General features: G+C 48.9%; 1 protein-coding gene across 6 annotated transcripts; it reads right to left on the bottom strand.

The window, feature by feature from the left end:
- Positions 1 to 27,653: 27,653 nt before the first annotated feature.
- Positions 27,654 to 70,306, bottom strand: JDP2 (Jun dimerization protein 2). 6 transcript variants are annotated; one of them, XM_063698013.1, is made up of 6 exons: positions 68,738 to 69,019; positions 66,216 to 66,436; positions 65,782 to 66,000; positions 59,988 to 60,211; positions 36,566 to 36,670; positions 27,654 to 28,816 (listed from the first exon to the last, which is right to left on the bottom strand). In XM_063698013.1, exons 3-6 carry the CDS (start codon positions 65,789 to 65,791, stop codon positions 28,631 to 28,633), a joined length of 525 nt encoding a protein of 174 aa, XP_063554083.1. In that variant the 5' UTR covers positions 65,792 to 66,000; positions 66,216 to 66,436; positions 68,738 to 69,019; the 3' UTR covers positions 27,654 to 28,630. The 6 variants fall into 6 exon arrangements, with proteins under 6 accessions (XP_063554083.1, XP_055216968.2, XP_004055515.1 ...); XM_055360993.2 differs by lacking the exons at positions 66,216 to 66,436; positions 68,738 to 69,019 and adding an exon at positions 69,820 to 69,953; XM_004055467.4 differs by lacking the exons at positions 65,782 to 66,000; positions 66,216 to 66,436; positions 68,738 to 69,019 and adding an exon at positions 70,223 to 70,306.
- Positions 70,307 to 71,109: the final 803 nt, after the last annotated feature.

The raw sequence follows: 71,109 nt of genomic DNA, 5'->3' as shown, positions 1-71,109 counted from the left end.
GTGGTCCCTCTTCTTTCTGTAAGCTTTCCAGCCAGAAGCTGGAGACGTTCCACTCTTCGCTGCTCTGGCCACTGGTCCAGGACCCCCACCATTGTCTTTCTCAGCTCTGCTCGTCTATTCTTTTTTTTTTTTTTTTTTTTTTTTTGAGGTGGAGTCTTGCTCTGTCACCGAGGCTGGAGTGCAGTGGCGCGAACTTGGCTCACTGCAAGCTCCACCTCCCGGGTTCACTCTATTCTCCTGCCTCAGCCTCCTGAGTAGCTGGGACTACAGGCGCCTGCTACCACGCCCGGCTAATTTTTTGTGTTTTTAGTATAGACGGGGTTTCACTGTGTTAACCAGGATGGTCTCGATCTCCCAACCTCGTGGTCCACCCACCTCGGCCTCCCAAAGTACTCTTCTATTCTTGCTGCTTCCTCTGGGTTTTCTCCTACCCCTCTGGCCCGGCCAACTCCTAGTTGTTCCTTAGGCCTGCACTCAGTTGCCATCCCCAGTGGGAAACGTTCTCTGATGCACCAGGTTGGAGGTTCTTGGGAGCCCTTCACTGCCTGTGCATTCCCTTAGCATGGCGTTTTCATCTCATTGCGGCGCTATCCACAGGTCCATCTCACTCACTAGCTGTACATAAGATCATCTTAGTCCCTCTGCTCCTCAGTACCCATTACAATGCCTGCAGGTGAAGTTACCACGGAGGCCTCTTCTCTTCCATTCATGGTGCCAGGAAGACCACTGATTAAAACCCGTTGCAGAAAAGAAGGAGCATCTTCTCCAGACTCCCATTCCTTCCAGAGCATAGGTCAAATTGTGACTGCCAGGCCAAGAGTCTCTTCAAGAAAGAGAAGAAAGTTCCCCTTCAACAACACTCCCCCTACACCCCCTCAGGACTGTGGTTCCTCCAGCACGAAGCCTAACCAAGGACTTCCCCTGGTGGCTCTGTCAGAGCCCAGGCTGAGCGAGCTCCTTCTGCAGAAACTCGATAACATCAGAATTTGGTGAGGTTCCAGGCAGCAGACCGTCCTTCTGCTGTGACTGGAAAAGAGGCCTTCAAAAGAGCCGAAGGCCTCCTCTGGGCAGGGCCCTCCAGAGGCCCAGGGTGGCTGGCTTCTCAGGGTTTCTCATCACTGCAGCTCCCCTGCTTCTGCTCATCTCCCTCCATCTCCCCACAGGCCTTCCCCACGTGTCTGAGGATGGACGCCCCCCAGCTCCTCGAGCCAATATTGCCTCAGTCCAAGCCATCAGAGGAGTCTGAGAAGCCCCTCAAAGTCAAAATTCCAAACTGGGAGAGGGACTCTCATGAGTCTACTTTGAGTCAAGAGTCTACTCCTGGGCCCCTCAGTCACTCATTGGGGGTCTTACAAACATGGCTGCCAGAGCCCATTCTTACAGAGGGCGCTGGACAGCTCCCACAGACAGGGGCTGAGGGGACTGTAGTTGAGAGCACGCTCTCAAAAGTGTCATCTGTAGGAAGTAAAGAAGGAAGCAGAAAAATAGAAGCTGAGTTTCTATTCAGGGCCCGATGCTTTGGCAAATGTCTTAAAAATAAGGAGTTTCACTCCCTGGAGAAGAGGGTTAGGGTTTTGTGTCCACCTCATGCCAGGAACTCTGCAATAGAGCAGAAGGTGGGAGACCTACTTACCTTGAAGGAGCTAACAATCCCTTGGGAATGTCACAAAGGAAACTAAAGTGGCATTAGAAAGCCTGGCGCCTCCTTCGAGCCCACCCACACCCCATGCCTCAAGGCCTAGATCACGTTCCTCCTCCTCCTCCTCTGTGAAGCCTTTTCTCACCACTCCAGCTTTGGTGTTGAGAGGGACATGATGTGGTGTGGCAGAGAAAACCGGGGACTGAGAATCCATCACTAGGGACCTGGTTCTGGCTTTGCCACTAACTAGCTGTGTGACCCTGAAGATGCCATTGGTCCAGCCTCAGTGGCCTCATCTGTAGGCTGAGGATGCTTGATCTACTCTAGGGAAGCCTTTATGGAGGCTTAAAACTTTAAGAGTCTATGAAAAATGTTATCTCCAACTCCTTAGAACTTCTTCAGAACGAAAAGTCGGGGCAACATGATTCCTTTCCTAATTTCCAATGGTCTTATCGTGGTTCAAAGTGAAAATGCAACACAGCAGATTGGTTAGGAGCATGGGCTCTCAAAGGTGACTTATCCATGCTCTGCAGTATCTCCTCATTGGCAGAATGTTCTAGAGTGGACTGTCTGGCTGCTTCCTGTGGTATTATAAGCTTTGCAAAAGCAGAAGACTTCCCACCTCCCGTGGTTTTGCACACTTGGAAGCTTGCCAGCTCTGGACAACCCAGATGACATCTATGCTTTCCTACCTACATTTGGGATCTTGACTGGCATTCTGGAACAAACTCTACCACTCTGGAAAATTTAAGCCTGCAGCTTCTATTGCTGTTACCCATATGGTTGCCAAACTTGAAATTATGGTGTTGACTAAATTCCCATCAATAATATCAGGTGACCCCTAGGGTTGTTGTGGGACTGGAAGTCGGCCAATTTCTATTACCTTAATGTATGAAGAGAAATGAGCAGAGGTCCTAAGTGTTTTCAAATAGCTTGATAATTTATAGAAGAAGAAAAGAGAAAGAAGAAGAGGTAGAGGAAGAGGAGGAAGAGGGAGGGGAAAAAAGAAAAAGGAGAAGGGGAAAAGGGTGAGGGGAGGAGGTAATGAGGAAGAAAATGGCACTGAAATTTGACACGAAGAAAATAAACTAATTTTGAAACTCTCGGAACTACAACCTCATGCAGTTGGGTCTTTGTATAAGGATGATGTTGCTACTTTCTGTAGACAAAATCTCAAGGTGTCAAATGTCAAATGACAGCAGTTGGAAGGACCTTGAAACTCAGAAACTCTATGAAAGGATATCCTTTCACATTGAGATTTTAGCTATCTCTTATGTTCATCTACGCATAGACTTCATTTAAAATTCTGTTAAATGAAATCAACAGTTTTATGATACTTCCCTCCTCCAAAAAGGATGGGGGAAGCTAGAATCAGACGACTGAGTTGAATCACAGCTCCACCCCTTGCAAACCATGTGCCTTTAGGCAAATTATTTAATCTTTCCGCATCTTAATTTTCTCACCTGAAAAATGAAGATATTGCCAGTATACGTATCATGGAGCTGTTTGGAGGATTCCATGAATTTACAGCTTGGGTGCACTTGGTTAATGGCAGCCTCTGCCATCATTAATATGGCCATATCCTGTGATTCAGAATGCGACTCAGAGGCAAAGAGGTCTCACATCATGTGACAAGTCTTTGGGGCAAATGTCCAGTGACATCGCCAATTTCCTTCCCAAAGCCAAGAATCACTTAGCTCCATGACCGCCTTGTTCACAGACTTCATTTCACTGGCCAGAGAATGGAAGCTCAGCAAAACCACACATGCCCCGGTGGCCCATGCTCCAGCTCAGCCTTTTAGCTATGCAGAGATGCACCACTTAATATTCCCCAACACCACCCCTTCTCTGCAGCATGATAGAGGAAGGGTCCAGCACTTTGATTCACCTGTGCGAACATCTAAAGGTCGCTTCTCCCGTGACACACAATGAGAGGACAACTGAGCTGAGATTCCCAGGGACCCTTTGGGCATCATGGGTATGGGAAGATGGGGTGTTGGAATCTCCCCATCTTTCAAGAAAGGTGATATCAGCATGGCCTGCTACCATGCACTCAGGCCAGAAAAGGCCTCAGCTGACCATCCTGGCTAACACGGTGAAACCCCGTCTCTACTAAAAATACAAAAAATTAGCCAGGCATGGTGGCGGGCACCTGTAGTCCCAGCTACTTGGGAGGCTGAAGCAGGAGAATGGCGTGAACTCGGGAGACGGAGCTTGCGGTGAGCCGAGATCACGCTACTGCACTCCAGCCTGGGGGACAGAGTGAGACTCTGTCTCAAAAAAAAAATGAAAGAAAGAAAAGAAAAGGTCTCAGCTATAATGAGACCACCTTGCCCCATCCCCACCCCCAAAATGACCACGTGGACAGGGGCTGGCTCCCCTAGTTGTGGAATAATAGGGCACATGTACATCTGCTGATGCAAACCTTTAATGGATAATCATATAAGATATTTCACTATAACCAGGCTTCTTTTAAAGTTAGTACAATAGTTCCAACTTTCTTTATCACAATAATGTAAAGAGTTGAAAAATTCTAATCATTCATTGAGCACCTATTATGTGCCAGGCCCCATGCCAAGTGCTTTACAATCAGAATCTCATTTGAGGCTCACTCCACTGTGTGAGGTGGGTATTATGAGGGTCTCATCTTACAGATCAGGAAACTGAAACTCGCCCAGTATCACGCCACGTTAGGAAAGAAAAAAAAAAGTTAATACCATAAGTGTAGTTGATTTATGATTCAACTATGAAAACTGGGATGGAAGGAAGCCCAGAAAAATGAAAACAGTTCATCTGATGGGGTGATAAGATTATCAGGGATGTTTTTCCCCTTGGTAAATATTTCTGTTGTTTTTGTACATTGATGCATTATACTACAGGGTAGAGAAGTTGGTTTCAAGCAGGGCTTTGCATCCTCAGAGTGACATAGCGGAAAGTCTATGAGAAGCAGGGGGTCACGGACTGTCAACCTGGTGATAAATGTCCTAGGAGAAGACAAGCACCCTCCCCAGACCCCTCCCCACTCTCCATCCCCACCTCCTCCCAGCCCACCTCCCAGCAAACTCCCAGGCTCTTAGTGAATTGCTGGGTGTGCAGGGAGAGTTTGGGGGAAACCCCTTCTCCAGCTCAGGTTGACTTTGTAAAACTCACACAAATTTGCTCCTTTGGAACCTAGAGTGTTTTGTTTTTCTTCTTCTTCTTCTTCTTCTCTTTTATGAATCAGCCCAGAATTGGCCTGTGTGGGGGCCAGAGAAGTTTCTAGAATATAAATCTCGCTGAGGCCTGGTGCACCTCAGCCTACAGATACCTCCGTCCTCCCTCAGATTCCCTGCCTCATTAGGGGCACAGGCCAGGCTTACTTCAGCCCAGGCCCCAAGCTGCACCTTACCCTCCCTTTCTCCAGGGGCGCGAGCCCAGAGACAAGACTCCCACTCTCCCATTCCAAAGTCCATCTGTAAGGTCCCTGTAATCAACATGCATAAAGAGGGGAGAGGTCCCTGGGAGAAACTGGCTCCCCTCCCCTAAACTCAGCTACCCCCAGAACATGATGAGATGACACATGCCCTAGACTCCTCTCCACAAAGAGCCCCAAGTCAGGTGCCCCCACAGGTGCCATCCCTCTTTCCTCCCTCTCCCCGCAGGCTTAGCGACCCTCCCCACCGCCAAGCTGCTAATGAGAGCAGCAGACTGATTCACTTGTCCTCCTTCAAGTCCACCTGATGTAATATGTTGCCCCTCTGAGGGCATTTTCAGATCATCTGGGTCCCATGATCTTATTTCATAGATGAGTCAATGGAGGCTCAGAGCCATGAAGTGACTTGCCAAGATCGCCAGCCAGGAGGTGCCAGGCTGGGATTTCTTGCCTTACCACCATGCTGTACCATCCCCTTGTCTTGTTAAATGAGGTTTCTCATACACAGTATGTAAGGACTATGGTTTTGTTCATGAACACTACCTTCATCTTTCTTTCTTTTTTTTTTTTTTTTTGAGACAGAGTCTCACTCTGTCACCCAAGCTGAAGTGCAGTGGTGTAATTACAGCTCACTGCAGCCTCAAGTTCCCGGGCTCAAGTGATCCTCCTGCCTCCATCTCCAGAGTAGCTGGGACCACAAGTTTGCACCACCATGCCTCGCTAATTTTTATTTTTATTTTTTGATAGAGATGGGGAGGGGGCAAGTCTTGCTGTGTTGTCTGGGCAGGTCTCAAACTCAAGGCCTCAAGCAATCCTCCCACCTCAGTGACCCAAAATGCTGGGATTACAGGTGTCAGCCACTGTGCCTGGCCAACCGTCATCTTAATATCAGGCTGTGGAGAGGGAGCTGTAGTCAGGGAAAAGGAGCGATAGATGAGCTTGAGGGGTTGGGTCTGAAGAGGTGCTTGGAACCCCAAAAAGAGAGGCCAAGACTTGACCACAGGCCCCTCCCCAGTCCTGATCTGTTATATGCCAAGACTTGCAAATACCAGCTACCCAGAGGCATTGAGGGGGGAAAGGAGGACAAAAAGAGGTCAGCTATAAAAAACTAAAATTTGTCCCAAAATAAAGACTTAGAAACAAAGAATAAAAATTAAACACCACTTATCTTGTTATTCCTGGAGCCATCAGATTTTCAGTGATCTAATATCACTTTGACTGGTTTTTCTCTTCTATTCAAGCTTCTTTCTCATTGTGTTCACTTTGTAAGCTACTGCAAAAATTTTGGGGAGTGAACAAGACTTAAATCATAAATAAGTAAGTGCAATCTATTGCTTTATCCTTATGGTGGTGGTTTATGTTGCCTAAGTTCAAAGCCGGGCTCTGTAGGGTACATGTGCTGGAATTCACTGATGGAGGGGACGTCTGTGTGGGGTCCTCCTTGGTGCCAGGTGCAGAGGTGCAGACAACCTGTGACCACACGCAACGTCTCAGTTCCACTCTTAAAGAACAGAGGCCCCAACCTCAACCTCAGAGGGCTTTCCAGCCCTGTTCCCGGACAAGATGTCCCATGGTTCTGAAACTGACTGAAAGCGGAGGAGGGGAGCACACCACTCTGCGGGGAGCCCAAGAGCCCAATCGCAACCACTTCCTCTGCCCCCTCAGTCATCATCCCAGACATCATCCATCGAACAACTATTTAACACTGGCTTGTGCCAGGCTCCACGTCACAGCTGGGAATTCATCAGTGACAAAACTGATGAAGCCCCTGCCCTAGATCCCACGGTCTAATGAGGGAGACAGATGCATAAGCAATTATAATTCCAGCCGGGCGTGATGGTGCACACCTGTAATCCCAGCACTTTGGGAGCCCGAGGTGGGAGGATTGCCTGAACTCAGGAGTTCGAGACCAGCCTGGGCAACGTGGTGAAACCACATCTCTACCAAAAAAATACAAAAATTAGCTGGGCATGGTAGTGCATGCCTGTAGTCCCAGCTACTTGGGAGGCTGAGATATGAGGGTCGCTTGAGCCTGGGAGGTTGAGGCTGCAGTGAGCCATGACTGTGCCACTGCACTCCAGCCTCAATGACAGAGTGAGACCCTGTCTTAAAAAAAAAATATATATATATATATATGTGTGTGTGTGTGTGTGTGTGTGTGTGTCTGTGTGTGTATTTCCATGCAATAAATGCCACAAGAGAGGAAGGGAAGAAGTACAGAGGAGGGGTGTCCAATCTAGACCTGAGGGAGTCAGGATCTCTTCCCAGAGGAACTAAAATTTAAATTAAGACAGCAAGGCTCTATAAGACATAGGCCGGCATGGCAGAGACTAGCTCTCATGTTTCCTCTGCCTCCTGGACACAGAACAAGACTACATTTCCTAGCCTCCTTTGCAGTGAGGTGTGACTACGCCACTGAGTTTTAAGTTAATGGAATGTGGACAGTTGAGAAGCACCACTTCCAGGCCTGGCCCATATTCTTTGCTCATTCACTAGCTAAATGCAGAAGACTCCAATGTCCCAGAGGAAAGCAGAACCACAAGACCAAAGAGCCTGGATCCCTGAATCACCACATGGAAGACCTGTCCACCAATGGGGAGTTATTGCATGCATGAGAAATAAAGTTTGTTGTAAAGCCATGGAGATTTGGAGTTTATCTGTTACAGCAATTGGTATTACCCTAACTTATAACCAAGTAGGAGTGGGAGATAAAGTATACCAGAAAAAAAAATTAGTAAAAGCGGTGACATGTGCCTGTATTCCCAGCTACTTGGGAGGCTGAGGTGGGAGGATCACTTGAGCCTAGGAGTGTGTGACCAGCCTAGACAACATAGTGAGACCCTGTCTAGAAAAAAAAGACTAACAACCAACCTAACTTTAGTAGGTAGCATTCAACCAAATGGACAGGAAAGAACAGAGGCTCTGAGGCAAATAACGGGATCAAACCCTGGCTCCATATTTCCTGGCTGTGTGATCTTGGGCAAGTTATTTAATATCTTTGCATTTTAGTTTCCTCATTTGTAAAATGAGGAAAATAATATCTTCCTTGAAAGGTTGCAGAGAGTATTAAATAAATAGAACCTAGGATGGTTCCTAATACAAAAGGCTTATCAGATAATAAATCCCTTACTCCAAACTGTATGCATTCATAGAATGACATTTAACTAATAATATGCTTTGGTAACTGGTAACAGTAACAACAATAATAATAAACATTTACCGAGAACTATTTATGCTCCAGGCACTTTTCTAATTATTCACAATTATTAATTAATTCCATACTCATAGCCCTATGAATTACTTCCCCCCCACATTTTACAGATGAAGAAACTGAGGCACAGAGGTGTCAGTAACGTGTCCAAGATTATCAGCTGGTACATGGTGGAACTGGAGTTTAAATCTAGGAAGGCATGGTTACAATTCCATGCTGCAGATGAAGGAACAGAGAGGTGGTGTAAATTGTTAAAGCCACACAGTCTTAAGGTGTTCTGGGGTTGAGGGCTCCAGCACCAGCCATGACTTCTTGGCATTCTGTAGGGGCACGGAGCAGACGGCCTCCTCTGACTCCGTGAGAAACACCATCCTTTGCATCTTGGCAGGTGTGCTGGTGGCTTTGGCAGTAATGACGCTGACCAAAACCAAAGACTGATCCTCAATCAACAGTGAGAAATCAGCAGGTGAACGCGCCCTGGGTCCCCTCCAGCAATGACACTGCAGCTCTCTCTGGCTGTGAAATGGAGGCTGAGTGGTTTGGGTTTTTAAAAGAATGACTTTTCCATCAGAGCTTTAAAGAGGCTTACACTGGAGCCTCCTCATTTAGAAGTTTTCTTTTAAACTTTTTTTTAGTTAGTTTGTTTGTTTATTTATTTATTTTGAGACGGAGTCTCCCTCTGTCGCCCAGGCTGGAGTGCAGTGGCGCGATCTCGGCTCACTGCAAGCTCCGCCTCCCGGGTTCTCGCCATTCTCCTGCCTCAGCCTGCTGAGTAGCTGGGACTACAGGCGCCTGCCACCAAGCCCGGCTAATTTTTGGTATTTTTAGTAGAGACGGGGTTTCACCATGTTAGCCAGGATGGTCTCCATCTCCCGACCTTGTGTTACGCCCGCCTCGGCCTCCCAAAGTGCTGGGATTACAGGCGTGAGCCACCGCGCCCGGCCCTTTTCTTTTTTTTAAAGTTTAAAAGGATTCTCTATCTCAGAAAAATGAAACAAAACGAAAACAGTTCTAAGAAATTGGGCTTCAGAGGGCAAACCTAAAGAAGAAACTGCTCCACAAGAAAGGGGCTGGACTTGGACTTGCCGAGCTTCCAAATGACCAGCAGAGGGCAGCAAAGACGCTGCCCAGAGAAGGCTGACGCCCCAGGATCTTCCTAGAATCATCCTCGAAGGAAGGGCTTTGTCCGTCACTCGGAGCATCGCCTAGACTTGGAGTCTCAGCTATTTAAAAAAGAATGGGCTTTGGGCTTGTTCTTCAGATCATGTAGCTAATGCACAGGAACTTTGGAAAATTTGGGAGGTCTGGAAATATGTGAATCAAATAATTATAATCCTGCCATCCAGAGAGAACTGCTGTTAATATTTTAATGAATATCCTTCTGGACAGATGTAGAAATGGATGGAAATTTAGATTATACATATACATATACATATACATATATATACATATATATACATATACATATACATATATATACATATATATACATATACATATATATACATATACATATTTTTTTTGATTTCCTGAAACTGACATCAGTCAGTATATACGAATTGGTGGTCTGCCAGCAGGCTGGACGCAGTAGCTCACGCCTGTAATCCCAGCACTTTGGAAGGCCGAGGTGGGCAGATCACGAGGTCAGGAGTTTGAGAGCAGCCTGGCCAACATAGTGAAACTCTGTCTCTACTAAAGATACAAAAAATTAGCCGGGCATGGTGGTGCACGCCTGTAATCCCAGCTACTCAGGAGGCTGAGGCAGGAGAATCGCTTGAACCTGGGAGGTGGAGGATGCAGTGAGCCAAGATCGCGCCATTGCACTCCAGCCCGGGTGACAGAGCAAGACTGTCTCAAAACAACAACAACAACAACAACAACAAAAAGCCAACAGCAAAAAAAAGTATAGCCATATATATCTGCATGCATATATGGCTATATTTTTTGCCCTAGTGTCTCTCACCTGGGCAAGTCCCAAGTGAGACTTGGAGGACCAGCCTCTACTGCACCCAGCACAGGGGTGAGGAGCCGGCACAGCGAAGGGTGGGCGGGCAAGACCAGTGTCCTCTGGTGCCAGTGGTCATTCTGCTGGCTCTCTTCATAGCCTGGGGTAAGCTTTCTGCAGTCTTAGGGAGAGGAAGTCGTGGAGCTTTCTAGCTCAAAAATATTCTGCTGCATGAGCAGGTGCTCTGAGTTCGTTGAATTTCATCAAAATGAGTCATATCAAAGGTATGAAAGAGTGACAGGGTTTAAGGAGTTACCACATCCTGGTTCCACATGGTACATCATCCTTTAACTCCAGACAGAGGCACTACTCATTGGGAATTCAGGCTGCAGCAATGGGCATGGCGTTTTCTCTCCAAATGCAAAGACTTCGAACATTTCTTTGTCTTTGGATGTGGCCACCTATTCCCAGAGAAAAACATCAGCGTTCTTACTCTGCAACCCCTTTGCTCGTTGTTAAATGAGCTTCAAACCTAAAAAAAAAAAAAAAAAACCCACTGAAAGTGCAGCGATGCCTGAATTGAGTTTTAAATGAGACACAGGTGTTGACTAGGTGAAGCGATGGGGACATCCCACTACCCAGAATTATAAGCAACTCTTGTTTCTCCACACAAATAGATGGGCCACCGCTGATTTCCCAAGGGAATTCTTTGTCCTTGCTTTGGAGTGAGATAAATCCGGCTTTGAATATCAACTCCACTACATCCTTATTTTGTCCTTGGGCAAGTCACATAACCCTGGGCATTCCAAGGTAGAACCAAGATTAAAATGTTGGAAGCGTTTAGAAGGAAGTAAGAGCTGTTCAGTCTGGCTGGAGCAGAGAATGAGAGGAGCCAGAGCAAGACGGGGCAGGGACGCCCCACCAGGGAAGCCCACCAGAAGCTGCCACCGGATCTTAAGCAAGGGTTAAATCCTATGATGACAGATGATGTTTTTCCAGTCTCTCAAGAGTTATAGCAAAAACCAACAACATGCATTGCAGGTTGTATGTATTTTACACATATGAAACTACACATATAGTCCATTGGCAGCATTCTGTCCTATTCGGGTGACCATTATTGGCTCCCATAGGCAGTTTGGCAGGCTTCCTACCCACCCCCACTCTGCATCCCAGGTGCGCACATGAGATAATTCCAGTGAGGGTTGTCCCCACCCTCTTAAATGTGTTGTGGTCACATTCACAGCTCAGATGGTCTTTCTTTCTTTCTTTCTCTTTCTTTCCTTCCTTCCTTCCTACCTACCTTCCTTTCTTTTTTCTTTCTTTCTCTCCTTCCTTTCTTTCTTTCTCTTTCTTTCTTCCTTCTTTCCTCTTTCTTTCTTTCTTCCTTTCCTCCTTCTCTCTTTCTTTTTCTTCCTTCATTCCTTCCTTCCTTCTTCTTTCTTTCTTTCTTCCTTTCCTCCTTTCTCTCTCTTTATTTTTCTTCCTTCATTCCTTCCTTTCTTCTTCTTTCTTTCTTCCTTTCCTCCTTTCTCTCTTTCTCTCTCTTTCTCTCTTTCTCTCTCTTTCTCTCTTTCTCTCTCTCTCTTTCTCTCTTTCTCTCTCTCTTTCTTTCTTTCTCTTTCTTTCTTTCTTTCTTTCTCTCTTTCTTTCTTTCTTTCTTTCTTTCTTTTCTTTCCTCTAGATAGAATTTCACTCTTGTTGCCCAGGCTGGAATGCAATGGTGCAATCTCAGCTCACTGCAACCCCTGCCTCCTGGGTTCAGGTGATTCTCCTGCCTCAGCCTCCTAAGTAGCTGAGATAACAGGTGTGTGCCACCACGCCTGGCTAATTTTGTATTTTTTGTAGAGACAGGGTTTCACCATGTTGGCCAGGCTAGTATCGAACTCCTGACCTCAGGTGATCCACCTGCCTCGGCCTCCCAAAGTGCTGGGATTACAGGTGTGAGCCGCCGCACCTGGCCTCAGATGGTGTTTCTTAACCTCTGTCTGTCAATCATGCTTAAGCCTAGCCAAGTTGGGGTGAGTGGTAGGAAAGGAAAGAGGTCTTTTTAGCAGAGGGGGACATCTGGGTGCTCAGCAGAGAGGTAATATTCAGAGGTGAGGTCTCCTCAAGACTTGGCACTCCCAGGCATTCACGCTGACCCATCAGAATTCATCATGAAGTTGCAGCATGATATGGTTTGGCTTTGTGTCCCACCCAAATCTCATCTCGAAATGTGATCCCTACATGTCAAGCGAAAGAGATGATTGGATCATGGGGTTGATTTCCCCCATGCTGTTCTCGTGATAGAGAGTGAGTTCTCACGAGATCTCATGGTTTTATAAGTGTTTGGAAGTTCCTCCTTCATGCTTCTCTTTCCTGCTGCCTTGTGAAGAAGGTGCTTTGCTTCCCCTTCGCCTTCTGCCATGATTGTAAGTTTCCTGAGGCCTCCCAAGCCATGCGGAACTGTGGGTCAGTTAAACCTCTTTCTTAATAACTTACCCAGTCTCGGGTAGTATCTTTACAGCAGTGTGAGAATGAAGTAATATAGAGCTTCCTTCTCAGACCTCTATTGTGGCAGCTTTTGTTTGTTTTATACATATAAAACAACCATGGTTGTTGCAAGGGTTAACTCCAGCAGGCCTGGAATTGACATAGGCTGATTTACCGAAATAAGAGCTATTCCTGCACATCACTGAGCCCTGGTCAAGGCATTAAAGATACTGATTAACAGTGCTGTTTTGTAACCATGAGTCTGAGGGATTTCAACGTGGTTTGTACTGGCTTATCAGCAGTGTTTATTTTTATTTTTACTTTGTTCAGCATTGTGTATTGATAACAGTGAGATTGATGATTTGTTCCTGGTCTTGGTGAGACCCCTGGAGGACTGTGCTTTTGGGGCTGGTGACACAGCAAGAAACATGCCTACATGAGCAGAGGGGTATATGACACCCTGGTGGAAACTCCAGCTTGGGCTTCCCAGTTCTGAGGTGTTCTGTGACACACAGATGACTCTAGAGAGAAGGTATGTCTTGCGTGGCTCTTCCAGAGGTGGAACAATTGGAGCTTGCACCTGCCCTCTCTGGATCCCTTGATGTCTTACTTAACTGCTGTTGCATTAAATGAATGGTTTGCTGCAATAAGCAGTAGCTTTGTAAGCACTGTCAACTTGAACTCTTTGAATCTTCTTTAGCAATCAAACCCTGCCTAATGACCACTGTTAGTGCACATAGGATGTAAGCAGCCCTGGTTTTCTGTTTTTAAAAAATAGAGACAGGGTTTTGCTACGTTGTCCTGGTTTTTAAAAGGTTTAGATCTACACAAATAGCCTGGATAAAGGTTCATAATGCAAGTGAAATGAGTAAGTCGCAAACTAAGATGTAAAACATGATTTCATCTTTATTTCTTTTAAATGTGTGATGCCGTGTGTGTGTGTTTGTGTGTGTGTGTGTGTGTGTGTCTATCTAAATATATTTGTAGAAAATTAGGGGAAAAAACAAAGAAGTGTAAAGAAGTGTGCACACTAAATCATAAATGAGGGTTACCTTGTTGGGAGGTATGTGAAATGAGGGAATAGAATGGGCTGGAATGTCTACTTCTCCGATTTGAATGTTTTTGTCCTCTCCGAAATTCATGTTGAAATTTAATCCCAATGCAACAATATTAAGAACTGTGGCCTTTAGGAGATGGTTGAGGCATGAGAGCTCTGCCCTCATGAATGGGATTAAATGCTCTCATAAAAGGGTGTGATAGAGGGTGTTTGCCCCCCTTCCACCAGCTCTGTCCCTTCCACCATGTGAGGACACAGCGTTTCTCTCCTCTGGTGGACAGAGCAACAAAGCACCATCTTGGAAGCAGAGACAGGGCCCTCAGCAGACACTGAACCTGCCGCCATCTTGGAAGCAGAGACAGGGCCTCACTAGACACTGAACCTGCCAGCACCTTGATCTTAGACTTTCCATCCTCCAGAAATGTGAGAAATAAATTTCTGTTCTTTATAAATTATGAAGTCTGTAGTATTCTGTGGCAGAGGTACAAACAGACTAAGAAATTGGTACCAGAGAAGTAGGCCTGCTGCTATAACCAGTATCTTGAAATATGGAAGTGGCTTTGGAACTGGGTAAGGGGTAGAGGCTGGAATAGTTTTGAAGCATATGCTGGAAAAAGCCTGTATTGTCATGACCAGAATGTTAAAGGAGATTCCAATGAGGGCTGTGAAGAGGAAAGTTGTAGAGACAGCCTCAGTGTTAGGGATTATCTAAATGGTTGTGAACAGAAGGCTGGTATTCTAGAAAAAGCCAATCTGATGAAGTCTTAGATGAAAACGAGGAATGTCTTATCAGAAGTTGGAGGAAAGGCTATCCTTGTTATAAAGCAGCAAAAACTTGTCTGAATTGTATCTGTATCCTACTGCTTTGTGGAAAGCAGAATTTAAGATCAATGAACTGGCATATTTAGCAGAAGAAATACCAAAGCAAAGTGTTCAGGGTGTGGATGGCTTCTCTTAACTGTTCATGGTAACATGTGAGAAGAGAAATAATTTAAAGATGGATTTTTTTTTGATGGAATTTCCATCTGTTGTCCAGGCTGGAGTGTAGTGGCATGATCTTGGCTCACTGCAACCTCTGCCTCCCGGGTTCAAGTGATTATTTTGCCTCAGCCTCCTGAGTAGCTGGGACTACAGGCACGCACCACCATGCCCAGCTAATTTTTGTATTTTCAGTAGAGACGGGGTTTCACCATATTGGCCAGGCTGGTCTAGAACTCCTGACCTTGTGATCTGCCCGCCTTGGCCTCCCAAAGTGCTGGGATTACAGGCATGTGCCACCGCGCCCGGCTTAGAGACGGAATTTTTAATTAAAAGGGAAGCAGAATGATTTGGAAAATTCTCAGCCTGGCCATGTAAAGAATAAAAAAGCATGTTAGGAGAGAAAGCCAAGGGTGTGGCCAAGTGACCACAGATTAGTAAATCTGTTAATCTGTTGATAAACAGGTTAGTATAGATTGAAGGAAGCTGGATGCTGTTCACCAAGATGATGGAAGAATAACCCTGAAAGCATTTCTGAGATCTCAGAGACTGCCCTACCCATCATAGTCAGGGCATTGATTGCAAAATAATTTCAAGGTAGGGGCCCAGGGCCCCTGTGGAACTTGGGGTCCCGGGGATCCCAGTCCAGGGCCTCCTCAAGTCTCTGCTAACTGTATTCTGGCATGGTGCTCCTTGGTAGCCCCAGCTGTTGCTCAGGTGGGCCCAGGTGCAGCTGAAGCCACCACTCCAGAGGACACAAGTGGTGAACCTTGGTGGCTTACATGTGGTGCTAACTCCACAGGCATGCAGTGATGAGCTGCAGAGGCAGGGCTACCTCCACCTGGATTTCAAGGGATGCCTCAGAGAGCCTCAGGGCCCAGGCAAAGAAATGGCACAGGGAAGGGGCTGCTGTGGAGAGTCCCCACCAGGGCAGTGCCTAGTGGAGTCCTGGCAGCGGGGCCACTCTTGAGACCCCAGGACAGTAGAGCCTTGGGAGTGCAACCCCAGCCCTGGAGCGCCAGTGGCAGGCTACTCACCCCCAAGAGGCGTCTCCACCTTGTTTTATGTGATTAAAAAGAAGAAATGGGGTCATAGGCCTTTAAAAAAATTAGTAGACTTTATTTATTTATTTATTGAGGCAGAGTCTCACTCTGTCACCCAGGCTAAAGTGCGGTGGCACGATCTCGGCTCACTGCAACCTCCATCTCCCAGATTCAAGTGATTCTCGTGCTTCAGATACCCAGATAGCTGGGACCACAGGCTCCCACCACCATGCCTAATTTTTGTATTTTTGATAGAGATGGGGTATTGTCATGTTGGCCAGGCTGCTCTCAAACTCCTGACCTCAAGTGATCCACTGTCCTTGGCCTCCCAGGGTGCTGGGATACAGGCGTGAGCCGCTGTGCCTGGCCAATAGATTTTAATTTTTAGTTTCACAGAAAAGTTGAGTATAGGTACAGTTTCTATATATTCCCTCTTCTCCACACTGCCTCACCCTGTATACCGCCTCCCTGACAGTTTCCCCTATTGTTAATAACTTGCATTAGTGTAGTATACTTATTACAATTGATAAACCAAAATGATACACTGTTATTTAAAAAAGTCTACAGTTTAAGGTTCATTCTTTGGTTGTATAGTTCTATGGGTTTTGACAGATGCATAATATCGTGTATCTATCACTAACAGTATCATAGGGAAACGTTTCACCACCCTCATAATTCCTTGTGCTGCACCGTTTCTCCCTCTCTCCTCCCTGCAGCCCTAGCAACTGTAGATCTTTTGATGATCTCCCTCCTTTACCTTCTCCAGAATGTTACATAGTTGGAATCATGCAGTATGTCGCTTTTACAGACTGGCTTCCTTCACTTAGCAAAATACATTTAAGGTTCCTCCCTGTCTTTTCATGGATTGACAGCTCATTTCTTTTTATTGCTAAATAATATTCCACCTTTTGAATATATCATAGTTTATCCATTCACCTATTGAAAGACATCTTTGTTTCTTCCAATTTGGGGTGATTATGAAAAAAGCTGCTATCAACTTTCGTGTGGACATAAGTTTTCAGTTCATCTGGGTAAATACCAAGACATGTGCTTGCTGGATTACATGGTAAGAGTAAGTTTGGCTTCATGAGAAATTGCCAAACCGTCTTCCAAAGTGGTTGCACCAATTTTGCGTTTGCACCAGCAGTGAATGAGAGTTCCTTTTGCTCCACATCCTCGCCAGCATTTGGTGTTCTCTGTGTTTTGGATTTCAGCCACTCTAATAGGTGTGTGCAGGTAGCTCATTGTTTTATTTTATAATTCCCTAATGGCATATGACGTTGAGCATCTTTTCATGTGCTTATTTGCCATTTGCGTATCTTCGAGGTGTCAGTTCGGATCTTCTGCCCATGTTTTAATTGGTTTGTTTGCTTTCTTATTGTTGAGTTGTAAGAGTTCTTTGTATATTTTAGTTATAAGACCTTTATCAGATATGTGTTTTATAAATATTTTCTTCCAGTCTGTGGCTTTTCTTTCCAAAGGTCATTTTTAAAAACACTTCTGTGCTTTTCAAGTAAACGTTTAGATTTTAAAAATGAAGGTAAATACGAATGACTTCTCTTAGTTTAGCCACCCCTGCCTGGCTAGACGTCTAGTATAAATTTCCTAGTAAGGAGGAATTGGCTGCAAAATGAAATCCACACCTCTGTGTTATACTTGTGAACAGCTTTTCTATTTATGTAACTAATTTAGTAAATCTCATTGTTTATCTATCAGTTTATGAGGAAAAAAAATCCCCCTTTTGGCAAATCCGAATGAAAGAACTGCAAGTCCCGTGTGTGGGAGGGGTAGAAACTCTAAGGCCCCACTGGATCGTCTGCTCCTTGTGCAGGAGCCCAGTCAGGGATGGGGGTCAGCTGCAGGGGCCACCGACCCCTCCACTCACCTGAAGCAGAGCAGGGTCTGGCCCACTTGACCAGGCACCGACCCAAAAAGCCCTTCCCTAAGAAGCTGAATGTTTCACTCCTGCTTGTTTCATGAGCACCAGGAACTGTGACCTTGGACTCCTCTCACAGTTCCCTTCCTTTCTAATGAGGGAAGGGGTGTCTCTGGAGCCCGGGCTAGAGGCTGCTTTAGAAATGCAAAGGTTTCAGCTGCTTGAAGGGAATGCATTTGAGGGAAGTCTCTTCTGGTTTCTTCTGTGCCTTCAAAGAGGAACAGAGCTTTTTCAGAAACTCTGTATGAAGTCAGGGAGTTCAGACGCTCAAGTCCCTGGGCCCCGAGGAGATTTCTTCTCAGGTGGTGTTATGCAAATAGAAGGGTGGACTAAGTCTTTATTTCAAGAAAAGAAAGGCAGAGAAGGAGAATAATTATACGTTTCACAGTGGGCTATAAATACTGCCGTGAATAGGGCTAGAAGGGAAGGATTTGGGGGCTGGCAGGGAGCTGAATCTGCAAAGCCTGTGACTAGCTTTTCAGGATTTCTTCTTTCAGGAAGGGCAGTCAAGCTGGGATTGAGTGTAATGGCACCAATTAGAAAAGCCTCCCTGTGGCCGGGCACGGTGGCTCACACCTGCAATCCCAGCACTCTGGGAGGCCAAGGCGGGCAGATCACCTGAGGTCAGGAGTTCAAGACCAGCCTGGCCAACATGGAAAAAACTCCGTCTCTACTAAAAATACAAAAATTTAGCCAGGCGCAGCAGTGAGCGCCTGTAGTCCCAGCTACTGGGGAGGTTGAGGCAGGAGAATCGCTTGAACCCAGGAGGTGGAGGTTGCAGTGAGCCGAGATGGCACCACCGCACTCCAGCCTGGGCAACGGAGTGAGACCCTGTCTCAAAAAAAAAAAAAAAAAAGAGGCTCCCTTTGGATGAAGCCACCACTACAGGGATGGCCTCTTGGTCACCTGAAAGAGGCAACTATGAAATGGCCAAGAAGAAAGTGGTTCACGCACTGTTGAGCTGACCACTGGGATTGGGGTGGGGGAGGCGAGGACTGCCATCAAAAGACAAAAATGTTGACATGCATGAGAGTGACCCTTGGGGGAACAGAATAAGATGGTCACCAAACCCCGAGGTACACCCAGCTGGAGTGGGGCTTTATTTCACCTCAGAAGGAAATTTACCCGAGCTTAGGTAGAAGTCTCTTCCTTGTTGCCCCAGACCTGCCCCAGTCCAGCACTGACCACAGGGACCGGTCTTCCTCCCCGAGAGACTGTGCCCTCCCTGAAGGCAGGGATTTTGTCGGGTCTATATTTGCTTTCCAGCCTGGAAAGAGCTCAGTTACTTTCGGTGAAGTCCAGTGGTGCCAGCTGTGTGATGTTGGACAAGTCTCTTTTCTAAGCCTCAGTTTCTTCGACAGTAAATATTAATATAAGACTCGCCTCACAAGAACTCAGCATATGGTTGGTACTCAATAAAAACTAGTACCTGTCCCTTAGTTCCCAGGGAAGCCATCCTCTTAGCTGCAATTATGCAGTTTCTTTTTCACAGCCAGGTAATATGAGTCCGTAAACCTTTATAATCATCATCTACCTTTTAGCCTAGAAAACAATGTATCAGGATATTAGAATTAAAGTGTTGTGGCTTTTGTTTGTTTGTTTGTTGAGATAGAGTCTCGCTCTGTGGCTCAGGCTGGAGTGCCGTGGCACTATCTCGGCTCGCTGCAACCTCCACTCCCCGGGTTCAAGTGATTCTCCTGCCTCAGCCTCAGCCTCCCCAGTAGCTGGGACTATAGGCACCTGCCACCATGCCCGGCTAATTTTTGTATTTTTTGTACAGGCAGGGTTTCACCATGTTGGCCAGGCTGGTCTCGAACTCCTGACCTCAAAGGATCCACCCACCTCAGCCTCCCAAAGTGTTGGAATTACAGGCGTGAGCCACAGTGCCCGGCCAAGAATTAAAGTTTTGATGGAGACACCAAGGCTTAGATGTGAAGCCGGATCACCACTTGCAGACTGTACACATTTTAAAGAACTTATTACAAAATGATTGGACCCTTCTGCAGTTTGAGGAGATAAGAAGGGCTCCAAGCACAAAGGTCGGGGGGACATTTTTAGAGCAATTTCTTCGAGAGAACCTTGCGTTGCTGAGTCCCTGCCTTCCTTCAGGCAGGAGGGAGGGGCTGCTGCCTCCTCTTCTTGAGCCCTGTGAGAAGGAGACCTCCATGGAACCATGTGAAGAAGTGGTTGTGCTGGGCTAAGTCTGTATATCCTGCATGTCTCTGGGCAAGGGACAGAAAATGGGATGTCAAGGGCTTCCCAAAGCCAGCGCTGGACTGTCCTGGGTTCTGTCCAGTAGCGCCACGTGGAGGATGCTGGGATGTACCAGCAAGATGCTAGAAGTGAGAGGCAGTCTCCTGGGACATACGGGAAAGAGGTTCCTGAAGACAGAAGCCTCAGAAGAACTCACAAAGGCACCTATGAAAGAAAGGATCAGCTTTGAATATGTGCCAACTCCAGTGCACCCAAAGCCAGCTCAGAATCCTAACAGGTCAATGTCATGAGGCCATTCCTGCACCCTCGCCACTGCTCTCACCTCCTGCTCCATCCTTGGGAGGGGTCAGAAACTGGCCAGCCAGCTTGGGAGGGAGGAAGGGAATAAGGGAGGAGGAGGAGATGGGCAAGGGGAGAAATAGAGAAGAGACAGTGGGTTCTCCCTGCCCCACTGCAGGCCACTAGCCTGCTGCAGGCCCAAGCTAGGGAGTGGGGAAGATTTGAACATTAAATAAAACCTGGGACTTTGAGTCTTAGACTGGAGCTTCTAATTAATAAATTATGCTTAGTGTGGCGGAGGACTGTCTGCAGAAAAGCAGACAGAGTGAGCAGAAAAGTTGCTGGAACTTTCATCTGGGGCAAGAAAGGTGATCCTTATTGGGTACATTTCAAAGTGGGGAATGACATATAAAGTTTATTTTAATTTTTCATGAGTTGTGCATTTGAAATAGCCAACCTTATGGACCATGGATGCCTCTAGCTCTACTGGGTCTTACAAGGCGTGAGTGGCAGAGCAATTTGTACTGAAGCCTAGATCTGCTGCAGAGCCCTTCCTTGCTCTAGGCCCCACTCAAAACTGGCAGGTTGGCCAGGCATGGTGGCTCATGCCTGTAACCCCAACACTTTGGGAAGCTGAGGAGGGAGGATCACTGGAGCCCGGGAGTTTAAGACCAGCCTGGGCAACATGGCAAGACCCTGTTTCTACAAAAAATATCAGCCAGGTGTGGTGGTGTCCTGTGGTTGCAGCTGCTTAGAAGGCTGAGGCAGGAGGATTACTTGAGCCCAGGAGGTCGAGGCTGCTGTGAGCCAGGTCTACACCATGGCACTCCAGCCTGGGCAACAGAGTGAGACCCTGTCTGAAAACAAAACAAAACAAAACACTGGCAGCTTTCCAAGGCACTGACAAATGGGTTAGAGGACCCCTCCTTAGTGTGGTATATATGCTGCTTCCAAAATCCAAAGAGATCCGCTGGGCCCGTGCCTCTTTCTTAGTGATAGGGAGTAAAGTGCAATAACCTGCCCTTTATTTTGAATGAGATGCTTCAGAATGCCTCAGACACTGCACCACTGTAAACATCCTCAGCGTGGCAGGCTCAGAATCCTCATGAGGCCTCCTTGCCCACATCACATGCTCGTGTGCCACTAGGGCCTCTGGAGCGCTTGCAGCTGCTGCCCTGTAGGTCTGATTAGCACAATGCAGCACGCAATGGGAGCAGGATTCTGTGGAATGTCAAGGAGATCAAAGCTCCTGTGGATTACACAATGTGGGGCAGTAGAAGAGTTACAAATCCTCCACCTGGAGAATAAAAGGGAAAAACATTTATTCACTGTCTCTGCCTCCCACCTCTCAATTAGTCAAGGGAGACCCTACAGGCATTAACTCCCCAAATTTCCAGGTTTCCATATGGGCAAGTGCCAAGGAGGCGGCCACAGAGGCCCCCCAGGACAGGAAGTGGGAGGTACAGGGTGTGCACCTGTAGGGAGGCTTTGTCAGGTTACACCTGTGTAAAGTTGCTCACCTGTTCAGAACTGGGCATGGAACAGAGTCAGAGGATTTTAAGTGGAGCAGAACAGGTGTCCAGTACTGACCACCCAGGGGTGTACCCTCCTTCAGAGAGGTAGAGGCTGACACGAACATGTAATTACTTCGCAAATGTTCCAAAGCATTAGTAGTTGCTTCTTTAGGAATCACTCACAGAGTCAGTTTACGAGCTAAACAAAAAAAAAAAATCAGTCCCAGGCCAGGCACGGTGGCTTATGCCAGTAATCCTAGCACTTTGGGAGGCCGAGGCGGGTGGATCACCTGAGGTCGGGAGTTCGAGACCAGCCTAGCCAATATGGTGAAACCCTGTCTCTACTAAAAATACAAAAATTTTCCAGCCGTGGTGGCACATGGCTGCAGTCCCAGCTACTTGGGAGGCTGAGGCAGGAGAATCTCTTGAACCCAGGAGGCAGAGGTTGCGGTGAGCCAAGATCGTGCCATTGCACTCCAGCCTGGGCGACAGAGGGAGACTCCATCAAAAAAAAAAAAAAAAAAATCAGTCTCTCACAATATTTAGTTTTTAAAGCCAAAACAGGATGTCCACTTTACCTAACCTCCTTATTAACAATAAGTTAGCTATTTCCAAAGAACAAAGATATGCTAGTATGATGAACAAGCTGATTTCAGAATTTCAGAACTATAATATAAAGGAATAGGACCTGCATCAACCTCATTGCTTTGCATTTAATGTGTGTCTGCTTGTATCTGTGAATACATGTATTTGTGTATCTACATGTGTATCTGTTTGTTGTGCATGTAACTATGCTTGTGTCTGTATCATGTCACACATCTGTGAGTTTGTGAGTCTGTAGATTATATGTCTGTGTATAGTGTGTGTTGACCTTCTGCTACGTGCCAAGCACTGTGACGGGCACTAGGGATGCACCACACAGGGACTCCATCTTCATGGCACTTACATGGGAAATAGCCTATCTTGCCTAGTAGTGAGAAGGGTCATATTAGGTTGGTGCAAATGCAATTGCACCAACCTAATAGTTAAGAACCTCCAATTCTGAATATCCTGCTGTGGCAGGCAGAATAATCTGCTCTCCAAGATGTCCACCTTCTAATCCCTGGAACCTGTGAATATGTCACGTGGCCAGGGGGAATTAAGGTTGCAGGTGGAATTAAGGTTGCTAATGAGCACATGTTAAAATAAGGAGATTATCTGGATTATCGGGGTAGACCCAATGTTGTCACAAGGGCCCTTAAAAGATGGAATCGGAAAGGTTGGGCACGGTGGCTCACGCCTGTAATCCCAGCACTTTGGGAGGCCGAGGCGGGTGGATCACCTGAGGTCAGGAGTTTGAGACCAGTCTGGCCAACATGGTGAAACCCCATCTGTACTAAAAAATACAAAGAATTAGCTGTTTGTGATGATGGGCACCTGTAATCCCAGCTACTTGGGAGGCTGAGGCAGGAGAATCCCTTGAACCCGGGGGGCGGAGTTTGCAGTAAGCCGAGATCGTGCCATCGCAGTCCAGCCTGGGCAACAAGAGCGAAACTCTGTCTCAAAAAAAAAAAAAAAGGATGGAGGAGGTTGGGAAGAGGGAGGCAGGGAGTCAGCGTCATAGCAATGGGTGAGAAAGATGTGTGGCCATTGCTGGCTTTGAAGGCAGAATGCGGGCAGCCTCCAAAACCTGGAAAAAGCAAGAAAGTAGATTTTCCCCAAGAACCTCCAAAAAGAAAGCAGTCCTGCCGACACCTTGATTCTAGCCCAGTAAGAAGCATTTTGGGCTTTGGACATCCAGAAATGCAAGACAAAATTTGTGTTGTTTTAAGGGATTAAATCTGTGATAGTTTATTATGGCAGCAACAGAAAACGAATATACCTGTCAAAACTGGGTTCCCATCTTCAAAGGCTTCCCCTCTGCTTGCCGTCCAGTCCACAGCTCCACTTGTAGGCGCAGTACAGTTGGCTTTCGAGCAGGGCTTGGATTGAAAAGTCAGCATGTAAGGAAGAAGTCTAGAGTCCAGATGAACCTTGAACACGCCTTAATTGCCCCTCCCGTAGAGAGCAGGGACCAGGATCCTCTGAGTGTAGAGCACAGCAAGATTCCTTAAGGTGTCCTCACCCCCAGGCACCCTCCCGCAGGGCTCAACCAGCTAACCTCTTTCCACCCTTTGAATTGTCTCTCTCTCTCCCTTCAGGCATATAATTAAATTTGCATAAATTCAAAGAGCATATGCTGCAATCCCATTGTAATTTCAGATTTGTTTTTATTTCCTGAGTTTGCTAAGGAAATAATAAAAACAAAACCTCCTATTTGTATTGTGGCTTGTTCTCTTTTATTGCAAAGAATATCAAGTATACAGAGGAGTGTGGAGAAGATAGCCCACATCCGTGTACACATCACCCACCTCTGAAAAATCCTGTCATTCTACATTTGATGGGGATTTTAAAAAAATAAATGAAATGTTATGTGTATAGTTGAAGTGGAAATCCAGTGTCCTACTTACCCTTGCAGTGGCATCCCTAGTTCCCTCCTCTCCCCGGCCCTCCCAGGAGCACTCCCTATGACTGATTGTGATATTGACAGCATTCTTGTGCAGGCTTTTATACCTCTATTACCCAGATCTGTGTGTAGCCATAAACAATAAAGTATCAACGTATACATTTAGTTAGAAATATGACATAAGTGGTATCCTTCCGCAGTTCACTCCCCTACCCTCCATCTCAACAGTAGGTTTCTGAGATTTATCCACATTGATACATATAGCTCTGGTTCATTCTTTTTTACCTGTTGAGTAATATTCAATTTTAGGAAAATACCACAATTTATTTGTTCTTATGCTGATCATCATTTAGGTTGTTTTCAACTTTTTAAAAATACAAACAAAGCCATCAGTGAACATTCTTGTACATTTCCTTTTGCCCCTGTGCTAGAGTTCCTCCCAAGACTAGGAGGAAAACTGTTAGGTTAAAGGATGCGTTTAGCTTTAGTTTTACTGGTTATTTCCAAATTGCTTTGCACAGTTTCTCACTGGCAGCATATCTAAGTTTCCTTTAATCCATAATTTTGTTTTGTTTTGTTTTGTTTGAGATGGAGTCTCGCTCTGTTGCCCAGGCTGGAGTGCGGTGGCACGATCTCGGCTCACTGCAACCTCCACCTCCCAGGTTCAAGTGATTCTCCTGCCTCAGCCTCCCAAGTAGCTGGGACTACAGGCACGTGCCACCATACCCGGCTAATTTTTTGTATTATTAGTAGAGACAGGGTTTCACCATGTTATCCAGCGTGGTCTCAATCTTCTGACCTCATGATCCACCCACCTTGGCCTCCCAACCTTTAATCCATATTCTTACCAATACGTACTTGTTTCTGCCCATCTGATGGCTAAAGCGTCTTGTCTTTCTCAGGCCATGGTTGCATTCATCAACTTGATTGATTCTTATAGGAACCCTGGGCAGAGGTGGCACAGGTCTTATTTATGACCACCTGGCAGGAGGGCACACTGAGGCCCAGGGAGGGAATGATGCATCCAGCATGGCTGGTTGTGACCAGTCAGGAGCTGAACAGATCCAGGAGTCTGCGATCCCAGGCATTCATCACACCATAGGGACCACGTACAGGGTCAGAACACAAACTTGGCAGCCCATCTTTACAGAATAAAACATATTTAAATAACCTGTACTATGTAGATATCAATAACTACCGACACTAACAGTGGACAAAATAATTACCATTTTAGGGAGCTTTTATTTCACAAAACACTTTGTATATCCATTCCTTTCTTGATCTTGATAACTCCATAAAAAGACTTGGATTATCACTGTTCCCACTTCACAGATAAGAAAAATGAGGTTCACAGCTAGTCAATAGAAGATTACATCATGAACCCGTTTGCCTTTAAGGTGTGTCTTCTGTGCACACCCTTGGAGATGGTTTGCCTGAGACTTGGGAATTCTTAATATGTACTGTGAGCACAGGTGGGTCTGTGCCATCTCTCCTGGCTTCCTGCACAAGTTCCCTGGCAACTGAGGTCACACTGCAAACACATTTTTCCTCTCATGGGGAGGCTCAGCCTCAGGTTTTATGCACCTGAAGTCAGACTGACAATAACATCTTGGCTCTGCCACCTAACACCTGTGACCTTGGGCAAGTTACCTCTTCTGTGTGCCTCAGTTTTCTCATCTGTAATGTTGGGATGCTAGCACCAACACCCCAGTCAGGTTGCACAAAGCAGCTGAGGTCACACATGCACAGTGGCAGGTGCCCAGAAGAAACTCAAATGCTGGCTCTTGCGATGAAGCCTATAATTGTGACTTCTAGCCACAGGAGCAGCCAGTGCTCCTGGTGAGGAAGGCTCCACACAGCACAAGTCACTGGTGTGGTGACTTTGGAAGACAGCCCACCTGCACAGGCTAAGGAGGCTCTATTTTGGAGATGCCAGCTCCCGGTGGCCAAGCACAGGACCAAGGAAGCCACAGCCAGTGGCACACGGCAGTCCTGTAAGAACATCCACTAGGTCACTGGAGGGACCCTGGTAAGTCCACTTCATTTTTCTCATGGCTTGAAAAATATCAAAGGATTACAGCGCGAGGGGTTCCTGATGCAGAACTGACACTGCCTCACCTGCATCGTCCGGACCGACAGCCTCAAGACCCCCGAGTCAGAAGGCAACCCGCTGCCACAACCCTCTGCCACAGCTGACAGTGAGAGGACCAGGTCCTGTTTCTAGGGCGGGGTGCAGGGGAGTCCACACCAAGTGTGTTGGGTGGAGGGAAACTGAGAGGAGTGAGCGAGGGAGGGATCACAGGTGTGTTAATCACCATTCTCCACTTCTGCCCATCCCAGAAGGCCTCGTCCACAATTTGGGAAGCAACCCAGGTTCACTGCTGTTCTTGACACGAAGTCATCACCAGCAACTAGTTATCCTAAGTCCAGGGATGGAGGAGAAAGAACACATGATTAGAATGCAGGAGTCAAGTTTAGTTGGGTAAACTGTAGCCTTTGCAAGCTTCAGTATACAAGGAAGCTAAAAACACCTCTCCCGCCTTCCTCATGCGTGACATGCCTTGAGAACTGCCGAGTGCCAGGTACACAGCAGGCACTGAGTGAATGCCACTGAGCTGCTCCGGCCCTTGGTGGCAGGGATTCAGCTGTCGAGGTGAGGGGGTAGAGAAGCCATCCACACCCTTCCCTGGGTCAGACACACATTGACCAGGGTAGTTGGTTCACTCTGTGATCATGGGAAAACCTGGAACTCTATCCAGCCTTCCCAGAAACTAAATCTATAACTGTGGCCTCATAAGCTTCCTACTCAACCATGAGGACAATCATAGTGGGTTGGTGACAGGAGGAGAGTCACAGGCCTCTGGAGGGAGAGTTCAAACACCAGCTCTATCCCTTGCTAGCTGGGTTACCTTGGATAAGTCGCTTACCTTCTCTGAGCCTCAGTTAAACCATCTGTAAAATGAGAAGAATCATGCCTATTTTGTGCTCTTGTGAGAAGGGAAGAGACTATGTCTGCTTGTCACAAAATAAGTCTTCAACAAATGGTGTCTGCGAGTTTAATTCCCTGGACCTCTAATTCGCCATCTGTGAATTGGGGACAAGTGCTGTTCCCTGGCAAGGCTGCCATGAAGACGAAATGAGACAACGTATGGAGCAAGCACAGGATTCACTCCTTACTGAAGGCCCCACAAGGGCAAGACTTAGGTCTGTTTCATCCTCCAGTGAATTCTCAGGGCCTGGCACACACAACAGGCCCTCAGAAAACATCTGCAGAGTGAGCGAACACTCTGACTGCTCTCAAAATAGTAACTGCAGGTGGCTTAATGTCTCTGAGCCTTAGCTTCCTCATCTGTGAAATAGGAGAGCTGTTGTGAAAATGAACATGCCTATAGCAGAGGCTCCAAACAGTCTCCGACCCTGAGAGGGCCTTGCACCCATTCCCCAGGCAGACACCACGCAAGGCGGCTGTGTAAGTAAGAGCAATGTTTACTGAGCGATACAGGACTGAGTACTATGAAGGGTTTACAAGGATGGAAATGCACCCCGCCCCCGCCCTGGCCACCCCCGACACCCAGAGACTACAGTACTTAGGAGTTACACACAACGGCCGTAACTGGTGGCTATCTGTTCATAACAAACAAACCATAGCATATTTATACTGTATCACATCGAGTGATTATAGAAATCCATATATATATTGCTTGTATAAAATCTTTTTTTTTGTAAAAAATATTAAAAAAAAAAAAAAAAAGGAAAGTATAAAAAACATGTGCAGTTGAAAGCCCTGCCAGGACAGCCAGTCTGTAAACATTCGGTGAGTATGTGCTTTGGAAGGGCGCCCGCGCCTCAGTGCCCACAGCAAACTCCAGCAGGGCTGGCGAGGGTGCGCCCGGCTGCCGCCTCCTGGGCAGGGCCGCGCTGGACCGAGGTGGGTGGGGGCATCAGGGCCCCACAGCACGCCCCTTTCCAGCTTCGCATCAGGGCGAGGGGCAGGGCTGGGGGCAGGTGGGTTGCAGTTTCATTCTGAGTTCCATCCTCAGCCGCATTTTGGTTGCAAGTCATGGCTTTTCCTGGCTGTTCGGAGGTTCCTCGGATGGGTGCCCTGGTGAAGAGGCCAAAGAGCCCAGGGCTGCCTCGTTGGGCGTCTCCCTGGCCTTGGTGCCTCTGTCCTGCCTCCTTCAAGTGGGGCCCCAGGCAGGACAACCCTACCCGAGGGTCAACTTTGGTCTCAGCGCTTGGTCCCTCTGGGTTTCCTCAGCCCGCTCTTCCTCCTGGGTGGCTGATCTGAGTTTCACAAAAAAGCTCGGCTGATGCTGGCTGTGCTGAACCTCATTGTACAGTTTTTCATGCACCAAAGGAAGGGCCATCTGGGGCCCCCCTCCTCCTCCCTCTTCGTCACTTTTCCTTCTCTTCTTCCTCCTCCTCCACCTCCTCCCAGCCCATGGTCACTTCTTCTCGAGCTGCTCGAGCAGCGGGTTGCCTTCTGACTCAGGGGTCTTGACACTGTCGGTCCGGACGATGCAGGTGGGGCGGTGTCGGTTCAGCATCAGGATGAGCTGCTGCCGCTCCTGCTTCAGCTCCTCAATCTGGGTCTTCAGCTCTGCGTTCATGAGTTCCAGCCGCTCGGATTCCTGTATACCAACACAGAAGCACGTTGTGAGTTTCACGGGGACTGGCTCTGGGGAGAGGCTCTGCCTGTGGTTAGGTACGGGGCACGCTGGGCTGGCACTGGCCTGTTTTCTGCAGGAAGAAGCACAGACCCTGCTACTGAGCCCCTGGCTAACTGACTTTCTGCAGGCAGTGCCTGCCACAGCGGTGACACTGGCCTGTGTCACGTCCAGGTTATATTCTAGGGCCAGCCAGACTCACGTCCCACCTCTCTCCCCTCCCTCAATCCACCCCAGCTTCAGTGACCACCTTGCTGTTGCTCAAATATGCCAAATACTCTGCCGCCTCAGGGCCTTTGCACAAGAAAGAAAGGGTGGGCAAAGAAAGGAGGCCAGGTGGACCTAGAGCAGGTCTATGGAGCAAGCATGGGGGGCCCAAGAGGGGACCCAGATGGCAGTGTAACGGCAACGTGCTTTGATGTGTGACAGACACATGTGGGAGATATCTTGTCCGGTGGGATCAGTGAGTGTAGTGTAGTCATGTCATTCCTCCTAAAACATGTGCTTCCTAGCTATTAGTCTATAATTATTTCAATAGCCTCTTCCTTATCCCTATAATCTGGAAGCTTTGCCCACAGACAGGCAATCAGCAGTCATCCTGCTGGATCCCAAATGAGGTTTCCAATAGACCTTGAGTGAGATTTCCAGGGAACTTCTGGCTCAGCTGGAGAGGTTCCAGGGGAAGGAAGGAATGTTGACGATTTGATTCGGGAGGTGGCGAGGGTTACATGTCAATAGTGTAGATGGGCATATCGATTCAAGGCTTGGGGGACTCAACAGTAAAACAGCATCTGAATGATTTTTCTTGGATTATGTCTAAAAACTTTGAGACTTGGCATTTATTCGAGGGCCAGCAAAGTTTCAGACCAGTGGTTCTCAACTAGGACTGATTTTTGCCTCCCAGGAGACATTTGGCAATGTCTGCAGACATTTTTGATTGTCACAACTCAGAGGGAGCTGTGCTACCAGCATCTAGCAGGTAGATGCCAGAGATGCTCTAAACACCCTTCAATGCACAGGCCAGCCCCACAAGTATTTAGTCCAAAATGGCGATAGTGTAAGAGATTGAGCAACTTTTATCAGTCAAAGAGCAAGCAGTAGTTGCAACTGCGTATGTGACAACCAGAGGGCCTGTAAGCCCATAAGCCTGCCAGTCCTCCTGGCAGGGTACAGGTGAAGCGGCCTCCCCAGGGGGTCCCCAGAACCCTCAGTGGGCCCAACCCTCTCCCTCCAGGGGTCCCGTCTTCCTCCCACAGCCGGTCTGACCGAACTGTTCCTTGTGCTCATCTCTGAGGTGGCAGCATGAGTGCCCGGGAACTCTGAGACGGGCAGGCCTCGTGACCAGATGCTGAGAGAAAACAGCCTCACTAAAGGAAAAAAAAATGCTCGGGGAAAATATTAAAAACCAGCTCTGGTGGTTTTTGGTTCCACAGGCTGGGACGTGACTGGGAAGCTGGCCTGGTCCTCTGTTCTGAGAATTCCAAGAGAGGCGCATCTCGGAGGGCCAGGAGAGACCCCTCGTGAATCCATGGAAGCCTGTGAGCCCTCGGGCTGGGGCAGTTAGGTGCCAGTGTCAGCCCCCTGCTCACTGGTGACTCTCTGGCGACCTTGGGAACTTCTCACAAACCCTCTGACCAACACGGTCTCCCCAGCCCAAGGGCTTAGCTCCATCTTCAAACTCTCCTGAGCCCCTGCCTCAAGGGGTGTCAGGGTAACCCACCCATCCGTGAGTGTTTGCTGAGGCCCTGCTATGTACAGTGAATGCCCTGGGGAATCCAAGAGCCATGAGCCCCCAGTGGCTCTTGTGGCCTTTCCACTGTAAGGGGAAGAAGCAATCTGTGCAACAAGGCAGAGCTTACTAATGTGTGACCATCAGCCACCCAGGGTTCAGAAGACCTTAGAGAGGGCTAAAGAGCGGGTCTGACCTTGGGCATGAAAGATGGGTTGACTCAGGCTGGGTTGAGAAGGGGAAGGAGGGACTTGCGGGTGGAGAACCCTGAGTGAACAAAGACCCAGGCATGGGAAAGCTTAGGATGGGTTTAGAAGGGAAAACTACTCCACTGTGATCATAGCTCGCTTTAGGACTTAGTAGGGTAGAAAGTGAGAAGGTGGGTTGAGAGCCAGCCTATAGCTCTGGAAAGCTTGTGGGTTCAGAATCTGAGTCTAGAAGCAAGTTTCTTAACTTCTCTGAGCCTCAGTTATCTCCTCTGTAGACACGTGAGGCTCTTGGGGATTAGATGAACTCACAGGGAAAAAGCACTTTGTAAACCAGAGAGGCTTACTGTAACTTATAAGCAAGAGAATAGCATAAAGAAGAAAGAGAGGAAGAGAAGGAAGACGTCTCAAAGAAAAATCAGCTGATCTTGGTGACTAGCTGGATTTGGAGAAGGAAGGAGATAGGGCAGAGAGCTAACTATGAACCCAATGGAGGGTCTGAGGAATGAAGCCTGGGAGGGCAGCTGTTCTGGAAAGCGGTGGGAAGGAAAAGGAGGAGTTTGTTTTGGGTACAGTGAGTTTGAAGTTAAAACTGGACATGCAAGGGGAAGCCTCTGACAGGCAGAATTCAACAGCACTGCACACATAGATCTGCCTCCTAGAAATTACCACGTGTCAAACCAACTCTACGTGGGAGCGTCTGTATCACACACAAAGATCAGTGCAGTGTAGGGTAACTTGCTTTACTCATGCAGCTATCATACAAAGAACATTATATTCTGTGGGTTTTAAATGTTAGGGTACATCATTGAATATCCCGAATTCTGACTGTCTGGCTGTCAGAATGTAACTAACTGCTTTTTTTCTTTTGAAACAGAGTCTCACTCTGTCACCCAGGCTGGAGTGCAGTGGCACGATCTTGGCTCACTGCAACCTCTGCCTCCAAGGTTCAAGCAATTCTCGTGCCTCAGCCACCCAAGTAGCTAGGATTACAGGCATGTGCCATCACGCCTGGCTAATTTTTGTATATTTAGTAGAGACAGGGTTTCACTATGTTAGCCAGGCTGGTCTTGAACTCTTGGCCTCAAGTGATCTGCCTGCCTCGGTCTCCCAAAGTGCTGGGATTACAGGCATGAGCCACCGCGCCCAGCCAGAATGTAACTAACTGCCTTTTAGTCTTACTGCCTTCCACACTCAAAGAGTTATTAGTTGGCTCTACATATTTATTTATTGTGTAAATATAAGTTGAGTTCAGAAGAATCTTTTTTTTTTAAACCATGATTGTGGAAGTGGTTTGTGACTTTATAACAACAATTATCTAATTTGTTTTCCTAATTAATGAAGGAACTGAGCGAAGATCTTTCTCACATTAATTATGAAGCATATACCTCCGGCTGCATTTTTGTTTATTGTTTTGACTTCTGTTAGATATTTATTGCCCCAGAGAAAATGAAACCATTTGTTGTTTTAGAATAGAATTAGTGCATGTTAAGGTTCTGCCTCCTACACTGTGGTCGGCAAAGGCAGTAGAAAGAATACAAGGTGAAGGGCTGGGTGTCCTGGCTTTTAATCCTGGCTGTGTGAACTTGGCCACGTCACTTCCTCTCTCTGGGCCTCAGTTTCCTCCCAGAAAATATGATGATTGGCCCAGGGGACTTTAAGCATTAAGATTGTTTGAATTGGCTGGGCATGGTGGCTCACACATGTAATCCCAGAACTTTGGGAGGCCGAGGTGGGAGGATCACTTGTGTCCAGGAGTTCAAGACCAGCCTAGGCAACACAGGGAGCCCTGGTCTCTACAAAAAACAGAAAATTAGCCAGGCATGGTCATGTGCTTATAGTCCCAGCTACTCAGGAGGCTGAGGTGGGAGGATCACTTGAGCCTGGGAGTACAAGGCTGCAGTGAGCTATGACTATGCTACCGCACTCCAGCCTGGGTGACAAAGTGAGACTCTGTCTCAAAAACAGCAATAGCAACAACAAAAGACCATCTGAATCTATATTTTAAAAAAGCTATTCTAAGGCATATAAAATAGATTTCCACTAAGTTTTTGTAAGAGCTGAGAAGCAGCCTGATATGCCCCTTTGAGCCTGAAAGACCTGTCTGGATTAAAATTTTGACTCTGCTACTTGCTAGCTATGCTTCCACAAACGAGTTTCCTAATTTCTTTTGAGTCTGGGCAACCTGAATATAGTGTGGGGCACAGAGGAAGCCCCAGGTTCTCGTCCTGACTCGGCCACTGGGTGACCTTGAACTTCATCAATGGATAGGACTGCCTTTCCTCTTCCCAGGGCCACTGTGACCATCAGGAGAGAGTGGCTATGAAGACCAGAGGGCACCCCGGGAGTGTGAGATAGCATTATTGCTACTAACATCTAGAGAACCTGGGTTAGGACAGCAGAGTGACAGAAGCTGCCAGCATTATACAAGGCAGAAGCCTCAGGGCCACTGCTCCTGACTGCAGATGGAGGAGGTACTGAGGCAGCCCCAGGGCCTGCGGGGTGTGGACCTGACCCCTCCCAAGGCCTGCCCCTTCCCCGGGGTTCAGGGCCTCAGCTAGTCTAGGCAGGCGAACTCTGAGATGCAGTTAAGAATCTTCCAGGTGTGGACCTGGTTGTCCAGGGGTCAAGGGTGGGACAGTGGCTTTTTACCTATAACATATATACAGTTGTCTCTCAGTAGCCATGGGCGATTGGTCCCAGGACTCCCCGAGGATACCAAAATCCGAGGATGCTCAAGTTTCTTACATAAAATGGCGTGTTATTTGGATATCACCTATACACATCTCCCGTATACTTTAAATCATCTCTAGGTTACTTATAATGACTAATACGATGTAAATGCTATGTAAATAGCTGCTATGCTGCATCGTTTAGGGAATAAACAGTACAGATACTTTTTTTTCTGAATATTTTTGATCTACTGTTGGTCGAATCACAGATGCAGAACCCTTGGCTATGAAAAGCTGCCTGTAGATATTTGTCCCAACTGTATATATCCCCTTACTTAAATAATTACTATTTATTAACAATTAACATATGTATCTCTGAGCCTTGTATTTTACCTATTAAAAATAAACTACAAGAGAATCCCCCAAGTCTGCAGGCACTGACTGTCATCACAGCCGCCTGCATTCATGCCCTAAACTTCACACCAAACCTCTGCTTCCAAGGCTGGGGAGAAGGAGGAGAACACAGGGGTGAGGGGAGGACTGGGCTTGGGCCCAGACAATGCTGCCCAAATCTCCTCCCAGACCCCAAGGCCGCGCACTTCTGTCTCACTGGAACAACATGACACTTCCAAAACTGATCCTTCTACCTCAATCTGTGCCCCACATTGCCGCCAGAGGGATCTTTTGAAGGTGTGCATCTCCCCTCCTGCAGCCCTTCAGTGGCTCTCCATGACCATATAATTCATCATCCTAGAGCAGCACTTGTGAGAGTGAAGGAAGGGGCTACTAATCATTAGGCCAGGACAACAGGCACAGACTGGGCATGCCTCAGGCAACCCAGCATCTAGCATCACCCTATTATGAGGGATCTGGGCCCTGCCTATCTCTCCACCCCACTACTTGGTACTCTAAACTCCAGCTGGTATCCTTTTCAATGCCTTAAACACATCCTTAAACAGCACCTTTTGCCTTTGCTTGAACCCTTCCATTCCTCATAACCCCCTAGGGCCTCCATCTCACTGCTCCTACTCCTCTTTTATGTCTGAATTGAAGCAGCCTTTCCTTAGCCTAGACCAGGACAGGGCCCCTGCTGTGTGTTCTCACAGCTGGCTAGGCTTGCCCAACATAACGCTCGGCACACATCACTTTCCTTGTTTCCTGCCTCCCATCCCACTGCCGACACCGCCTGCCTGCCCTCTGTGCCCTAGGCACTCACTAAACACCTACTAAATGGACGGGTGGATCAGCAAAGGATGAATACATCCAAGCCCACCACTCGCTAGCAGTGTGATCTTGGCCAAGTAACTTGACCTCTCTGAGCTACAGGTCAGTCTCTAAAATGGGGATAAATAATATTATCTCACTGGACTATTATAAGGATTAAATAAAACACGGGAAATGCCTGGCACACAGTAGGTGCTCAGCTAGTGTTCCTGGAATGTGATGGGCAGTGAGTGCCATTCATTGGGCACCAACTCTTTATTGCACTGGTGTGTCACTAACATGCTGTCCGCTAGGGCGTATCTTGCCTGGTAAGTGGCTGACAAGCTCTTGAAGGCAGGGATCTCACATGAAGCTTCTCTAGTCCCTGCTTTCTCATCCAGCTCTGCTCATGGCAGGCACTCGGTGCTGGAAATGAGGTATGTGGCACTTCATCCATCTTGAAGGCTCGTGTCTTAGAAACTTCCTGAAGATTCCCAGCCCAATGTTGTAGCACCATCTCTTCCAACGGGCTCCCAGATCCAGGAATCTAACTCTCGTCTACAATAACCATTCCCTGCACTGGACACTCACAGCCTGGAGGTAGATACACGGCCCCATGCTGTCTACACCCATGACCACAGAATAGCTCTCTGCTTGTTGCAAGTGTGAGAAGATGCCCATAGACCCTCCAGAGTCCAAAAACACCAGGCCAATCTAGCCTTGTCTCTCCAGCTCCCACAGGAGGACTGTGTCTGCTGCTTCCTGTGTGCCCCCAGTGTACCCAACACAGGGATGCACATTTAGTACATGCTTAAAAATACCCGTTGAATCAATTAATGAACAAAAGAGCAAACAAATGAATGAATGCCAACACAGCAGAGATGTGGGCAAATTACTCAGCCCCACACTTCCTTAGTTTCCTTATCTGTAGAAAGAGACTAATGAAGGTACCCACTTCATATGGTTATTATCCCAATAAAATGAGATAATGTACATACAGCATTCAGCACAGCACCCAACTTTACAAATAGTGGCAACTATTGTTAGTTACTGTGTACTTACAGAATAGGACCCGCCCCTATGTTATTATTATACATTATCATTATTATTATTCAGCAATGAACCAATGATTAGGGGTGGAAAGACCAGAGACTCCTGGCCTGGACTGATTAGCTTTCTGGTCATGTTCCCTCACTGCCAGCCACCATTTCTGAGATGCAGGGAAGCTCTGAGAGGCAGGACTTGGGAGAAAAAGAACAAACATCCTGCTTGGCACATTCCAAATGAAAGGGCAGGTAGGGCCAGGAGGAAAAGCAACCCCTGGCTGACCTCTACATGCAGAGCTGACCTCCTATTCCCAGACGTAGCAGCAAAGAGCTTGGAGGTCACCTTCAGTGGAGCTGAGGGGTTGGCCAGATGGCATGCAGGGCTGGATAAGACACCTGCAGCTAAGGGAAGGAGCTTTTCTCTGTGCAAAGTTAGCCAGGCCAGAGGCTGTGTCCAGTGCCCACATGCAGGATGTTACTACCTAGCTTCATTGGCACCCACCCTAGACAACTTTGGTAGCCACCAGGAAACCAAAATAGATAGTGGCAGTCCTGGGCCATCTGGGTCAATCAGCACCAAGGGTCTAACCTCAGTGGAGGGGAACTTGGCTCCTCCTTCCTTCTTGGGCTTCCAGGGGTTGTGTGGGCAGGAACTGCTGAAGGCTGCCCTTGGTTGTCTTGGTTCAGAGATTGGGGAGGAAACAGGAGGTAGGAAAGAGCAGAGGGGCCAAGGCTGCTTTGGCAGCTGCCAGCAGATGCTCACTGACTACAGAGGCATCTGATGGCCTCTCCTGGTCCAGAGTACACAAGCTCACTCCAAGGAATGGCAGGCCTCCCCACCCACCCGGTCAGCTCACCCGCTGCAGAAACTCCGTGCGCTCCTTCTTCTTGTTCCGGCATCGGGCTGCTGCGACTTTGTTCTTCTCCCGGCGCCTTTTCCTTCGCTCCTCTTCCTCATCTAGCTGTGAGGGCACAGAGCCACTGATTAGACATTGAGGCAGGCTTGGAGTACAGTTTCTGTCCTGACACATAGACAGAGGGACAACTTCGCCTTTCTAACCCACATCTCAGCAGTGAACAAGTGATCACTTCTGCCAGCCCACTGCCTGGAGAGTTGGAAATACCTCCCAGCCAGTCCAAGGATCCTCTCAGAGCATCCCAGGGAGGAGTCAGTAGCCCAAACGGGCAGGGATTCTGCTCTGGTTTGAATGTGTCTCCCAAACTTCAAGTGTTAGAAACTTAATCCCCAATGCAACAGTGTTGAGAGGTGACACCTTTAAGAGGTGGTTAGTAACAATATTAATGAATGGATTAATGTTGTTATTAGAAAAGGGGATTTGTTATAAAAGGAAATTTGGCCCTTTCTTGCTGTCTTGTACTCTCTTGCTTTCCCACCTTCTGCCCTAGGATGATGCAGCAAGAAGGTCCTCACAAGACACCAGTACCTTGATATTGGACTTCACAACCTCCAGAACTGTGAGAAATAAATTTCTTTTCTTTACAAATTACTCAGTTGGTGGTATTCTGTGATAGTAACACAAAATGGACTAAGACAGATATCCGGGTTCAGATGTCCTGAGGGAGAAGCAAGCCCAGAGACTCAGGAAGCCCCTCGCTTCTGCCCCCAGGGTCCCTCAGCTCTCCCACAGGTGGACATTCTGGGGGAAGAATATGCAAAAGCAGAGAAAAGGATTAAAGCCAGATGAGGAGTTCAGGAGGCCAGGAGCCTGGCAAATCTACTCACACAGAGGTGGCACCCAACGGGCGGTGATGGCCTTTTCTTTTGCCCAGCCCAAGCCCTCTGGGCACAATTTTCCAGGCCAGTGGTTCCCAGGCACTTCCTTTAAAAACGCCTTGGGCATGGACACAGGTTCCACATTCCACTGCCACCTTCCCACCTCCTTGACTATCTTTGTCCTCTCCTCTTACCTTCTGTTGGGATTTAAGATCTTCCCCGCTCCTCCATACCCAATATTCCTTTCTTGGCCCTTTCCAAATGCTGGGATCCATTTCCTCTTGTCACTAACAGTCTCCCCAGCCTCCTCATCTGGCTTTAATCCTTTCCCCCAGGATGCCCACCTGTGGGAGAGCTGAAGGACCCTGGGGAACAAACAAGGGGCCTCCTGAGTCTCCGGGCTTGCTTCTCCCTCAGGACATGTTAATAAATTCACCATGCGTGAAATACGACCCCTGGAATGGGGAGAAGGAGACTCACTGCCCACTAGCACAGACTTCGAATCAAAGTTGCTGTTGTTATTGCTCCATTAGTAATGATAACAAGAGGTGCCATTTGTTGCCTACTTTGATTAATGCTTTAAACACATGTCACTTAATCCTCACCATCAAAGTCTTATGAGGAAGTTACTATTACTGTACCATTTTACAGATGGTGAGACTGAGGCTCAATAGTTCAATTTGCCCAAGGCCATACAACTACAAAATAGCAGAGTTAGGATTCAAACTCAGATTTCTCTGGTTTCAAGCACCCTGCTCCTGACCACCAGCCCTTACAGCCCCAGTCCATCAGGAGCACTTTGATGTGGCACCTCTTGCTGCCTCTTGCCTACCTACCTGGTAGGTAATCTACCAGGAAAATCTGAAGGACACCCAGGACCAGCTGGGCTGGGGACAGACCAGAGTCATAGGCCATTAGAGAAGCCGTTGGATTGTCCTGGGCTTGCCAACTCTCTCACTTCTACAGCTAGGGAGGAGGGTGTGGGGGGTGACTCTGGCAGCCCAAGGCCTGGAACAAGGTCTCAGCCCAAAGGGCTATAGGCCAGGAAAATAAACAGCCTCTCTCTGCACACTCCCAGCATGCTCTGGGGGCTCAGGACAGAGCACCTGGGCCCGAGACCAGCACCATGGCCATCGGCACAGGCCTTGGCAGGGCAGCCCCCTTTCTGCCTCCTTACCACCTCTGAGCTTCTCCCTGCCCCACTCCCACCCCACCTGGGAGTCAGCTGCAGAGGCGCCTCGTCAACACCGCCACACCCAAGCACCTCCCAGTCCCTTGGCCTTCTTTGAAACTGAACCAGAAGTGACAGCTCCTCTGGCTGACCTGCATCTGGGAAAATAGAAACCTGGCTGAAATTGATTCCGCCCAACCTTAACCTCACCCCCAACAAGGCCAAGGTAACCGTGACGACAGGCAGAGGGAAGGAACTGGAGGAAGTGGCTGGCGGTGCAATCTCCCTTCGGCCAGGAGGGTTTGCCCACAAACTGCCAAGGTGATGTGTGCAGCCTGGGTACTGCAAGGCCTTGTGTCCTCCTCTGAGCAACCAACCTCTGCACTCCGAGGCCTCAATCCCTACCCCCATCCTGCACAGGGCCTTATTCCACAGAAAGTCAGAAGCAGACAGAAGCTGCTTTATCAGCAATGCAAAAAGATTCAGAGCTGGAAGAAAGTTTAAGAGATCAACTGGGCCAGGTTGAGGCCCAGGTCAGGGGCCGCTCCTCCTCCCCTCTCCAGCCACGTTCATCCCCTCCTGTATCATCCTCTAGTCCAAATGTCTCACCCTTCTCCAAGCCAGCCAGGCCCTCTCAGCCTTGAGTGAGATATCCTTCCTTTCCCACTTGGTAAACTCTTAACTGAACCTCGAGAGTAAACATCACCTCCTCCAGGAAGGGTCCTTTGACTCCCCAGATAGAATCAGCTGCTTTTAGCTAAAAACAGAAATACTATTCAATCCAGCAATCCCATTCCTGAGTATATACCCAAAGGAATATAAATCGTTCTACCATAAAGACACATGCATGTGTATTTTCATTGCAGCACTGTTCACAATAGCAAAGACATGGAATCAACCTGAATGCTCAATGATAGACTGGATAAAGAAAATGTGGTACATATTACACAATAGAATATTATGCAGCCATAAAAAGGAACAGGATCATGTCCTTTGCAGGAACATAGATGGAGCTCAGGTTATTATCCTTAGCAAACTACCACAGCAACAGAAAACCAAATACTGCATGTTCTCACTAATAAGTGGGAGCTAAATGATGAGAACACATGGACACACACAGAGGAACAACACACACTGGCGCCTACTTGAGGGTGGAGGGTAGGAGGAGGGAGAGGATCAGAAAAAATAATTATTGGCTACTAGGCTTAGAACCTGGGTGATGAAATAATCTGTACAGCAAACCCTCGTGACATGAATTTACCTATATAACAAATCTGCACACGTACCCCTGAACTTAAAAGTTAAAAAAGAAAAAGAATCCGCTGCTTTTTTGGTGCTGCTACAGCACTGTAGGAGTCTCCATCGCATCCTACCACAAGCATCGGTTTGTGTGGGTGCCTGTTTTCCCTGCTAGCCTGAAGAACCGGACCTGAGCATCCCCGGCACCTGGTATAGAGCATGGCACTCAGGAGGGGCTCAACAAATGTCACTCAGATGAATGAATGGAATTCAGGATTCCAGAGAGAGATGCTACAGGCTTAGATTCTTTCATTACAAAGTGACTTATCACCCGTGTTTGCATCTGCATGGCCTTTTCCCCAGCGCTCACAGGAGCTTTCTCTGCCGGGGTGGCCTCTTCTCTCTGTTTGTAGTAGGCCAGCAAAGCTGGGAGCCTGCCTTCCCTAGAAGCACACTGGCTGAAGGCAGAGTTTAGATTTGGGGGCACAGGCCCCTGACAGCTATGGCAAATCTGCATGAGCCCTAAGCAGGCCAGGAAAAAACTTAGGGTGTGTGCTGAGGCCTAGAGCCCCCAGTTCCACAGCTACCACCAGCTTCCAAGCCCAGCCCCAGGCCTTTCCTGCACCCATGCCCCCAACCTTGGCTGGTATCTCCCAATGAGGCAAGATGTGATCCCAAAGCCCGATCCTCACACCTTCCCCATTGAAACTGTGCTGCATCACCCCTAAATCCTCGCGCTGCTATTTAAGAGCTGCCCAGAGGTGTAGAAAACAGCTGTTAAGGCCCTACCAGAAACAAGACAGGCATTTGGCAGATCCCCTCTGCCTTCATGCCCCACAGCTAACATGGCCTGTGCCATCTGTACCCCTAGACAGGGACCACTTGGAGACTCTCCCCAGCCCTTCTTGGGGCTCCTTCGTTCCCAGAAGGACATCCCCAGAGTCAGGGCTGCTGCCTCCTCCTTCCTGGTGCTTCTTGAATTCTCTAAAGCATTTGCCCATGTGTGGGAGAAAGACGGCAGAGAATATTTGTACCACACATGGCTCTGACATCTGAAACCAGAACCCCAAACTGGGTGATAATGATTTGTTTCCGCAGATACAGCTGGAAGAACCAGGATGTTTGAAGAGGAGGCAGCTTGACGCTCAATACATTTAAAGAACCATGAGATGCGGGCTGAGGGTGGGAGGGGAGCATGCTTTTCCCTATTCTCAAACTTAGTGTTGGCTCTGTTTTCCTGCAGTTCCCCAGGAAGGCCCAAGGGCAAGGCCATCCGGGTCCTGGCAGTGAGGGGTGCTGCCGTGCCACACTTCACATTGGATGGAGAGACCTGGGGACTCAGGACCAAGAGGGCCCTCGTGCAGAGCAGCCCCGCCTCACCCAGACCCCTCCTCAGACAGCCTGCTCTCAAGCCCCTGCCACAGCTGACTGGACGAGGCATGAATGGCTGAGCCGAGCTGTACTCACTCTCCTAGAATTTTAAATTGGACTGGGAGATCCTGAGTGCTGGACTGAGGGGTCATGCAGGGCCGGGCAACCAACTTCACCCCCAGGCACAGGGAGGCAGGAAGATCGGGCTGTGAAGTTTAGGGTGAGCAGAGACCAGAGACCACGTACCAAGAGAGAAACAACCACTCAGCTCCAAGAGGGGGTCAGGGAGACAAAGAAACAGGCAAAGAGAGGGAAAGGGGGATGGAGAGAAAAGCCGGGCCTGGAGCAGGGGAAAGCAGGTGGGGTGCCCAAGGCACACATTTAAGCAAGTGCAGGGTCAGCACCAAAGAGGAAGCACCTCCCTACATGCCATGCCCCCGGGCACCTCACCCAGGCTTGCTCACCTCACCAGGCCCTGAGACAGAGCACTCCCGACAAACAGGCAGACAGACAGAGACAGTGGGACAGAGAAACACACAGAACACAGAGATGAAGAAGGGGAGAGAGAGACACACAGGCAGTGCCACAGGGAGAGAAACATGCAGAGATGTGGACAGAAGCCAACGGCACAGACAGAGGAACAATCAACAGAAGACACACAGAGAAAGACGCTGTCTTGGTCCTCTTGATGCCACCCTGGTGAGGACTGACTATGCTCCTTGTCATTGGGACTATGAATCTGTCAAAATTCCTCCCTTGGCTTGAAGGGAGTTTGAGAAGGTTTCTGCCACATGCCACTGAAAGATGCCTGGGACACCAAGCTTCTACCCTTGGAGGTCAGGTGATGCCAGGGGCTAATGGAGGAGCTGAAGATGGTCCCCAGTGACCAGGGGTGAAATCCCACCCTTAGCAACATTCCTAAAACCGCTGAGAAAGCAGCAGAGCCTGGATGCGGAAGGGCCCTTAAGCAGCAGCCAATAAAAGGCAGAGGTGGGTCACCTCGGTCGGTACCAAAGCCCCTGGACTAGGGGATCCCAGCAGGAGACCGGGGTTTATTTAAAGGAAATTAATGAGGGAACTACTTACAGGGGGTGGACAGAGCTTAGGGAACCCGGGACCAGCAGCAGTGGAGTCACGAACACCTCCGGCCTGAGGCTAGGGTCAGGAGTGATGATTGGAACCCAGGGAGAGCTGTCACTTAGCCTTGGCAGAGGGTCAACAGACAGGAGCTGTGCTCTTTGGTAGAGGAACACACCACTGCCCAACGGGTGCCCAGCAGGGAGGGATCAGGGGAATGAATATCCCAAATTCTTTTCTAAGGCTGGTACCTCCTAATGGCCAAATTCAACCAGAAGCCAGAGTGGAAGGACTCCTGGGTAATGTGGTCCATTGAGATGAGCCACCTGGGGCACAGAGCAGGGTAAAACAGGAATGGATCTGATGGGCAAACAAGACTATCCCATGTATGAATCTATCTCTGTGATTTACATAAGTCCACCCCCAGTCCTGGCCCCAGTCAGGGCCTGCAGGCAGGAGTCAATGACAGCAACAGTTGAGAGATTCCTACAGGGCTGGTGGTCATCCCCACAGCGAGCACTTCCTGGACGTTTGCCAGGAGTCAGGCACTGTGGAGTGTGGCTGGCCAACAGCACAATCAGCCTCACCCAAGCTCTTGTTAGAAATGCAGTCTTGAAGGCCACCCAGACCTACTGAATCAGGATCCGCATGCAGTACATGCGCACGCAGATTTGTGTGCCCAGAGAAGTTTGCCCTGGAGCCGATTAAGGACTCACACAGTCCATTTAGCAGGTTGTAATGATCCCACCTGCAAAATACATCTCTAAGGTGTCCACCACATTCTCCATCCCTGCTGCCTCCAGCCTGGTCCAAGCCCTCGTCGCCTCTGCACTGGATGGCTGCAGTGGCTCCAAAGGGCTCTCCCTTGGCTAAAACACAAGTCAGCTCCTCTGCTTGCAACCCTCCAACAGCTTCCATCACATGTGGCCCACAGAACCGAGAAAACCTGGCCCCTCCTGCCTCTCTGACCTTCCACTACATCGCCCTCCTCTACCCCTCAACTCCAACAATGGGCCTTCTTCCTCTCCCTCAAAACGACAAGTTCTTCCCTGTCCCCTGGGTTTGTACTTGCTGCTCCTTCTTGACGTCTTTACTGACCACCCCAAACTAAAAGCCCTGTCCTGTTACCATCTCCGTGTGTATTTCCTTCAAGGTGCATTCACTAACAGCACTTATCTTTTTCACATGCATGTTTGCCTGCCTGTTGTCAGTTTCCCATGAGAACCTTAATCTATTCATAGTTAATCTATATAAATATCTCAGTCTATCATCACCTTCACCACTGTCACTCAGCCACCAGAGCTGAGCATGGCACAGAATGGGTGTTTATTAACTAAATTAACTACATTTAATTTGCCATCTCAGTAAGTCACCCAGCACAGCTCTATCAGCTTCCCCACTTTTGCAGATGAGGAAACTAAGAATATCAAGGCTGCGTAGATGCTCAGTGACAGCGCAGGACTCGTATCCAGGTCTTTGGGCTGCAGGGCCTGAGCACGTCCTGATCTTCAAGGGGTGGGTGGTCTGAGCATGATCACTGCCTTTAGAGTTAGAAGTTTTTAACATGTTTTAAAAAACGTTATTGCACAATTTACATGAAGGTGTAACATTCAAGCTCCATGGTTTAAAGGAGGGGGCTTAAAGGAGGGGACGTCACCAGCTCCTCTCGGGCCTAACCCTCACCCATTTCCGTGTTTCTCAGGCCCCGTCTGCAGGTGGCGCGGCATTTCCACCGTGACAAACAGCAGCCCAGATGTGATTTTGAATTCTGACTTTTCATAAGCGTTTTCAAAAACATAGCTTGCAGGACCCACAGAGAGACAGAATGAGAAAGAGAAATTACATTCTCAACCCAAGGCGCTGAAAATACAGAAACTCTCACATGGACAAAGAAATAAAGGAAGTGATAAGCGAAAATAGACAACAAAGAAAAACCAAAAAACCCTAGCACTAACCAGAGTAGCCCAAGTCTGAGAGTTCCGTCTCATACTAAGAATTGTTGCCTGGGCAGACAGAACCAGGCTAATCTGAGACTTGTGGCATCAGAGTTGACAGTGTGAGCTTTGGTTGGTGGGGTTGGGGAGTGGTCTTTAAGACCTGAGTTCCTCCAGAAGCTCTGCTATAGACCAGCTGTGTGCTCCTGGGCAAGTTACTTGGCCTCTCTGAGCCTCCATTCCTCACTTGTACAGGAATGTACTGAGCCCTGCCGCACATGGTAGTAATGATGACTGAGTTCCAGCCTAGAGCCGGGAGCACAGGAAGAGTTTCGTGATGCCAGCGTCCCTGCCTTCCTTCGCAGGCAAGGCGGAGGCGGTGCTATTGCAGCAGCGGCACACTGGCCTGCCTCCGGGCAGAATGCGGCACAGAAAGGAGTACTGCGGAGAGGGAGGAGCAGGCTGGGGAGTTCAGGGCATGCTGAGTTGTCAGTGAGCAGGCCTGGAGTAACAGCCCCGCAGCCTCCAAATCTAGCCTCAGGCCTCGCACAGCCAGTCAGGCCCACCAGGGCCCCCCTGCATGGGGGAGCCACATTTCAACATCAGGGACCCATGAGCACCCTGGGAAGTAAACACCCAAATACCAAACATACCAGACATTCCCCTACATAAACAGGGCTGCACTAAGCCAGGGGCTGCAGTCCCTCCCCACTCCCCCACCCCCCATCAACAAAGTAGGGCAATTCAGGGACAAGATCTCAGCCTGCCCAGCCGGCTAGGCCCATAGCCTCCTCCCACTCCAGGAGGGAGGAATGAGGAAACCCCAGGGGCCCTCAGCCAACTCCCTTGCTGACCCCCGGCAGCCTGCAGGGGCCAGGCCCTCCCAGCATCCCCCATGGGGCTGAGCTGTTGGAAACTCTCTGCCCTCCTGTCTCTCCCATCGTCTCTTGCCAGCCCTTCTTACTCAGTGGCCAAGGTCTGGGCCTCAGCTGTGAAATATTGAGCTGTTTCAGTGAACAGCGGGCAGGGCTTTAGGAGAAAATTCAAGACAAATGGTCAGTCTAAAGCTGGGGTTGCAGACTCACATCACCTCAGGGGTCAAGCAAGTAACTCACCATTAGTGAGGGAGGAGGGCTGGATGGGGCGGTGGCCACCCCTCCTGCCATGGGAGGGGACACTAGCCCCAGTGGGATGCAGGCTCAGTGCTGCTAATTCTTCCAAGTTTTCAAGAAAATATAAATTTTTAAAGTAAAATCTCCCAATTTTGAATGTCAGCAACAAATTCCATTTTGAAAGGAACACCGCATGAGCCAAACAAAACACATCTGTGGGCTGCACTGGCCCACGGCTGCTGATTTATGACCTCTGGCAGTCAGCTGACCCTAGTGGGCTTGTCCTCAGAAGCCTGGGCTCTGGTCACCACAGTGCCCTACTCTGTGACCTCGAGTCAATCAGGTCACCTCTCAGGTCCTGGGGCTCATCTTTAATAAGCACAAGTAGCTCCCATTTCTCACTGACCTTCAAACACATCTGCAAGGTGGGTCTCAGGGGCCTTATTTTACAAGTGAGAAAACTGAGGCTCAGCGAGGTGGAGTGTCTGCCCGAGGCTGCCAAGCTGGGAAAAGACAGGGATTGACTCCATTCCATCAGGCTACCTTCCACACGGTGGGCTGGACTAAAATCTCCGCAAAGTCCTTTCCAGCTCTGACTTCCCTGGGTTTTCATTCATCCAGCCTTCAAGGGCAGCGTGGGCCTGATTGAGGGGAGAAGGGGTGGGCTGTAGGAAGGGTGCCCCCTAACTTCTTATAAGAAGTTTCTTAGCTGGGCACAGTGGTGTACACCAGTAGTCCCAGCCACTCAGGAGGCTGAGGCTGGAGGATTGCTTGAGCCCAGGATGTTGAGACTGCAGTAAGCCATGATTGTGCCACTGCACTCCAGCCCGGGCAACAGAGCAAGACTCTGTCTCGAAAAAAAGAAAAAAGAAGTTTCTGCTTTTACAGACGCTTAGTGCCAGGGGCTCTTGGAAGCACCAAGGCTAATCCCTAGATTTTACAGATGAGGAAACTGAGTCCCAGAGAAGGAAATGGCTTGTTCTTCAAGACAGGGATTGGGTCTTCACAGACCAGCCCAGAGGACACTGCTTGGTCCATCCTCCTGGGAGGCTCTGCCTGACTGTGCATCATCCCTCTTTCCTGAATTTTCCATGCCCTGGACCCGCTCCCCCGCACCTGCCCATCCTCTGACCTTGCCTTTCCAGTCTCCTGCTATTTCCCATCCCTTCCGGGCTGTTTTCCAGGTCCCATCCTTGGCCTGCTACTCTCCTCACTCGATACGCATGGCCTGTGGATCTCCGTTTTCATCTACTCATGTGGTTTCAGCCACCACCCATACACTAATGCCAACCAAATCTGGATTTGCAGACCCAAATATCCAAGTGCCAGCTGGGCCAGACGCTCAGTGTGGATGTCCCTGAGGGCTCACTACCTGCCTCCCCACACCCCCGTCCCTCTTGTTATCTCCAATTTTGATCACGCCAGCCATCCAATTCTAGATTTTAAATCTTCATCAGATTTGCTCCCCCCATCCACCCCCACTGTCACTTTCCAGGCCCACTGTCTCTCCTTGACCACTGCCCCAGCCCCCCAGGAGGCCTCCAGATCCTGCACAACCATCCTCCACCCCAGCCATCGGAAGGATCTTTCTAAAATGCAAATCTGGCCCAGTTACTGTCCACCTTACCCTCCGGATGAGGCCCAAGCTCCTATGTCAAATGAGGTTGCTGGGACTTGGCCCCACCTGCTGTGGTCTTACCACCTGTTGATCCCAGGGTTCCGCTCTATGCTCCTGAAACACTGAGGTGCTATATACCATACACTTCCCTGGCCTTCATGCCTTTGCCCTGCTGTCCCCTTAGCTTACTTCTCATGTCTCCTGTACATGCAGCTGGAGCATCACCTCCCACTGGAAGCCCTCCCTGATTTTCATGCCCTGTAGGCTGAGGAGGTGTCCCTGTGCTCTGAGCGTATCCTGGCCCCTACTGTATTATATTCTATTCACAGTTTCTGACTCCTCCATTAAACTGGGAGTTCCACGAGGGCAAAGTCTGCATCTTGTTGACTTTTTGTGTGCTCAGCACCTTGCGTGGTTAGGGAGGAAGGGAGGCCTGATCCACAGAGCTGGTGACCTGGGCAAGAACCCAGACACTCCTGACTCCAAGTCCAAGGTTCTTTCCACTTAACTTCAGCTGCCCCCAACAGCAGGATGTAATCAAGCACATTCACCTGTGAACAAACCCACACACTGGACGCTGTGCTCACTCAAATCAGCTCAGCCAACCACCAGGTGAAGGCTCTGAACAAGAGCTGGCAGAGGCAATGGCTCCACCTGCCAAGATGAGTCACTCGGCTCCCATGGCTGGGGGCACGGGTGGATAAGCCATTGCCCCGTGTGCACAGCATCTGCAGGAAACAGTGTGGGAAGCAGGGCTGCAAAGTAAGCTCCAGCCTTAGATTCTGCAACTGAGAAGACCCAGAGACCCTAGATCCTGGCTGCATCCTCAGGCCAGGAACTCAAGGTCAGAGAAGGGGAATGAGTGTGCCCCGGTCCTGGGTCGGACAGTGACAGGACCAACTGGAAGGCTACTGCTTTCTGGGAAGAGGCAGGGGACACCTTCTGTATGAACTGAAAGCCTGACACCCTACAATCTTTGTGGGGCATCAGAGCCCACAGGTGGATCCTTCCAAACTGACTCCCCAGTCTCCTCGTATCTCAGCAAGATGCAGCATGTCTCTGACCAGGGCCCTCCCAACTCCCCTTGTCCATAGTAAAAACCTTCTTTTGCATTAAGAGAACCCCAAAAACAATAGGCCGCCGAGGTGTGAGGGTGGTTTATATGAACAGAATAGGAAAAGGCCATTCTCTCAAAAACCAGTGGAGAACAGCCCCATTTCCACAGCTAAGAAAAGACAGCATTGTGTTTGGAACAAAGCCTGAGAAAGCCAGCTAGGCAGGGTGACACCCATTTACAGCCGGTTTTGCTAAGGAAAGAGCAAACACTGTTATTACAAAAGTGAGAAAGAATCCAGGAGACACAGGAAAAATCACCTTGGCACAGACAGAAAACCTAACACTGAAGAGAAAAAGAAATGATGATTGCTAGGAAATCCTTTTGCTGGAGAAGAGCTATTTGGGGAAGGATGTCTTTTGCTGAAATATGTCTATTTCAGGCCCATTTCATATTTATGATTTAGTGGGGTCTAGTTTCCCACTAGGCAATCAATCTGTTTTCTTGTCCAATTGACAGTCACTTCAAAAGATGAGAAAAGGAGAGAAATGGTGGCCCCCACAAGACCCTCATCACCCCCAAAAGACTGGTGAGAAGCAGAATGCATCTGGCAGGGAAAAATCTGTCTTCTTCTCAAAGAGTTAATAATACAGCTGAAACTGACTCTTTAACAACAACAAATGGTGTAATATGCCTTGATTACACTGGGTCAAAAATGGAGACAAGAGCTCCTGCAAAATGACTCTATCTACAATTAAATGAAAATGCAGTCGTTGCACAGAATATTTATGAACAAGGCTGTTCTGAAAGTCCCAAGCTGGCCAAAGTAGGAGAACATTTCAAGTTCCATCTTATTAAAGCCTTTGGAAGTCATTTGTCTTTCATCATGAAGGTGAAAAACAAGGTCCTTGGCTTAATTATTCTCTACCAAGGCAGTTCCATTTAATCTGTATGCAGGGTGTGTGGCTAAAACATGCATTTCATCCAATTTCTTTCAAGCACAAGGCACAGATAACAGACAAATCTCCCAGCAAAGGCAACCTCCCCATCAAGAATACTGAACACCAGCTAATATAAACCCCACTGAGGTGAAAGGGCCAAACTGTTCACAGCCAGGGATATCTGGCCCGGAGGATGGAAGAGGGGTTTTACCAACAGTGATTTATTTAAGGAGATGGATGCAATGTAGGTGCAGAGAGAAGGTATGGAAGGGCTTTGCCACACTGAGGCAGATAGAGTGGGACACAGAGCTCTCCATTGCCAGGGCTACGGAGTGGATCCTCAGTTATCAGACCAGAACTGCTGAGAACTCTGGGTCAGTGGCAGCAAATGAGGATTCCTTTGGCATGAGAACAGCTTCTCTGATTCTTCCTTCTAAAACAATGAAGGAACCAGCCTATTGACAAGCTCGGCAGCATAATTAATTGGGAAGTCCCTTAGGGCGTGGACGTGGCAATGTTGAGCATCTCAAGACATGGAAATAACTGGTTTGGAAACGCTAAGGTGTTTGCTGATTCAGAAAGCAACCCCTGCCTTACACAGATTCGGGGAACCATAAGCATTAATGAGTATCCAATGGCAGGTGGATCCATCTAGGAAGCTTGAGATAGGTAGGTGTTGAGAAAAATGTGGTTTTAGATCCTTTAACCATTCTCAGATAGAATCACGGCCAGTCAGAGCTGGAAGGGGTGACCATGGAGAAATGCTCTACATGTGCAGAGAGCATCAGAATCCCCTGGGGGGCTTATTGCATCATGGATTTCTGGGCCCCACCCTTCAGAGAGTGTGCTTCAGTATGTTTAGGGTAAGACCCAAGAATCTGTACTTCTAACAAGCTCCCAGATGCTGACCCCACTTTAAGTAGCATCTATTGGTTTCAGCAACAGAAACATCTTGTTCAAATGATACCACAAAATACTCAACAGGTTAGGGCGGTATATATTTTACTTAAGGGCTTGCAATTGCACCATATCCTTATTATAGTCATTCAATGAGAACAAAAAGATGTGTTTTGGCTGGTGCAAAACCTTTAACTCAGAGGTTATCTGGGATAGTTGCAGGTTTCTGATAATCTCATATCCAAATTATTTCTGTCTTTTGTTTTTCTTGCGCATTCAGTTTAGTAGTTAGTTACAAATGGTAGGTAGGTGATAGCTAGCTAACTAGCTAGCCGGGCACAGTGGCTCACGCCTGTAATCCCAGCACTTTGGGAGGCCAAAGCAGGTGGATCACTTTGAGCTCAGGAGTTTGAGACCAGCCCGGGCAACATGGCAAAACCCCATCTCTACTAAAAATACAAAAATTAGCCAGGCATGGTGGTACACACCTGTAATCCCAGCTATTCAGGAGGCTGAGCCAGGAGAATCACTTGAACCCCAGATGCAGAGGTTGCAGTGAGCCGAGATCACGCCACTGCACTCCAGCCTGGGCAATAGTGAGACTCCATCTCAAAAAAAATAAAAAACATAGGTAGATAATAGATCGTGCCTCATCAGCTTGCTTTCCACTCTCAGGATGCTCATCAGTTAATGCGAAGTAGCAGGAAGAGTTTTGTTCTGAAGTCTATGTAAAATAGATTAACCTGGCACCAGCTGTCACCTTGGCAGTGCTCTCCAAGGTGTTAGGTCTGATAACTAATAGGTATAAGCATGTGTGTGGATCTTGCCTTTTTTTAATAATAGATAAAATTATGCTTTAAAAATGAGACCCTGGCAAGTGACTTAATCTTCTGAGCGTCAGCTCCCTAACAACTCATACTACTAACACCACCTCATAGGGTTGTTGGAACAGATCAGAGATGATGTCTACAAAAGAAGTTTGCAAACTATAAAGTGCATTGCTTGTGTATGACTTCTGACCTGAACACAGATGTCCTCACTCCTTCAAAGAACTGGGCTGGTTTCTTAACTGGATTACCAGGTTTTCAGCTAATGGCTACAGGTCAGAACACCTGCCAGCCCCACTCAGACCAGCTGAATCAGGATCAATATTTTTGAAAGACTTTCCGGGGAATTCTAATCAGTAGTCAGATTTAGAAACTGCTATTCTATACCATATATCCTCCCTAGTTCTATATTAAATCCTATCGGATTGTTCTCCTTGCTCCTGGATAGATACTAGCAATAAAAAGGAAAAAAGCCTTCTTCACTGCCGCTGGTCTAAAAGGGGGTTTTAATAACCCTAGCTACTAATTCTGGAACATTGTTACACACTGGGGGATTTGCATACATTATTCCTTTTCAGCCTCCCCACAACCCTGTAAGACAGATATTATTCTTCTCCATTTTTAAAAGCACTTTATTGAGATCAAACTCACACATACCATACAATTTGTCCACTAAAGTATACAATTCACCAACTTGTATTATATCCAGAGTTGTGCAACTATCACTACAATTTTAGAACACTTTCATCACCCCCAAAAGAAACCTCATATCCCTTGGCCATCACTCCGCACTAGGCAACCACAGTACTGGCTCTACTTCCTGTCTCTATGAATTTGCCTATTCTGGACATTTCATCTAAATGGACCCACACACTATGTGGTCTCTTGTGGCTGGCTTCTTTTACCCAGCATAATGTTTCCAAGGTTCATCCATATTACAGCATGTATCAGTTCTTTATTCCTTTTTATGGCTAAATAATAATCCATTGTATGGATAGACCATGTTTTATTTATTCATGCACCAATTGATGGACATTTGAGCTGCTTCCACTTTGGAGCTATTATGAATAATGCCACTGTAAACTCTCATGTATGTTTTTGTGTGGACATGTTTTCCTTTCTGTTGGGAAAGGAAATACATGTAGCAGTGAAATGGCTGGATCGCATGGGAACTCTGTTTAGCCATTTGAGGAACTGCCAGACTGTTTTCCAAAGTGGCTGCATCATTTTACATTCCCACGATCAATTCATGACGACAGCTTCTCCACATTCTCACCAATACTTGTTATTATCTCTCTTTTTTCACTATAGTCATCCTAGTGGGTGCAAAGTAGTATCTCATTGTGGTTTTGACTTGTATTTCCTTGATGGCTATGATGTTGAGCATTTTTTCATGTGCTTAGTTGCCATTTATATATTTTCTTTGGAGAAATTAATATTGAGATCTTTTGCCCATTTTTCTACTGGGTTATTTGTCTTATTATTGAGCTGTAATCATTCTTTATATATTCTAGATACAAGTCCCTTATTGGATCTACGATTTGCAAACATTTTCTCTCATTCTGTGGATTTTCTTTTTACTTTGTGTCCTTTGAAGTACCAAAGTTTTTAATTTTGAAGATGTCCAATTTATTTTTTTTATTTTGTTGCTTTTATTTTTGGCGTAAAATCTAAGAAACCACTACCTAATCCAAGGTCACAAAGATTTACAGCTGTTTTCTTCTAAGAGTTTTCTAGTTTTCACTCTTACATTTAGGCCTTCGATCCATTTTGAGATAATTTTTGTATATGGTACTAGGTACTAGGTAGGGGTCTATTTCCCCTATTCTTACAAGGGACGAAACTGAATTTCAAACATCTAGTGAACTCTCCAGAGCCAAACCATTCCAATGCAGCAGTCCTGCTTTGCTACATTGCCTCCAAAAAGGCAAGGGTTTTTATTCGCGGGGATTGGGGAGTTGGTAGGGTGTAGAGAGGACTGCAGAGGCAAACCACGGAGGAGTTTGTCAGAGCATACACATGCACTATGCTCAGTAAAAGGGGACCCTGGAGCCACAGAGCAGAGCACAGTCAATGAGCCCCAGCATATGGCAGGTTGTACACAACCTGGAAGGGTGGCTAAACCCAGAGGAGGCCCAGGCCCTCACTCCCAGCACTTTCACATCCTGCCTGAATCCATCCATGAGTTCCTCTAGATCTCCATGCTCCAACTTCAGGCCAGGTTGCCTTGCGCCTTTTGGGCACAGTAGAAGGAAAAAAGACTTAAATGGCTTCAGAGTTGTTCAGCCAGATGAGCCTCACCCAGGAGAGGACTCAGTTTCCCAACTCTGAGTCCATGTTGCCAGTGGACCTGGAAACATCAAAGTAAGATGGTAGGATTGACAGAAGACTTGACAGCACTTCTTAAGGCTGCTAAAAAATTGTTGGTTGATGGGAATACAACGATGACATTAACACCACAGGAAACAAGATAAGGGGTCACAGAAGGCAGCTTAGGGGAAAAGAGAGGCTTGAAAAGCCTTCTCATTTATAGTTTGTTATGATAACTAAAACTCCAGCTGCGTCTAAACTGCATAAACAACCAGAAACTGGAAAGTCTGCTTGCTTCCCTGAAATCCAGGTCATAGGCTAACACTTCAGAAAGGTTAGTGCTGTCAGAATAGGTAGTTCAGTACACATGGAATCAGTCTCTAACAAAGGTAATTTACGGACATACTGCACTGCAGTCAAGGTCATCTTTCACACAGCACCTCACTTAATCTTCGCGATGAAGCTCTGTGATGAGGATGTGGATCCAGTCGCCATGTGCAGTATGTGCAGGAAACTGCACTACTTTGGAAAGGGCAGTTTGGATTTCCTCCCATTACAGATGAGGAAACGAGCTAACTTTCCCAAGGTTGTGCTGGGAATGAGCGAGAGAGCCAGACTTTGAATCCAGAACTTGCACCCAAGCCCAGAGCTCTTCCCAGGCCCCAGAAGTATCCCCTCTGTTAGGAAGCCTGGATGTGCCCTGCTCCTGCAACACCTCAGACCACCCACCATCTCCGAGGGCAAAATACCCTCAGGTCAATACAAGCCCAAGAAACAGGTTTTTGATTCAATTATAAAAACTACTTTGCACGATCAACACATTTGAAAAGTGAGTCACAAGCCTACCTTATATCTGTGTCTTACTAAGTGCCAGGCATCATGTGAAACCTTGAGCAGCATTAGTTCATTTCATTGTAATAGCAGCAGCAGGGCTTGGTGGCTCACGCCTGTAATCCCAGCACTTTGGGAGGCCAAGATGGGAGGATCGCTTGAGCCCAGGAGTCCAAAAACAGCCTGGGCAACATGGCGAAACCCCCATCTCTACAAAAAATACAAAAATTAGCCAGGCATGGTGACATGTGCCTGTAGTCCCAGCTACTCAGGAGGCTGAGGTGGGAGGATTTCTTGAGCTCAAGAGGTCAAGACTGCAGTGAGCCAAGATCATGCCATTGCACTCCAGCCTGGGCAACAGAGTGAGAATCTGTCTCAAAAAAAAAAATTCATAACAACACTAAGAGGTAGGTATTATTATTATCCTCACTTTAAGATATTAATAGAAAACCTAAGAAGCTGTAAGACTTCCTGAGCTTTTCAGAGGTGTCTGATTTCTGCTAAGGACATAGAGATCCAGCCACGTCCTCACCAACACCTCTCCAAGGGACCCTGTGCTAGGATAACAGTGGGTGTGACCGACTTCTGATTTTAAATAAAAGCTTCAGAACCCTTGTGAATGCTCTGGATATGGTATCAAATAAGACTCAACACCACAGGGGCCAATGTTAAACACACTCATAGCTGCCTTTAACTATCACTCATTCTCCCTCAAATTTAATTTTTTTTTTAAGCTAACAGCTTTCAAAAATGTGCTAACAAAGTAACGGAACTAAAGTGGAAATTACAGATTTCAAAGATGAGTTGGGAGATTCTGTTCCAAGAGAGGACAGATTGGACTTCTCTGCCAAACAAGTATGAGACAAAAAAAGCATCTGAGTCAGGGGGAAGAAGGCCAATGCTATTCCAAAGAGCCACAATTAAAAACCAATTATGCAAAGCTTGCTAAAAAATGTCAGTGGGCTGCCTTTACGTTTCAAATCACTAAAAACACAAGCATGCTTAGGCCAACATTTACCCAGCACATCAGCTGGTTTGGGGCAACTTTTTCTGCTCAGGCTAAACATGGATGCACGTCTTGGTCTCTGTTATGAACAAAGTCTGGGAAGACCACCTGGGGCTGAGTGAACATGGCTTCCAAGGCCGCTCTCTGGTCCATGGATTCCTATTCACACTTCATCCAAAATGGGAAAACCCTCTCAATGTTCTCCAGGGACCCTGGAGAAGATGGGAAATCGCCAATGTGAAATCCACAGACAGTTAAGTCTCCTCTCCAGCTCTGAAAATGACGAGGACACGGATCCGGTCCCCATGTGGAATACACACAGGAAACTGCCCTACATTGGAAAGGGCAGTCCACAATGATACGTATGCACCAATTCCTCAGGGTGACACCCTCAGAAAGCTCCCTGACAAGGATCAGAAGAGCCTGAGGAGAGGAAGAAACCGCATAGAGTCACATTCCCAAAAGTAGCTGAGTCATCTCTGAGCCTACTAGCTATACAGCTTCCCAGGACTCTACCCTCAGATATTCTGATTCCACGGACCTTGGGTGAGGTCTAGAAATTTATACTTTTTAAGAAGTTTCCCAAGGTGTTTTGATGACCAGCCACGTTTGGGAATGATTGGTTTGATTTTTGTTGTATTTTGTTTTTTTCTGCCTGAAGTCAACAAAATTTGGAAATAGCAAAACCTAATGAACAATGGCTGGAGATAAGAATTGGGAGGTAGAGCGATCAAGGAATAAAGTTTAAGTGACTTGCCAAGTTGACACAGCTCATAATGTTCAAACAAACAAGCAAGGTCTGTGGGACATAAACATGGGACACAGACTCAAAATCAGGCTGGCAACACAGATGGTATGAAGCGGGCTGGGGGTAAGACATCAGTGAGTAGTGGGGAATGCGGCGAACTCAAGGCTGTATACAAATACAGCAGGCATCTGCCCCTCAGCTCCAACCTCTTGTTGTGTATAAAGGTGTGGCCTTAAGTGGGTAGATATTCTGGTTTTTTAAAAGAAGCCAGAGAGTCCACATTTCCTGGCTTTTAAATATGGCAATTCATTCAATTTTTTAAAAAGGAAAAAGAAAACCACACTGTGATTTTGTTAAAAAAGAAAGAAAAAGCAAACCACCCTGTGAACAAGATTCATCTGTAGGCCGACTCCTGCCCCTTAACGACAGTGTGCAGCCTCTTTCCTGAAAGGTCATCCAGTTTAGCCTCCCTTGAACTCTTGAGTCCCCTCTAGAGCACCGAGACGTGGCGAGAGGGTGAGGGGTCCTGTCTAGCAGGTTGATTAGTAAGTGTCTGGTGTGTCTATGTGTGTGTGTGCAAGGGTGGGGCTTCAGGCCTCCCTCCCCTCCCAACTGAAAATGCATTCCAGACCCAGAGGCAGGGTGTGACCCCCACAGCCACAGCTCGCTGGGAGGTGACCTGGGAAGGGCCAAGATCTTCAGGCCAATAGGGACTGGTTGGTGGAGGAGTCCAGCTGTGAGGGGCTACAGAGGAAAAGTCAAGGAAGGAAAGTTCTGGAGAAAGCCAGAGAGCAAAGCTGTCCTGAAAGCGAATACTAGAAAAGAAAGGAGAAAGAAGCAACAGCTTTAAAAATCCCACAACCCAGGAAATGACGTTCCCAGGGTCCCTGGCCAACCATCAGAATGAGCAGTCTTACCACTGCCACGTCCTTGGTCTGCTTAATTTTTCTTCGTGGTGCTGACCACTAACTCACCTTATATATCGTGTATTAATTTGCTTACTTTTGGATGCTGTCACTGCAATATACAGCGCCGAGAGATGTAAGGCTTTGACTGCTTTATCTGTAGCTCTGTTCCCGGTGCCTGGTGCAGTGCTCAGCACATAGTAGATGCTTAACAAATATGGCTTGAACAAAGGGACTGCAGGCAAGCAGTTGGCACCAAAACAGTTTAACGTCATGTGTTGACGATGTAATAATAATGACATCAGCACAAAGCACTTTATAATTCACAAAACCTGTCGTTGAACTTAATTCCTCCCATTTTCTTTTACTGAATTGCTCTATGCGTTTGGACAGAGCCCAGGAGACTGCTGGCCTCTGCAAGGCGAACAACCCAAGAACCAGCTCTGACAGAGCTGCCTGCACAGCAGCTCAGCCAGCTCGCTCTCTCGCTCTCGCTCGCTCTCTCTCTCTCTCTCTCTCTCTCTCTCTCTCGGAACTAGGAGACAGTAAGACTGCAGGGCTCAGCACTCATCAGACAATGTCGTCAAAATGATCGAACATTCTGGGGCCAGGTTCATCCAGCCTCCCCAGCTCAACAGAGCTCTGGTTAGAAGCCTGGAAGCGGTATAGAGGCATGGGAGGCCACATGGCATGTGGTTAAAGCTTGGGCTCAAGGCAGACTGCCTGAGCTCATTTCCCAGCCAGTGACCTTGGACCTCCCTCAGCCTTGTTGACCTCATCTGTAATGTGGGTATAACAACAACAACAACACGAATTACTTCAGAGGGTACTTGTACAGGGTAAACGAGGTACTTCACAAAGAGACCTAGTACCGTGCCTAGGGCTTAGCTCAGCACAAGTGAGACCCAGCTGTAACGGCAGCCGTCGTCCACCACACCAGGCCCCAGCGCTATCACTTCCCAGCAGTGTGACCCTGAGTGACTGAACCCCCTCCCTAGGCCTCAAACTCTTCTCTACTATGGGGGTAACCTGGACTCCAGGACTGAATAAGGAATGAATGAAGTCATGCATGTTAAGCACTTTGTGCAGGACCTGGGACATATTAAATGCTTAATGAGCTAGTATCTGATTATTATTAAAGAAACTTTTACTAGTCTAAAATGCCAATATGAAAATCCGCTCAAGGCAGTTTGCCATATGCAAATAGATCTTTAGACCATAGATTCTTCAGTTGCAAGTTTCTTTCCCCACCCCGCTTTAGGTTTTAGTTACTCCAAGAATTAGCTCTTCCCGCCCCTGGGGTCTGACCTAGGAAGCATTTGGAGGTCGGTTCGCAGTGCAGGGCTGGCATCTCTCTACATCGGTACAATCTCGCAGCTCCATCTGCCTCTTCGCCCCCACAACACTGCAGTCTGACAGCGAGGGAGAGGACATGCAAATATGCCCTAAAAACGGCTTGTTATTTTTGCGGCCTGGATGGTGCACGTCTGTGGGTGCCTGTGAGGACAGCACGTCACTGTCGGGTACAGGGCAGATGCCACCAATTTGGGGGTGGCTGTAAAATGTAAAAATACCCAACCCAAATAAAAGTGGCTTTTCCAAAAATAAAAAATAAAAAAAGGGAAGAGTTCCTCCAGTGCCTTTTGCAGAGGAGAGAGGTGTTAACTCAGCCCCCCAGGCGAATCCCAGCTTGACGACCTCTGCCCAAGACACCTGGCTCTTCATCAACCCCATGCGCAGCCTTAGTGCCCCGATGAAACTGCTCAGCTACTGGCTCTAAATGGCAGTTTTACTGTGGAATGATCCAGAAACAGATGCTCTCAAGTTACAGACCTGGGAAGGTGAGGAGCAGAGGGCCAAAAGACAAGGACCCTCCATCGTGAAGACAGAACACTAAATAAGCCGGGAAGTGCCCCACCAACACATTGGCTTACAAGATCAATTCAGAAGAATATAATCACCGTCAACTCACAGCTTGTAATCCACAGTCTTTAGTAGGCACCTATGATGGACCTTATCCACGTGTCTTGAGCACAAATGGCTAACAGGGACCAGGCAGTAGAGGTAAATGAAGGCAGATGGTAGTAGCAAAAGCAAAACCAACAATGTAAGTAGGATCAAGAATAACAGGGAGGTGCAGGGGCCTGTGGCCCACTGGAAAGAGGAAACAGTGAAGTGCCTCTGTCCACCCCACTTAGCCATTGCCATGCCAGAACAGGGTAGTGTATGACGAGCTCTTACAATTTTTTAATCAAAATTTTCAAATGACATGGGGGTACGCGTTTCTTTTAAAACACAGAGCCGGCCAAACAAAATACATCTGAGAGCCAGATCCAGCCTGCAAATGGCCAGTTTGCCACCACAGCCAAGCCCCCAACAGTCCTCTGCAGTTTTTAGGTACCTGTCAGGAGAAGGGGAGCTGAGAGATAGTTGCCTAATATCCCCAGCTCTCCCCTACGGGTACCCAGACACCCTTCTCCATGAAGAAAGTCCTCTCTCCAACACTTCCAGCACTTCAGCCCTCCGAGCTCCCCCCAGGCTCATCTTTGCCTGTGAACTCTCCCTCCAAGCAGAGCTACCATTCCCGGATGCTCAGCTGCTTCCTGCGCCCTCCCCATCCCAGCCTCTTCCCCACCTCCCACCACAGGCTCCTCCTTTCCAGGGGGCAGCTACTCCGGCAGGCCTCTGAAGAAACGGCGCTGCTGGGAACCTTGCTGGGACAGGCCTTCAGACAAACGGCCAGCCCTGGGCAAGTCGCCAGGGGCATGCCCTGCACAGATCCTCAGCCATGCCAGGGACTGCTGCTGCTCACCAGTGCCCCGAGAAAAAGGGCTCATGAGAGCTGCAGGTGCAAGGGACCTGAGGAGGAATTCCTTGCAAATGCCACATGTGGGTGCTCCACGTGTGGGTCCCGGGCAAACGCCATCTAAGGCGGACACTGCTGGCTGACCGAGGCCATGCCTAGCTCTGGCAGCTGCTTGGGAAGGGAGGCCACGCTACTCTTCCTCCAAGTTCCCTGGTTCAGCTGCAGAAAGGGCCAAGAGGGGTGGAGGCCATGATGTGACTAATGATAACAATTTTAAAAGATAACCTAATATTGGCATTCTCTTGTCTACTTTTCAAAACATGTACACATTCCCATTCCCATTATCTCCCCAATCCTCCCACCACCCCAGAGAGATGGCCAAGATATTGCTATTCATTACTGTCATTATTATCACTCTTCCACCGCCCCCCGGAGAACCAGAGACAGGTTAAACATCCTCCCCTGGCCCAGTGCTTCTCAAGTGTTAATACGTCCACGAATCCCTGGGGGATCTTGTTAAGATGCAGATTCTGATACAGAAGGCCTGGGGCGAGGCCTGGGATTCCACATTTCTGATAACCCCAGGGTGGTACTGATGCTACTGGTCCTCAGATCACACTTTGAACAGCAAGGTTAAGGTCCCATGGTGGGTTTAAGGCCAGACCTGGAATCTGCCAGGGGTAAAAGGCTCGCTCACCTCACTTTTCACGGGCTGGGGCCTCTTGCCCAGTTTCACCTCCAGGAAGTGCAAGGGTGCAATCATGGCCCCGAGGTTGCGGATGTCAGCGTATTTCAGCTCCTCCACAGTCAGGGCCGAGCTGGGGAGCCCGGTCAGGGGGCCAAGCCCTGGCAGGGAGCCTGCGGTCACCGAAGGGTCCGGGATCTGCCCAGGCATCATAGCAGGAGGAGTGGCAGGCCAGCCTGGAGTGGGCAGGAAAAAAGCAGGACAGTCAGCCAGGTTGGGGGCTCCAGGAGGGCTCAAGTCCCTCGTCTTGCCAGGACTGTGGCTTCTTTCACCAATGTTCCCCTGAATCCCTTTCCCACCCAGCTGCTCTTCCTGCCGTAAAGTCCTTCCTGTTATAGAGGAAAAGTTGCCCAATTAACTCACACCAAGGTCACCCTTGGCACTGCCAGAAGTGTCTGCCTTTTTTATTTTGAAGGCAATGCTTGACCCAGTCATAGGCAACATGTATTCAGCCTTTGGCATGTGCCAGGCCCCATGGTAATCCTGCAGTCCCATTAGGCTGGATCAGAGGTCATTACGCAGAGGAAGTAGCCAAGCTTAGAATGATAATTCGCTTAAGGTTGTACACAGTTAAAACTGGTGGAGCTGGGATTTCAATGGCAGCATACAGTCTCTGAAGAGAGTGAACTATAACGGCGGAACCTCAAGCACCTTCACACCTGTTTCAGAGGAAGCTATTTTTGGTCTGGCATGGTGCCTCCCCTCCAATCACACATCCTATTCTGCATATTTGTTAAGACACCCTGAGTAGGAGATGAAGCAAATCTAAGTTAAAGGTGAGTGTGTGTGCTATCTATGAGGAAGGGACTGAGGCAAAGCAGGTGGAATTAATTAGCATGTGCTTTCCCTGTGGAACCCAGTACCAGAAAACTCCTCCATGCTTTTTTTTTTTTTTTTTTTTTTTTTTTGCCCAGGCTGGAGTGCAGTGGCACAATCTCAGCTCACTGCAACCTCTGCCTCCTGGGTTCAAGCAATTCTCCTGTCTCAGCCTCACGAGTAGCTGGAATTACAGGCACCTGCCACCACGCCCAGATAATTTTTGTATTTTTAGTAGAGATAGGAGTTCATCATGTTAGCCAGGCTGGTGTTGAACTCCTGGCTTCAAATGATCTGCCCACCTTGGCCTCCCAAAGTGCTGGGATTATAGGGCTGAGCCACTGCACCCGGCTACCTCCATATTCTCTTCATTCTCAGAGCAAACACATATTCCAGCTCTGCCAGACCAAAAAGGTGTACAAGGGAAGACAGATTCAGACATGGAAGAAGGATGTAAATTAGACAGGTCAACACCAAGGGAATTCTTCCTTCCCTTTACTGGGGGAAGCTCATGGGTAAGAAATGGTCATTTCAAGGCACAGATGGCAGTGAAGAAAGCTGGTCTGCCAATAAAGCCAGTCCCTTAAAGGGCTCCTCCTACCTACCCATCCATCCAGTTACTGACCACCTACTATAGGCCAGCAGGCGCTAGGAATATGGAGGTCAGATGTGCAGTCTTAGCTTTGAAGCAGCCTTTTAAGTAGCATGTTAGTACAAAACTGCTCTTAGATTCTAGTCCTGGAAAGGAAATCATTTCTCCCTCTTTTCACCTTTCTGCCCAGGGCCATAAAATCAAAATACTTGCTGGCTTAGCACTCCTGAGGGAAAATCTTTGGCCTATCCTTCCATCTTTACCTGTCTCTTCCCATGGAGAGAGATGTATTTGGCAGAAGAGGGAAGATCTGATGTCCATCGGACAATACTTCTCCATTGGGCAGTTAATGTACTCAGATGGCCACATGGTTCTTGGGCTCTCTGTCTCCTGCAGGAGTGGCCTTGGAGGGTGACCCACAACCACCTGCCCCCATTCAGCTTCCCAGGTCTAGATCATTCCAGAGAGGGGCATTTGTGAACCTGTTTTGGCCAAGAGTGCAAGCCATATTCTCCATCTACATTTCACTTTTGAAGGTGAAATTTGGTTCCCTGTCCAAGTCCAGAGTCTATTTCCCAATAAGTTCTATTTCTCTAAGAGAAAAAGCATGTGATTAACTTGCACCCTCAAGCACAAAGGTTTCCACTGGCCATCACTTTGTCTAAAGCAAGGCGTCTAAAGTGAGGTGCCTGGGAATGGGAAGTGGACCCGCCATTTCATCCTCAGCATGCCTGCTGCATCTGTCATAAAGCCTCTGCCCATAGCTCCCTGGCTTGCCCCAGAGTTTTTATTTGGTGTCCTCAGGCTCCTCTATCTGTGCTCTACCTACTGTGCCTCCCATACCCGGTCCTCTTAGCACTCCTTCCCACTCACATCCTTTCTCTCCTTCCTTCACCCAGTGTCCCCTGGGCCATCAGAAAAAGATCTCAGGCTCAATCACATTGAGTTACAGTTTTAGAGCTGAAGGAGGCCCTGTGCTCATCTAAACCACATCCTCATTTTGACAGGAGGAAACTAAAGCTCAGAGAGGCTAAATGGCCTCCCCAAGGTCACACAGCTGGAGAGATTGGAGCCAGGGCTCGACTCCTGGTCCCAGGGTTCTAGACCAAAGCTTTCTCACCCTTCCTTCTTTGTTTCCCTTTCTGGGGTCCAATAGGTAATGATGCCTTCAGCAGAAAGAATGACTTTCTCATGGTGGGCTTTCAGACACCAGCCCATAGTAGAGGGTCATTGTCTTGCACAGAGGACCCTCCACCCGCCATGGAGATCCAGGTTTAGGAAGTTCCCTGAATAACTCCACGGTAGCCTGCATGGGAGCCCAGACACAGAAATAGCCCCTGAGACCTCTCGCATGTGGGTGTTCAATGTTCTCTGATCCCCCAAACTCTGAGCTGGACTGGAGCCTAGTGGCAGTAAGAGAGCTCCCTCTCAGCCCTCTGGAATGGAACCTGCAATGCAGAGAGGGCTGCAGCCTGCCACGCTAGGAGGCCCCTCCAGGGCACTGTAGATGAGCTAGCTGCACGTCTCCCCCGGCCTCCTCTAAGGAGAACAGGGAAGGAGCCAGCAGGAAGACCTATTCCTTGTAGCAAAACTGCGCCGGGAACAAACCATGTGGCCACACGGCCAGCAGCGCTGTGATTCCAGGTGGTAAGCAGCAGTCAGGGCTGGTTGTTGCCCGGGTGACCCCAGTGCTTAGCGTCATTTCTGGCGCAGAAAGCATCATCAATAATACTTGTTGAAGTAATAACTAAGTGAATAAATGAATGAACAAATGACAGCAAATTCACAGCAGAGCAAAATTCAGCAAATGGTGTAAGAATCCATCTCTGGAAGCTTAGATGCTCGTTATCAGGCTGTAATTTCACCTCCAAGTTATTCATTCCCACAGTAGACCCCAAGAAAAACACTCCAGAGGCTTCTGTGTATTTCCCTGCCTAAGCCTTCCATCTCTGGGAGATGGAAGCCAGACCCCATTCTGTTCCGGGAATGATAGGCTCTGTTTGCAGCTTCTGTTTATTCTCATACAGATGGTAGAAATGAGACACTAACAAATGATCCCAAAATATAATGAATTTTCTGCTACTGTGGAACCCCCTGAAGGAGCGGCCACCCCCTGGGAGCACGGGCCCCATAAATTTTGCCATTTCTGCTCGCCCGTGAATCCATCCCAATGACAAGTCTCACCCAGGAGACAAGGCACTAGTCTTTCCTTTGTAGAAGCAAAAGTCCCCCTCTCTTTCCTCCCCCTGCAAAAGAGCCCCTAACTGCTCAGATATAAACCACAAAGCCCTCAGCCATGCCATTCCCAGGAGACAACCACAACAGCTGATATTCACCAGCCAGAAGTCATCCTAAACATCTCTGGGGGTGGGGGATAGAAGATGGAGGAGCTGAGCAGCTGCCTTTCATAATTGGATCCTCATTAACTGCAAAGAGCTGGCTGACGATCTAAGGCAGAAAGGCAACTTTAGTGATTTGGAAAATAAAACAATTTGATGTGATTTAGGGATCTATAAAAAAGGGGGAGTGGGGGGCGGTGGAGGTGGCAGCACCAAGGAACCAGTAACAGCCAGAAGGAACTTACCCACTTCAAGGAAGACTTAGGAAAGATGACAAGAGGTGAAATCATCTCCCACACTGGTTGTTCCATACGGAAACAATTTAGTAGGAAAAGAAGAACTACGCACTAAAAGCTTCAGGAGAAGAACCCAGAGTTTTTTCCCTTCAGGGCCCAGGAGGTCTGAAAGGCAGATAAACATCCTCAGTGTCTCCATGAGTAACTAGGGGGCATAAATAAGGATCAAGCTCTATCCATTGGCAGAACACCAACATTGGGAAAAGGGGCTTATGCCTCAAAATATAGGCCTGGAATCCAAGAAGACTGGCAATGCAGGACACTGACCAGGAATAAGTTGGAAGCCAGCCAATGAAGGAAAGCTGGGTGAAGCACACATCCAAGATGGCGACTGACTAGCAAGGCATGAATCAGACAGACGAGGTTCAGAAGGTCACCGTGGACCCTAAGCTGTTGCTGATCCTAAGATTATGATGCAGCTCCCTGAAAGCCAACTTGAAGAAAATGGGGACCAGATGGATCCAAGAGGAAAGAACTTGAAAAAAAAAAAAAAAAAAGGTCTGAGAGCTGTACTCTCTACTCTTCCTCAGTGACCTGTGGGCACACAGTTAGGGCACTGCATTGTACAAGCAGAAGAAAAGCCACAAAACATGTCAAGTCTAGAAAATAGACCCTGCTGGGAGATACTAACATGAAGTGTCATTTCAGAGAAAAGAAAAGCTAAAGGTAACTTATTAAGCTTTTTCCTCTTGTTTTCCTCTCTCATTTTTTGTGTGTAAATCTGTAAGATATTAGGTTGGTGCAAAAGTAATCACGGTTTTTGCCATTGAGCATAATGGCAAAACCCGCGATTACTTTTGCACCAACCTAACGCCTTAAATCTTTTTTTTTTTTTTTTTTTCTTGAGACGGAGTTTCACTCTTGTTGCCCAGGCTGGAGTGCAGTGGTGCAATCTCAGCTCACCGCAACCTCCGCCTCCTGGGTTCAAGTGATTCTCCTGCCTCAGCTTCTTGAGTAGCTGGGATTACAGGCATGCGCCACCATGCCTGGCTAATTTTTTAGTAGAGACGGGGTTTCTCCATGTTGGTCAGGCTGGTGTCGAACTCCCAACCTCAGGTGATCCACCCGCCTCAGCCTCCCAAAGTGTTGGGATTACAGGCGTGAGCCACCATGCCCGGTCCTTAAATATTTTTTTAATGGAAGTGTCTATAAATGATAACAGTCTTGTTTTATGGGTCAAATGTATAAGGGCCATTCTTGCTAGAAAGTGCCCAATGATCAGCGTTTTCATGCAGAATGGCAAAGGTAAATAAAAAGAAACAGGTTAAGAGAAACTTAGCATCTGCATCATGAACTTTCTGTCCATAGAAACAAAGGTTTCAAGGAGGCTATAAAACTCCTGGGCCTCTTTGAGAAGGTAAGCTCCCCTCCAGGCCAGCAGCTGGCTTGGGCTGCCATGAGGAATAGGAATGGGTGTGCACGTGGGTGCAGTCTAAGGCTCAAGGCTTGGTGCTAAGAGAGTGCGGAGGTGAGAGTGACAAGTCAAGGAGGGAGGGAGTTTACAGGGGCAAGCCCCATGAGAAATAAGGGGTTGGAAGTCGAGGGCAGGGCATGGGCAATGGCGACTGAGACTCAACAAGAGAAGTGGGGGACCTTGGGAGCCAGAGCCTGGGAAGATTCCCAGGACAGAACAGGATGCGGAGGGCAGGAGTCCACAGAGAAGGTCAGAAAGGTGCCAGGCCAGTGGTCATGGCGCATAGTACCTGCTACCATGAATCTTGGAGAATCAACCACCAAGCCTCTTCTTGGAGCTAAGGAATCACCCAGGATGACCTCTCTCTTGGAATCTGAATGACGTAGGTCACGCGGCTTCCAAAAGTTGAGGAGATCCAGAAGGCGAGAAGAAAGATGATGGGGAAGGCCCCAAGACTGAGAGCGAAGGCGAGCAGCAAAAGGCCCTCTTCAGATGGCCGTCCCCAGCTCTGCAGGCCAAGAGGAAGGGGGGTTAAGAGTGGCGGTTTTGGAGCCAGATCACCTGAGTGTGAATCCTAGCTCTGTCCCTTCTTACTAGCTGTGTGCCCTTGGGCAAGTTCCCTAACCTCTCTGGGCCTCTCTTTCCTCAGCTGTAAAGAATAACAATGTTATTTGCCCTGTATGGCTGTCAAGAGGATTAAATTAGTTAATACTTGGAAAGTACCTGGAACAGTGCCTGCACATAGTAAGAGTGAAGTCAGTGTGGCCACCAGGGCCTTCCTTCCTGGAGGGGCACTAGTGCCAGATGACCCCTCAAGGTCCCTTCTGGACTAGTCTCTCTTTCCTGCAGCCATGAAGAGGATTCTCCCCAGAGGATTCTCCGCTCTCCCACTTTCCAGCTCTAAACCCCAAGGGGGCAGGACCATCTTGCATCCTGGCAGTTGACTGCAGAACAGAAACAAAGGGTGCCAGGTCAGGGCTGGGTAGAAGGTGCAGAAATGGGGCCCAGCGCCTGCCCTCGGCCTTGGTTTCCTCTAAGGTCTCCTCCACCCTGCAGGCCAGAACACGGCTGCACAGACACTGGCAACAAGGTGCCATCAAGAACTAGGTTTCCATTTCTGCCCCAAGGCAGACAGCCAGCATCTCCTGTGCCCTTTAATCTACTCCATCCCTGCACTGCTTCATAAGAAGACAAGGAGGGGTAGCTGGGTTCAAGAGAAGCCACTGAACACTGGCAGCCGTGATCCCTGCACAGCCATCCCAGCCATAGAAGAACCTGGAACCAACCCCCAGGGAACTCCTGCTCTTCCCTGGAGACCAGAGAAATGCTTCCAAGGCCTTGCCTATAACATAGCTTTGTCCTCTGCCTAATGTAGGTGCTCAATAAATACATATGAAGTTATCTCTGCCAGGAATCTTTAACCCAGGCAGCAAGAGGAAGCTGGGAGTGTACAACCACTGGACAAGCTTTCTATTTCCCCTTCTACTTCACGCCAGCTCTGATCCTTGGTGGCTGGCAGGGGTTAACAATACCACACCTAATACAGACACACACACAAGGTGTGATAATCACCCTGGTCTTTTTTTAAAAAATGCCACTGGCCAGCTGAAGCTTTGCAAATGGAGCTCTGCAACTAAATCCCGTGGGCTGCAGCAAGAAAACAGACTAAAAAACAACAACAACTAAGAATGGTGTGCTCTGGCCAGGCCTCCCACAGCCAGCAATAAGTAAAGAAACACAGTCTGAAAATTCCAAGACTGGGTCGCTAAGGCATTTGTCTCTGCTGAGTTCCGAGAGGCCAAACCACACACACACACAAGAACGCGTGTGCACACACATGCACACGCACACACACATACACAGGCACATGGAGCTTGGCAGCCCCTAAGTTCCAGAGCTGGTAATACAAGCCACGGAACCGACTGCCAAGACAAGCAACAGAATGAGCCAGGCCCGGTTTCATTGGCCACCATACGCTGCATATGGCCCGGGAAGCAGCCAAAACAGTGTTCTCACCCTCCTCAAAGGCATAGGAGACCCTCTGTTTTCAAACACACCTCCACAGAGCCTTAATTAAAGGAAAATGGAAAAATAATGTGCCTGCTGCCCTCCCCTGCCTATATAGGTATGCACACACACATACCCATATACACTCACTCCATTTTTCTCTTCCTCCCATTTCGGTTTCAAACATAATTCATTCGCATGGAAAAAAAGCAAACTGCATCCTGCAGCAGAAAGGCAGAAAAGAATGTAGCTTGCCCTCAACCCTGGCTCTCATTGCTCAAGTTGAGCTGGGGCTGAATGAATACAGAGCAGGCCGGCCTAGAGTCGGCGTTGGCCCCTTTCTTTCCAGAGTGGAGCTGGAAACAGACACTCGAGAGAGACAGCCCATTGCAACACCAGTAGCCCCACGACAAACGAGGCCCAGAGAGCCTATTCCTGCCAGGGATTCTGCAGGTTGGAAAAAAATGCCCACACATCCTACAAACAGGTAGGGAGATGACAACAAACTCAGGGAGTCAGGAGGAGCATTCCCTGGTAGCTGCAAAAGTTAGGCAGTAGATGAGTGGGGAGACCCTTATCCAAACCCTTCCTAGGGGGCATTGTCACCACTTTGCAACACATCTCCTTGGAGGTGGCTGCAGCCAACCTAGGAGAAAAGCCAGGGGTCTACACACCCATGACTTCCTGCAGCCCTTCAAATCACACAGCACCCAGCTCTTCAGGAAGATTCTGGAGCTGCCTGCAGCTCTGAACCAAAGCCAAAGTAGAAGGGAACAGAAGAGTCTTTGAGAAATCCATCCTCCCTGCTCTAAACAAGGCAAAACCTTAACCACCCAGAGGTATGAGAATAGATTTTGCTTCTCTTCCTCGATCCTCAGGTTTATATAAAATCAGAGCCATGCTCACACCTGATACCTGGTTAAACTCTCCCCTAGAAACCTGCAAAGGAAGATAAGCTATCCATCCAAGCTGCAGCCAGATTTGCTGGAAAGGTAAAAGCAATGGGAAGTGTTTTTTAAAACCCTCAGGGAAGGAAGGTTGGGGGGAAGGGAGATGATACGCGAACGCAGTTTCTACCAAGGGCTTAAAGGACGTTTGGGTACAAACGTACCCAGACATGGTTCAAAGCTTCCCAATTCCTGATGCTCCTCAAATTAAGACCCTAGGGAGAGACCACCAACATTTAAGCCTGGGTACACACGCCTAAGCAGGCTGCAAGCCCTTTCTGAGATACAGACCTGAGCACATTTGCCCTGGGCACACGTGGTCAGGCCATAGCCCCATGCCCTGGATTCCAACAGGGAGGGCAGCACCCTGGGCAAGGGCCAGGCCATCTTGCAACTGGAGATGACCCAAGGGGGTCGGCTGATTTCTCCTTCCACCAGCCTCTCCATCCCTGCAAAAGAGCCAAGACCTCCCCATCTTCCCCAGCCTCCTCATCTTCCCTGCTCCTCCTACTGACCCAGGCAAAGCCTGGCTCTGCCATCCCAGGGTCCAGGGATCCAGGTGGAAGGCCCAATCCACCCCTACACTCTCCCACCCCCCACTGCACCCCTACCCCTCGACAACCTCCTTTGAGGGGAGGAGCAGAGGAGAGCCTTCTAAGCTGGGCTGGGCAAGGGAGAGGCTGGTTACCTACAGGAGCCTGCTTGCCTCCTTATATAACCTGGCGTGGGAGACAGGAGAGCCCAAAGGGGACCCCGGCCACCCCTAGATCCCCTCCCAGCCCAGAGCTCCAAAGCAATGGCCATGAGAGAAGCTGCCTTCATTGGATGGAAATCCCGAGCCCTTCTCAATACTCTCCTCCGGGTCCGGGTCCTCCGGGAGTCGCGCTTCCTCACTGCCAGGAGGTCCTTGTCATCCCTCCACAATCTAACCCCGACCCCAACCCCGCACCTCCCTGGCCCTTCACCCTCCATCTCCACCCGCACAGCCCGTCTCCGCGGGCAGTTTTCTCCCCACTCACCCCGCCTTCCCCGCCGCCCGAGGAGAGCACCTCCCTGCAAACGGACGGGGGAGGAGAGCGCGGGAGGGAGAAGGAGGGAGCGCCCCGGCTGCCCAGGGAGCGGACGGAGCCTCCCGTCCCGGGGCGGGAACCAAAAGGAAGCCTCGGGCTGCCGGGCGCCTCGCGGGAGGGGCCCGGCTGCAGCGCCCGGCGCGGGGAAAGCTCGAGGTCCCTGGGCTGCGGGAGCCTCCCCACGGGGCTGGGCTGGGGCTCCTCGCGCTCCGCCCGCGCGGGGGCGGCCGTCCCAGGTGCCCGCGCCGCGCCCCGCCCCGCCCCGCCCGTCTCGGCGCCCCCAGCGCGCGCCCTCGCACCCACCGTGCAGAAGCTGCGGGCGGAGGCGGCGCCCCCGGGGCCGGGGCCCGGCTGCAGGCGCCGTGCCCGCTCCGCGCCGCTGCCGCCCGGCCGCGGAGCTCCGCCCGGTGCCCAGGCCTGTCCCGGCCCGGGAGCCGCCGCGGCGCCAGCCCCGCCGCCGCTGCAGCGTCCGCCGCCGCCAGCGCCCCCCGTCGCGGCCGCCGAGCGTCCCTCCCGCAGGCTGTGGCGGGCGGCGGGACGGGTTGCATCAGCCCCGGCTATATAGCGGCCCCTGGGCGGCGGGGAGGGGTCGGGAATGCGGAACCGGCCGAGCTGCCAGCTCCAGACGTCAGAGGGGGACGGAGAGGAAGGGAAGGAGGGGACCGTGGAGGAGGGGGTGTGGAGCCGGCGCTTCACACCCACTGACCTTAACCTCCCCCGCCGCCTTGGGCGCCCTCCTCCCGCGGCCGCTCGCGCTTCTCTCCCCGCGGGGGCGTCCCGGGTTCCATGCAGTCCCCCGGCTCCGCCACCCCACGGTGCAGGAGCGCGCGAGAAAGCAGGACGCGGCGAGCGGTTATGTAAGCGCACCCCCCGCGCACCGCCGCCCGGCTTGTGCCCGCCAGGCAGCCGCAGCCGCAGCCCTAGGAGAGAGACGCGAGAGGCCGGAGCCGGGGGAAAAGTCAAAAGCCCCTTCACGCACAGCCTGTGTTAACCATGTACCTCAGTCCCGGCGCTTCCCCCCCAAACTGAGAGCGACAGGGAGAATTTCCGCACAATTTCATCCTTGGACACTTCAGGACTGAGCGGGTGAGGAGGCGATCTCGCCAACCTGCTTTATTTTTCGGTGGAGAAGGATGGGCTGAGATGAAGGCATTTGGGGACTCCCACCCCTACCCACCGGCCCCCGCCAGCGCCCTTAGGCCCCGAGACGGCTGGCTGCACCAGCCTGCCCTCCGCTAGGGCTGCAGCCTGAGACCGCGGCTTGCTGTACTGCTGGCGCAGTTTGACCCTTGGGCTTGTACCCTGCTCCAGCGGCCTTCTCCTTTCCACTCCGGACACAGCAGTGAGCAGACCCAGCCCTCAGCAGACCCCAAGTGGCCTTCCTCCCCGTTCCAGCTTCAATAGCCAACCCCACTCCCACCTTCCATCCTTCTAGAGAGGAAATGGTGAAGGGGACTCCAGAGGGAAGGCGACATCCATGGTGCCCTCCAGTATACAAAGGCAGAGACACAAAGCCCTCAGGTAGAACGGGGTTCCCTAGATGGCATCTCCTACCTCCAGAGCTCCTGGGTACCCATCGAGCCCCCTACCTTC

The sequence above is a fragment of the Gorilla gorilla genome, chromosome 15 (genome assembly GCF_029281585.2).
Source record: "Gorilla gorilla gorilla isolate KB3781 chromosome 15, NHGRI_mGorGor1-v2.1_pri, whole genome shotgun sequence".
NCBI lineage: Eukaryota > Metazoa > Chordata > Mammalia > Primates > Hominidae > Gorilla > Gorilla gorilla.
Note: the sequence above shows the minus strand (reverse complement) of the source record. Positions and strands in the feature narration are given on the sequence as shown.

Excerpts from the sequence above, each read along its gene's own strand:
- JDP2 (XM_055360993.2), bottom strand. Across the intron at positions 36,671-59,987 it reads CCCAGCCCGTGAAAAGTGAG|CTAGATGAGGAAGAGGAGCG; the intron begins GTGAGCGAGCCT and ends GTGCCCTCACAG. Across the intron at positions 28,817-36,565 it reads GCACGGAGTTTCTGCAGCGG|GAATCCGAGCGGCTGGAACT; the intron begins GTGAGCTGACCG and ends GTTGGTATACAG.